At 41.3% G+C, this 71,178-nt stretch overlaps 3 protein-coding genes and 1 pseudogene across 14 annotated transcripts; 3 read left to right on the forward strand and 1 right to left on the reverse strand.

The window, feature by feature from the left end:
- The first annotated feature begins 4,659 nt into the window (after positions 1 to 4,659).
- ARMCX1 (armadillo repeat containing X-linked 1) lies at positions 4,660 to 9,049 on the forward strand. 7 transcript variants are annotated; one of them, XM_019716641.3, is made up of 4 exons: positions 4,661 to 5,031; positions 5,827 to 5,988; positions 6,768 to 6,878; positions 7,138 to 9,049. In XM_019716641.3, exon 4 carries the CDS (start codon positions 7,276 to 7,278, stop codon positions 8,644 to 8,646), a length of 1,371 nt encoding a protein of 456 aa, XP_019572200.2. In that variant the 5' UTR covers positions 4,661 to 5,031; positions 5,827 to 5,988; positions 6,768 to 6,878; positions 7,138 to 7,275; the 3' UTR covers positions 8,647 to 9,049. The 7 variants fall into 7 exon arrangements, with proteins under 7 accessions (XP_088651175.1, XP_074180074.1, XP_019572200.2 ...); XM_019716645.3 differs by having other exon boundaries at positions 5,887 to 5,988; XM_019716643.3 differs by having other exon boundaries at positions 4,661 to 5,008.
- A 6,367-nt stretch (positions 9,050 to 15,416) lies between these two features.
- On the forward strand, positions 15,417 to 17,497 carry LOC141569696 (protein ARMCX6 pseudogene; annotated as a pseudogene).
- A 9,070-nt stretch (positions 17,498 to 26,567) lies between these two features.
- Positions 26,568 to 29,468, reverse strand: LOC109437428 (armadillo repeat containing X-linked 6). 2 transcript variants are annotated; one of them, XM_019716646.3, is made up of 4 exons: positions 29,338 to 29,468; positions 28,962 to 29,053; positions 28,523 to 28,605; positions 26,568 to 28,218 (listed from the first exon to the last, which is right to left on the reverse strand). In XM_019716646.3, the coding sequence occupies exon 4, from the start codon at positions 28,071 to 28,073 to the stop codon at positions 27,171 to 27,173; it is 903 nt and encodes a 300-aa protein (XP_019572205.3). In that variant the 5' UTR covers positions 28,074 to 28,218; positions 28,523 to 28,605; positions 28,962 to 29,053; positions 29,338 to 29,468; the 3' UTR covers positions 26,568 to 27,170. The 2 variants fall into 2 exon arrangements, 1 of the variants encoding a protein (XP_019572205.3); XR_012493549.2 differs by having other exon boundaries at positions 28,080 to 28,218; positions 28,523 to 28,643.
- A 4,933-nt stretch (positions 29,469 to 34,401) lies between these two features.
- Positions 34,402 to 39,012, forward strand: ARMCX3 (armadillo repeat containing X-linked 3). 5 transcript variants are annotated; one of them, XM_019716657.2, is made up of 5 exons: positions 34,405 to 34,541; positions 34,655 to 34,695; positions 35,041 to 35,147; positions 35,433 to 35,493; positions 36,086 to 39,012. In XM_019716657.2, exon 5 carries the CDS (start codon positions 36,229 to 36,231, stop codon positions 37,366 to 37,368), a length of 1,140 nt encoding a protein of 379 aa, XP_019572216.1. In that variant the 5' UTR covers positions 34,405 to 34,541; positions 34,655 to 34,695; positions 35,041 to 35,147; positions 35,433 to 35,493; positions 36,086 to 36,228; the 3' UTR covers positions 37,369 to 39,012. The 5 variants fall into 5 exon arrangements, with proteins under 5 accessions (XP_019572215.1, XP_019572217.1, XP_019572216.1 ...); XM_019716659.2 differs by having other exon boundaries at positions 35,061 to 35,147; XM_074324290.1 differs by having other exon boundaries at positions 34,674 to 34,695.
- Positions 39,013 to 71,178: the final 32,166 nt, after the last annotated feature.

Consider the following 71,178-nt stretch of genomic DNA (forward strand, 5'->3'; position numbering starts at 1 on the left):
GGACAACACTTATCTCTTGTCTTTTTGACAATAGCCATTCTAATGGGTGTGAGGTGGTAAGATGTTCTTGTAAAGATACCTCAATTAACTTATAAATTAAATGTAATTTAAATTGAAATAAAAACAAGATTTTTAGGGGAATTTAACAAAACAATACATTTTATCTCTAAATAAACACATGTGAATAGGCACATTGTGGAATTATGAAAAAAGAGAGTAATTAGAGAAACCTTACCCTCCCAGATATTAAAACCTATTATGAAGATACTATAATTAAAACAACTTAGTACATAAAAAGAAATAAAAATAACAGATTAAAGGAAAAGAATAGAGACTCGAGAACTCGATCTAAATATGTGTGAATATTTAGCTTATGATAAAGGTTAGGCATTTTAAATCCCTAGATGGATTATTTGATAAGTGCATTAGGATAATTAGCTAACTATTTGGAAAAAATAATTCCATATGCTCAATAAAGCTGGAAAAATATATTCATAATAACAATGAAATACTAGTTGCATTTTTCACTATGTTGACATTTATACAAATGGTACAACAGCAATGGTGGGTAAAAATGCTGGTGCCTTACTAATAATAAAGACAATGACACACACATATTCCACATGGACCAAAAATTTATTTAAAAACACACGTAAAAATTAGAAGAAAATGCAGGCCTTTCTAAGCAGTACACAAAACCCAAAAAGTGTAGAGAAAGAACTGATAAATTTTACATCATAATGATTAAAATTTCTATGTAGCAGAAATCCAAAGAAGATTATAAATTTGGAAAATATAGACAACACTTATGACAGTCAAAGAGCTCATTTCCTTAATTTACAGAAAATTCTTATATATTAATAGGGGAAAGATAAAAACCCTAGTGGAAAATGGGAAAAGGCAGTTCACAGAAAGAGAAATACAAATGGTTAATAAACCTATGAGAAGATGCTTAATCTCACTTATAATTAAAGAAATCCAAACATTTTGGAGCACAACAAAACGAGCAAATGTTAAGAGTAAAGTCTTAACATTTGCAATAACATGAATGGACCTAGAGGGCATTATGCTAAGTGAAATAAGTCAGACAGAGAAAGACAAATACCATATGATTTCATTTACATGTACAATCTAAAGAACAAAATAAATAAATAATCAAAGCAGAAACAAACTCATAGATCCAGAGAACAAACTGATGGTTTGCCAGATGGGAGGGGTTTGGGGGCCTGGGTGGAAAAGGTGAAGGGATTAAGAAGTTAAAATTGGTAGTTATTAGGTTGGTACAAAAATTGCGGTTTAAAAGGTTAAAAATAATTGCAAAAACCGCGACTACTTTTGCACCACCTAATACAAAATAGTCACAGGGATGTAGAGTACAGCGTAGGGAATATAATCAATAAATTTGTAATAACTATGTATAGTGCCAGGTGGATACTAGACTTATTGGGGGGATCACTTTGTGAATTATATAAATGTCTAACCACTATGCTGCACACCTGAAACTAATATAATATTGAATGTCAACTGTTATTGAAAAATTAAATTTAAAAAGAGATGGCATATAAGCTTTAACAGCCTTATCTGTATGGGTGGGGTCTCATATTCTTATGGAAACCCCCTACATACATATGTAATAAATTTGGTCAATTTCTCCTGTTAATCTGTCTCATGTTAATTTAGTTATTAGTCCAGCCAGAAGAACTTAAAAGGGTAGGAGGGAAAAGAAAAATTAGTTTTCCTCCCCCACAGTATAAACTGGGGGTATTTCGGAGTGGATATTATTGGCCATGTTTTCTTTTTATACTTTTCTGTATTAAGAAACCCTTATAAGTGTAATAAACCAGTTGATGAACTAAAAAAATGATATATGTGTATACACACTCACATATAATGTATCTACATATGTATTTTTCGTTGTTGGTATACATAAATCAACAAAACCTGGAAAGAGTCAACTGAAAACTTAGCAGTGGTTTTCAAAAGATTTATCATTGGATTGAGGTAGATGTGGTATCACGGTGGTTATCAGAAGGGTGAATTTTTATTTTCTGCTTCTCTCTTTTCCTGGTTAACACCTGCTTTCCTTTATTTCAGCTCAAAATTTCACTCCCTCTCTCCCCTCAAGGAAGCCTTCCTTGATCTTCCTTGATCCCCCGATTCTGTCACTTCTTTTACTATATTAACAGTGTTCTTTTCCTTCACAGTATTTTTCTCAGTTTGTATGTGTATGTGATTATTTCATTAAGGTCTTGTTTCCACTATGAGAGCAGTCAGTGTCTGTTTTTGCTCACCAATATATTCACAACCAGCATAGGACTTACAGCAACTCTCTCTCATCACCTCCCACTCCTAATATTATGATGTGGACAACTGAATTTTTCTCAGTCTTATCCCCTGCCCCCAATCACACAAACACAGATGAACACATCAGAAGCAAACACCAAATGTCACACTAATGGGTGAAATAGTAAGGATGTTCCCATTTACTTCAAGAACAAGATCAGGAGGCCCTCAATCACTACTATTATTCAACATAGTTCTGGTCGATGCAGTACATCCAGAAAGTGAAAGAATAAAAGACATAAATATTGGAAAAAAGAAATAAAATATAATTTGCAGATGATTAGGTATGCATACCTAGGAAAACCAAAGGTATCAACTGAAAAACTATTAGAAAAATTAAGAAAGGTCACTAAAAACATCATAAATATTTTTCCTTAGACAAGCAGTAACCTGGTAGAAAATATAATCATAAAAGAAATGTCATCCACATAAGCAACAAAAGAATAAAATACCTAGGAAAAAACTTAAGAAGTAAGGAGTATGACTTATCTGAAGAAACAAAATTTATTGAATATCATAAATGTCAGCATGGATAGACTCAATTTTTAAAGATGTCAGTTCTCAAGTTAAAGTGCTTATTCATTGCACTTTATGTTACTGAATGTCAACTATTTTGTTTTGTAAACTTGTTCAACTTGGAACTTGACACACATGCATACGTGGACTTTTTGTATTTGCATGAAAAAAGGTGGAAATTGTTAAAGCAGGGTGGTAGTGGAAGAGGCTTCCTAGGGCACTTTCACATTCACTTTACACATTTCTGCATTGTTTGCACACTTAAAAAAATAAGGAATGTGTATAACCAGAGAGAGAGAGAGAGAGAGAGAGAGAGAGAGAGAGAGAGAGAGAGAGAGAGAGAGAGAGAGAAACTGATTCATTTCTATTGAGGGGATATATCTTTTTTTTTCTAGGCTAGTAGTTCTTAGTTATTTTAAGTCATAGATGCTTGATGAGAGCTATGACTCCTTTCCCCACTAAAATGAACATATATACGTGCATAACTTTTGTACAACTTAAGTTAGAGAACAGCGGTGGCCAATTGAGAATGCCTACTCTAAATTAAGCAAGTATGGTTAGGGGGAGAGTCCCTTGGGCCTGGGCATCCCCAGTGCTGATTGAGGGGGCAGCAAAGCGGGCATAGGCTTCAGGCCCTGATCCTGCAGCAAGGCTAGGTTCTCCCTGGGTGCGCTATGGTGAGCAGGCCAGAGGTGAGGAGGCTGCACCAGGCTGCACCTCTCAAGCCAGGTGGTAGCCACAAACAGTGTTAGGAGCAATGTTAACTTGAGCGCCGAGGGATGAGGGCAGAGCAGGCGGACCTGGGTGCTTCCCCCAGCTATCACTTCTCCAGGCTTCATGGAAACCCACAGCTGCAGGGGTAGGTGGGAACAGCAAACCCTTCTATGCATCCCTGAGTTACCTCTGTGGGAATTGGGAGGCGGGAGGGAGGGAAGAAGCCACAGGCACCTATTCAGGTTAGTCACATGACTAAAGGTGGCATTTACCACCTTGGTCACCCGTCCATGTATACCTTTGGAGTGAGCCAACAGTCAGATGCCTGACTGCAGGCAATGAGAGGCTTTGGCATATGGGAGGGGGTAGAGGGGCAGCGCTTTCCTCCCTCCCCTCTGGACAAGGCAGAGAGGATGGGACCGTTTCTACATCCCTCACACACTCAGCTGCCTCTACCTTAGTAGACTTGAATCTAATCCAGGGGCAGAACAGCCATCAAATAAGAAGAGGTTCACACAGCAGTTAACCAAGACTTTGGGACATTAAATACATGTCTTTTTAAAAACAAACGAAACTGGATTATGTTGCTTTTATTTTATCAAATTGCAAGTTAATTCAAAAGCAGAAAAAGTAATAGATCACTTGCATAAAATGGCCAAGATTAAATGACTAGTCATCTCTTTGAGAACTAATACATAAATCATGTGAAAAATTCCAGTTATAAATATTAAAACAGGTCAGTATTTTTCGAAAGTTTCTGTTTGGCTATAACCAGTAGAAACATTTTCTTTGTGTTATAAATAAATATAATGAAATTAATGAGACGTTTTGGGTTTTTCTCTCCCCCTTAAATTCTTCTTCACTCTAATGGCATTTTATTTTCTTAATATAAAAGTAATGTATTATGATTTTAAAAAAATGAACAGAAAAGTTTAAGGACGTAAGACACTCCCACTACCTGTATCCTATTCTGAGATCTTTCCTCCCATTTCTATAGGGATGCAGGGGAAATACTGTACCTTCATGACTGGTGGTTGGTGAAGGGAGACACGGTTGGACAGGGATAAGGGAAACAAACTATTCCTCAAAGAGGAAGAAAAGACCAATGGACATGGGAGCAGATGTGGTTTCTCCCTGTAAGTAAAGAAAGGCAAATTCCAATCACAAGGAGAAGCTATCCCCGATTTCTGGGATTGGCAGAGGAAAATGAGTGGCAGGACCTGATGTGGTGAGGAAGGAAATTGGTGGGTCAGCTCCAGCCGCACTGCTGGTGGGAGTGGTAATTGGGGTCCTGAGCTCACCAGTGACGTGGCCCTCACGTGAGTAGAAGCGACGTGTGCAGACGCCCTTCTAATCCTGTTCTTCGTTTGGTCCGGTTGCCATCTGCCTATTGCCCCAAGGGCGGGCGGGCCTGTGGCCAGGGAAGGAGGAGGAGGTAAACTGTCCGGATCCCAGCAGGTCTGTGTGTGGAATGGGCGCTGCCTGGGAGATCCCTGAAGTGCAGGTAGTGGAGGGTGGAGACAGAAGAGGGATAAGGCCTTCTTTCTCCACACACTTGGATTATCCCCTGCCCTTCCAAGAACGAAAATGGTGGACACTGGGGGCTGTATTCCAGGGGAGACCCCAGATCAGGAGGGGAGAAACCTTTGGCATCCAGGGCTTTGAATCAGGAAGGGCAGTTTGTTTGGATTCCTGCACTGTGTGCTGGTCCATCTACCAAGCCAGAATTTGGGGGCTGCCCGTATGTCATTCCGCTTGTCTTTCAGTAGAGCGCTGTACCACTCGGAGCAGAGGATCTGCCCTGAATCCCTGCATGTCAGTGTAAAAGGGGGATTGCCCCGTGGCCCCGAGAAGGGCGGGGATGGCTGAAGTCCTTACCTTAACTTGGGCCCATTAATGACTCTCCAGCTAGCTCCCTGCTATTTTATGTAGGAAAAAGGATGTGACACCGCCTACAAAAAAAGTTGTCATTGGGGGTGGGACTGCGTCGGGGAGAGGGATCGAAGAAATCTTTTGGTCTTTATCTCCTCTAGTTTTCCGTAGTCCCTCGCCCCGCCCCCCCTAATTCCAGTTGTTCCAAAGGGGTGTGGTTTTTGCTGGGAAAATGGCCGACCGCTGAGAGTGGGGGATAGGGGTTGGGGGGAAGGGATGGGAACGGGTGGACGTCTTGTAGGAAGAGGACTGATGTCCGCGGAGTCCTGAGAAGTGGAGATAGGGTGAGAGACCAAAAGGTAAAATCCGTTCGACCACCAGGACCTTGAATTCGGAAAAGCTGGTATTGGGACTCTCTGAAGTGCTGTTCTGTCCGCCCAGCCATCCGCCTCTGCCTAGTCGCCTGTCAGTGTCTGCGGATCTTGCGCCGGAAGGCCAATCCGACCCGAAAGCAGGAAGAAGAGGAACACTATCCAGAAACAAGTAGGTCAGAGTGAGGGTGCTGGCACTATTGGAGACCCCTGGGGTGGAGAATGCTGGAGACTGCAAACTCGAATAGGCCCGTGGACCTCCTTCGCATCCCCCTTCCTCCCCTCCTCTCTACACCATTTCGGAGCTTACAAAAGAAAGTTCTCTGCAGGTACAAGACAGGGAAAGAAGTGGCTGGGAGGAGGAGGGTGTCATGAGAGTACTGGGTGGGGGTAGGGAGGACCTTGCTCCAAATTACTCTTCGGGGTACAGTGTCCTTGGTATTGATCCGTCCATCAAGCACTCAGTCCCAGAGTGGAAGCGGAAACGGAGATGTGGGACGAAGGAAATTCCTCCGGAGCAGGGGAAGTTAGTATAATGGGTGGGGGAGGAGTGGCCTGGTATCTCTGAGATGGTGGAGGTGGCGGAGGCAAGGGTGGAGTTGGAGACCTTTGTGCATTTTACGCCAGTCTGGCTAGCTTCTAGACACTCTCACTGCACCACCATTGGTTTTGTTACAGGGAAGGGGATGTGGTGTCACCTTCGGAGGAAGTGATTTTCCGGGTGTGGGGGTGGGATGGAGGATTAAAGGAGATCCAAGGAGGAGTAGGGGGGAAATAATGAATTTCAAAACCGCAGCGCTGTGAGGTGAGGAGTATAACGAAGATGGGAAATATTGGGCTATGCGGGACTAGGGCCAAAGATTTGGGAGAGGAGCGTGTGTCCAGCACCTGGTGAGATCCATCTATCCCTTGAGCTCTCAGCATCCTCCTCCCCACCCGTTTTGTATGCAGGTTTGCAGGATACAGTGCACTTCCCAGCAAGAAAGAAAAGAAACTGTCTGGACCTGTGGGGGTGTATGTGGGGGTGCCACTGGCCCCAGGACATTTGGAGGGGCAGTAGAGGTAGGGAACTGATTAGATACCTTAAATTGAACGAACTGGGGTGAGGTGGTTGAACATGAGGTTGGAGAATCTGGAGGTGTGGAAAATTTTCAAAATTACCTTGCTGATGGAAGAAAGGAATCAATGATCTAGCTCTGAGTCCCTGCGATGTCCCATCCTGTTTGCTGGTCAGTCTGTCTTTTGGTCCATAGTTTAGTCTGTCTGCATGCACAGGTACAAAGAAGGAGACTGCAGCCTGAAATCTTTCCTTCTTTCCTAGGTCCCACTGTATCTGCATCTGTTGCAGAGCCTGCCAGCTATAACTAAAGACTCCACTCCTGACGTGGGAGCACTCCTCTGGGCCAGAGCAAGCTCTCTCTGCCCCTGTTAAGAATTCATCTCAGACATTCGCCCCAGTATGGGTCGTACTCGGGAAGCTGGCTGTGTGGCTGCTGGTGTGGTGATCGGGGCTGGCGCTTGCTACTGCGTGTACAGACTGACCTGGGGAAGGGATGAGAGCGAGAAAATGTGGGCCGAAGACGATGATGACGATGAGGAGGAATCTAGTGATATTGCAGAGACTGGAGTCCAGACTGGGAAAGGAACTAATGCTGGGATGGGGGCTGGAACTAGACTTCAGGGTGACTCAAAGACCAAGACTGAGGTGGGTGTGGAACTCAAGAGTGGTCCAGATGTAAAGGTGGAGGTCCACTCATGGTCCCAGAGTGGAGGTAGCCTAGAAGCCAAGGCCAAGGCCCTTTTTAGTACCCTGAAGGAACAGGCAAGTGCAAAGGCTGGCAAAGGGGCCAGGTTGGGTACCATATCTGGGACCAGAACCCTTGCACCAAGTTTACCCTGCCCAGGAGGTAGAGGTGGAGGCTGCCATCCCACCAGGAGTGGAGCTAGGGCTGGAAGCAAGGCAAGTGGAAAGTCCAAGGGAAGGACCCGAGCTAAGAGCACCAGGACTCCAGCTACAGCATGGCCTGTTCGCAGGGGCAAGTTCAACTTTCCCTATAAAATTGATGATATTCTAGGTACTGCAGACCTTCAAAAGGTCCTTAATATCTTGGAAAGAACAAATGATCCTTTTATTCAGGAAGTAGCCTTGGTCACTCTGGGTAACAACGCAGCATATTCATTTAACCAAAATGCCATTCGGGAATTGGGTGGTCTCCCAATTATTGCAAAACTGATAAAAACAAAAGATCCCATTATTAGGGAAAAGGCTTATAATGCCCTTAATAACTTGAGTGTGAATGCTGAAAATCAGGGCAAGATTAAGACATATATCAGTCAAGTGTGTGATGACACCATGATCTGTCGCTTGGACTCAGCTGTGCAGATGGCTGGACTAAGACTGTTAACTAACATGACTGTGACTAATCATTACCAACATTTGCTTTCCTATTCTTTTCCAGACTTTTTTGCTTTGTTATTCCTGGGAAATTACTTCACCAAGATTCAGATTATGAAACTAATTATAAACTTTACTGAAAACCCAGCCATGACAAGAGAGCTGGTCAGTTGTAAAGTACCATCAGAATTGATTTCCCTCTTTAATAAAGAATGGGACAGAGAGATTCTTCTTAATATCCTAACCCTATTTGAGAATATAAATGACAACATAAAAAATGAAGGGCTTGCATCATCCAGGAAAGAATTCAGCAGAAGTTCACTTTTTTTCTTATTTAAAGAATCTGGTGTGTGTGTGAAGAAAATCAAAGCATTAGCAAATCACAGTGATCTGGTTGTGAAAGTAAAAGTCCTAAAAGTATTGACCAAACTCTAATTGGGGGTCTGTCCCAAACAATAATGAGGTATTTTTTTAATTTGCACTTGGGAATAGTGCATTTTGTAAATTATTTCTTTTTCACTGTGCTTATATGACAAAGAGATACTTTCAGCTGCTATTTTGGAATAATGAATATCACAGATCACCAACAGTGATGCTGGTTGTGATGGTTGGTTTTAGTCTGGACCACTTTAAGGATGTCAAGTGAATACTAGAACTTGTACAAAGAAAGCACTTACTGATTCCATCTTGCTACCTAGATTGAGATATTTTTACTATTTACATAAACTGACAGCAAACTAATGAATAAGCTACACTTTTGTATTGGTTTACATTTGTTAATCTTAGACTTGTGTTTCATCAATAAAGCCGTGTGTTTTAACCAGTAAACAAAAACAAATTTATCATGTTATTGAATTTATGATCTATTTGGGAAGGAAAGATGTGTGGAAATGAAAAGATACTAACAAAACCAGGAGCCTCTGATCACGGCCAGCTGATTCCTACTATTGCTTAGAGATGGCAAAAACTTCTATAGGCAACAGTGTTCAGAGAAAGTTTTACAGAGGAGGGGCACTTAAGTAAGCTGGGCTTGAAGGATGGGTTAAAAACAGGGCACAAGGGCATTGGAGGAAGAAAGAGTGGTGGGAAGAAAGGCATGGAGGTGGGAATCCTGCTCCAGAGAGGAGGCTGACCTGCCTGGAGTGCAAAGTGTGGGAAGGAGAGTGATGGGAAATACAGTCCAGCATTTGGGGTGTGTCCCATTCATGGAGGATCCCTGATTGCTAAACTGAGGTGCCTGCATATTACTCCATCCACCCCTGGAAGACACCAAAACCTTTCGTAACCACAGGAATGACAGGATGAAAGGAAAACGATACAGCTGATTTGTGTGCAAGATGGGTCAGAGTTGGGGATGGCCACTGGAGATTGGAACACTGGTTAGGAAGTTATTACCATCGTCCAAGTGCAAGATGATAAAGGCGTGAAATTTCACTGCTGATCATGGGAATGGTAAGGAAGGAAGTGAGAGACCCTTTGAATGAAGAAATGTTGGAATCCATTCTGGGGGCATACGGAGAGGGACAGTTTTATTTTAGAGTCCTGAGGGCATTTGATAGGAAAACATCCTCTTTCTTGGCCAACTCTGGTATCTATGTAAGTGAATACACTAGTTACTATTTGGAAATAAGAAAATATAATAGAAGAAAGAATAATTTTCAGCACTTCTATCAGATTTCTTTTATAAGGCCGGCTGGGCCAGGATCTTTATGGAACCATCAAGAGGGCTGTTGGCATCCATACTGGAGAAGATCCACCTCTCTCCCACCCCAGAGTGTGGTGAGGGGGGCGCACTCCAACTGTGCTGGTGGGAGCATACACTGGTGCAAGGCCCATTTGGACACATGTTTTAGCAGCCTTTAAGATGCGCATGCTCTTTGACCCAGTAATTCCACTTGTAGAAATTTATCCTGAGGAAATAATCAAATAATTAGCTTGTACAAGGCTTCAGATCATTTTGAAGAGTGAAAAATTGTGAATGACCCAAATGTTTCAAAATAGGCACCTGGCTAAACAATTTAGGGTATGTCTACACATTGAAACATTATGCAGCTCTTAGAAATGTTGATGGGCATCTATACTTATTTACTTGGAAAAATTCAGCATATAATGTTAAGTGGAAAAGCCAGTTACATGCTTGTATACCTAGATAGTATATTTCATTTTTGAGAAATATAAAATATTTACATGTATTAAAACTTCTGAAAGACTATATGTCAAAGTAAGAATAGTTATGAGTAATACAATAATGCATGAATTTAATATTATCATCTTTTCCCTCATCTGTATTTTCTTATCTGTAATGTATGTTGATTATTTTTGTGTAATTGCTGGGAAAAAATGTTTGATGCAAGCTAGGCTGGAAATTAAGGAGGTGATAGAATGGGAAAATAGGCAGGGTTTATATACATTTGTTTGGAGCACATAGTATGTGAAAAAATATTTAGACCAAAAAGGGAGCTGTGTTAATATGATAGATGAGTTGTCAACATGTGGATATTAGGTTGGTGGAAAAGTAATTGTGGTTTTTGCAATTAGTTTTAACCTTTTAAACTGCAATTACTTTTGCACCATCCTAATACATTCGCATGACTATTTGAAATACCAATTTGTATTTCTTAATCCCTTCACCTTTTCACCCTGCCCCCAAAGCCCCTCCCATCTCTCATCTCAATAGATCTAGTACCCATCTGACACCATACATAGTTACTATAATATTATTGACTATATTCTTTATGCTATACTCTACATCTTCATGACTACTGTGGAACAACCCTTTTCCCTTTTTCACCTACACCCAACCCCCTTTCATCTGGCAATGATCAAAATGTTCTCTGTATCTATGAGTTTTTTTCTGTTTCATTTATTTTGTTCTTTAGATTCCACTTTTAAGTGAAATCATATGACATTTGTCTTTTGCTGTCTGACTTACTATACTCAGGACAATCCATATTGCTGCAGATGGCAAGATTTTGTTCTTTCTTATGGCTGAGTAATATTCCATTATATATATGTACCACCTGTTTTTTACCCATTTATCCATTTAAGGACACCCAGGTTGGGTTCATATCTTGGCTTATGTAAATAATGCTGCAATGAACATATGGATGAGCATGTCCTCTCGAAGTAGCATTTTGGGTTTGTTCAGATAAATACCCAGAAGTGGGATTGCTAGGTCTTTTTTGTCTCGTTATAGTCTTTGTTTTAAAGTCTATTTTGTCTGGTATAAGTATTGCCACCCCATCATTTTCTATTCTGTTTGTTTGTTTCCATTTTCATGAAATACCTTTTTCCATCTCTTTACTTACAGTCTGTGTATATCTTTTGATCTGAAGCGAGTCTCTTGTAAGCAGTATATCTAAGGGTGTGGTTTTCTTATCCACTCAGCTCCCCTACCTTTTCATTGGAGCATTTAATTCATTTACATTGAAAGTAATTGTTGGTAGGTATGTAATTATTGCCATTCATATTTCTGATTTTTTTTCCATCTTAAAGAGTCCCTCTAAGATTCCTTGTAATACTGGTTTGGTGGTGATGAACTCCTTTATTTTTTTTTCTTGTCTGGGAAGCTCTTTATCTGTCATTTGATTCTAAATGACAGGTTTGCTGGGTAGAGTAATATTGGTTGCAGTTCCTTGCTTTTCATCGTGTTGAATATTTTGTGCCAGTCCCTTCTGGCCTGCAAAGTTTCTGTTGAGAAATCCGCTGATAGTCATATGGGAGCTCTCCTGTAGGTAGCTAATTGCTTTTCTCTTGCTACTTTTAAGATTCTTTCTTTGTCTTTAATCTTTGGCATTTTAATTATCATGCACCTTGATGTGGGCCTCTTTGGGTTCATCTTGTTTGGGACTCTCTGTGCTTCCTGAGCTTGTATATCTATTTCCTTTGCCAGGTTAGGGAAGTTTTGTGTCATTATTTCTTCAAATAGGTTTTTAATTCCTTGCTCTCTCTCTTCTCCTTCTGGCACCCCTATAATGTGAATGTTGGTATGCTTGAGGTTGTCCCAGAGGTCCCTTAAACTCTCCTCAATTTTTTGGATTATTTTTTCTTTTTGCTGTTCTGATTAGATGTTTTCTGCTACCTTATCGTCTAAATTGCACATTTGATCCTGTGCTTCATCTAATCTACTGTTGATTCCCTGTAATGCATTCTTCATTTCTGTTATTATAGTCTTTATTTCTGACTGATTCTTTTTTATGTTTTCTATCTTCATTTTTATGTTTCCTATCTCTTTGTTGAAGTTCTCCTTGATATCATTGAGCATCCTTATATCCAGTGTTTGGAACTCTGCGTTTGGTCAATTCCTTGTCTCCATTTAGTTTAGTTTAGTTTGTTTGTTTGTTTGTTTCTGGATCTTTGTTCTGCTCTTTTATTTGGGACATGTTTCTTTGTCTCCCCATTTTGGCTGCCACTGTGTGTTTGTTTCTATGTATTAGGTAGTGTTGCAATGCCTCCCAGTCTTTGTAGAGTGGCCTTATGTAGTAGGTGTCCCAGGGGGGCCAAGTAGCATAGTATCCTTTGTTACCTGAGCCAGGTGTTCCAGGTGTGTTACTTGTGTGGGTTGGGTGTGTCCTCCTGTTGTAGCTTAGCCTTGATTGTTATTTGCATGGCAGTGGAAGGGATTGACCTTTGGTCTGATTGGTTGTGAGGCCTGGCTGTGACTACAATGAAGGGGCTATTGTATAGGGGTTGACCCTGTGAAGCAGAATTTGTTTCAGCAGGACTCTGGTGCCTGCCCAGTCTGCCCTTTGGGTGTGCCCATGCATGCAGTTGTGTGGTACTCTAGCTTGGGGTGGTGCTCACATGCCGGACCAGGGACATCCTGGGAGGGGCTCTGCTGCAGGACCAGTTCAATCACAGACTGTGCCCTGCCTGGGGCCACCTGGCATGAGCTACAAAGCAATCCTCAGATGCCAGACTCCCACACTGGACTTTGAGGTGCCTGGGAGAAGCCAATCAGCCAACCGATGCCGGCTGCCACTAGTGCCTGGCTTGGGGCTGCTCAGTACAAGTTATGGGGCATGCAAAGGCCAGATACTGCTTGTTTGGGTTTCATTAACCTTTGAGAGATTTTAGGAAAGTCTGTAGCATGAGCCAAGACAGGCTGTTTGTATGGAAAAGCCACTGGAAGCGGCATGGATGGGCCTGCAAGTTGGATGGGGCGGGGTCTCAAGGAGTCACCAGGGTGGGGCAAAGAGTGTTATCCAGGTTGAGGGGGACTCAGATATGGTGGCTGCCTGGGTCTGCGGGCCAGGAAGGGGAGGGGGCTCAACAAAGAAGTAATGGATTCTGTATGGGAGAAAGCTTCCCCTCCAGCCCTCCGCCTGCAGCCAGACAATTCAGTTTTCCCCTATATATCATTGGGGCCTTTTGAGCTGCTGTCCCAGCGCTGGAGCTGAGAGCAAGTGAGCCCATCAGTGAGTAAAGGGCCCAGTGTGCACAGGGCCCTTTAAAAGGAATGCCTGGCACTCCAGCAGCCCTCCGTCTCACTCAGCCACAATTTCTGCTGGTTTACACAGCCAGAGGTTGTGAGGACTCCTCTTCTCGGCACTGGAACACTGGGCTGGGGAGCCTGATGTGGGACTGGGACCCCTCATTCCTCAGGGGAGACCTCTACAGCTGAGATATCCCTCCCTATTTTTAACCACCACTCCCAGGTTTGGGACCAGCACATTCTGCATCTTCACCTCTCCTACCAGTCTCAGTGGCTTCATCTGTGTTTTCTTCATTGTAGGACTTCAGTTCAGCTAATCATCAGGCTATTCTCCAGGATGGTTGTTCTGTAGTTTATTTGTAATTTTGATTTGGTCATGAGAGGAGGCAAGCACAGTGTTTACCTACTCTGCTATCTTGACTGAAGATCCCAAATATTATTTATTTATTTTTTTAAATTTATTGGGGTGACAATTGTTAGTGAAATTACATAGATTTCAGGTGTACAATTCTGTATTACGTCATCTATAAATCCCATTGTGTGTTCACCACCCAGAGTCAGTTCTCCTTCCATCACCATATATTTGATCTCCCTTGCCAAATATATTTTTAAAAGCCAGTATTCCAAGAACAATGAGCAGAGACAAATAAATATTTAAAATCTCTCCCTCTAGGCTATATTTCATGAAATCTGCTTTCTCATGGGTCCAAGAAAGATGATGGATATTAGTAGCTGAGAAGAGGGGAAGTAAAGAGATAGGCTGTTTACCTTTGCTCTAGGAGAAGTCAAAGAAATAGAAACAGAAATAGTTGCTCCAGGAGAAGATAGATCCCCTGGAAATCAGAGGAAGACAAGTTTTGGCAAAATGAAAATCCATTTTCTTTTGTTTTCTGGCATTGGCATAGAAAAAATGAGTGACAAATCTGGTGTGCTGAGGAGAAGGGAGAGAGGCTGGTGCACTCTTGCATCACTGCTAGTGGGAGGGAAACTTGAGGACCATGGCTCGTTGGTGACATCTATCTCAGGTGACCAAAAATTGTGGACAGGTGGTCTTTTTGGTCCCTATTGGCCCTTATTAACCTTAAAGAGACGTGTTTATAGTCGAGTGAAGAAGGAAGAAACTACTCTGGTTGTGTGCAAGTTGGTGTGATAGTGAATATTGCTCTCAGGGTGGAGTCAGGGTGGGGTTGGGGACAGAGAACTGAAGGGATAGAGTCAGCTTTCCTTACACCCCCAGGCTACCCACCAGTGCATTTTAGTTTTCTAAATGGTGCATGGCATAGGGGGAGAGCTGAGGCTGGGATCTGGGAGTGAAAGGTGAGAATCTTTGACAGAGTCCTAAATCAATAAAAGGTAGGAACTATGACCTACTATCCAGCACTAAATGTTCACCAACCCTTATTGGATTGCTTGCTACCTATAGGGGGCGGCACAACTCAAGAGAAAGAAAGAGGAAGACCAATTAACAAGATTTCTAGTACAAAATGAACATTTCTTCAGGAAATGTGGGGCCTGAACCCGTCACAAGGGGGTGGTAGAAGCAAGCATGAAATCATTACCTGCTTTTCTACTCTTATGGTATCTCAATCCTTTTTGGCTCTGGGGAAGCAGCTTCAATATTTATGGGGCAGAAATTAGGGGTGGGGCAGAAATTAGGGGTAGAGCAGAAAAGTGGGAATTTGGGGGGAGAGAGTGAGGTAAAGATAGTAGATGAGGGCAAGGGAATGGGAAAGGAGGGTATTTGGGGGTGGAGTGGAGGGGTGGTAAAGTGGCTGGAGGGCAGGGTGGAAGGGACTCCTGAGGCCTAAATGGGAGATATTTGAAAACTAGATTACTCATTCTGGAGAGAGGGCACTTATGTACATCTACCAATCTCCATTCTTCCTTGTCTGTCTACCTGTAGGCATAGATCTAGTCAAGGAAGGAAGGAGTTGCTCCACACATTATGATATCCTGAAGACAAGGGTTGGAGATAAGGATGTTTGAGTCCGAATACAGGGTTTAGAAGCAAACCAGCTTCTCTTCCTCCCAGCTTGTATTCTTCTCCACTCTTACCTTGGCGCTGGAAAACTCAAATGTACCTTTACGGAAACAGTGGGAATAAGCTTAAGGGAGATAAAAGCCAGAGGAGAAACATTTGAAAATTAAGACCCTAAATCAGGAAAGAGAGATACTGATACCCTTGCATCCTGAGTTTTGGCATGTCTAGCTGCGAAGACTGAGATCAAAGTTCTATATGTTTGCATTGCCCCTAGCACCATGTCGGATGGCAGTTAGTGCGGTTCGTGTCCAGAAAAAAACGGTCCAAAAATCTCCTTCCCAGAGCATCAAAACTAGATGGCTTTTTCAACAGTGGGAACATTTTGTGATTTGTCAAAGATGTTGAATATGCTCAAGTTATTTATTTAGTGAAACCACATCTGGAGGTCAAGGCCAGAAGTTGCTAGCGTTCACTCACTAATCAGGGGAGTGTACAAACACAGCAAAAAAAGAACAGAGGAGGAGTGAACTTCAGACAGGGGAGAGCACAGGAAAGGGCTCTGGAATTTATTCAAGGATCCAGGAAGAGCCAAGCCCTGGGGATGAGGCTGACATGAAGCATAAGTACTGAGGACCCCCAAAAGAACATGGTGCCAAAACAAGAAGACATTTTCCCTAATTAAAATGATGACTTTTTGTGATGCTTGCAATATAAAAAATGTGATTTCTGTTTTTGGCTTCTCCAGGTGTCCGTTCATTCAGGGAAAAATGTCGTTTGTTCAGCCCAAGGATGCCGGTTTTTCATTTAGCCACAATATCAATAGTCATTTGGCCAGCCTCTCCATTGTCGGAAACACGATCCCCATTCGTGTCCCCGCTGTTAAGGAGAAGGCTTTATGTGCCCTGGATAACGTGAATGCCAGTGTGGAAAATCAGGGCCAGATTAAGATGTACATCAGCGAAGTGTGTCAGGGGACTGTGTCACATTGCTGCAACTCATTTCTGCAGCAGGCCGGATTAAATTTGTTAATAAGCATGACAGTTATTAATAACATGCTTGCCAAGTCCGTTTCAGACTTGAAGTTGTTTTCTTTGATATCAGAGGGAAGTGGCCGTGCTGAGGTTCAGGTTTTGCAACCGTTGATGGGTTTGTCTGAAAAGCCAGTCTTGGCAGGAGAATTGCCGGGTGCCCAAATGCTGCTCTCATTCACGTCCCTCTTTATCAGGAACAGAAACAGACAGGCTCCCCTGGACACCCTGGCCTCTTAAATGGCCATCTCGCACAGAATGGGACTGAGTCTGCCTAAAACTTGTTTGGTGAACACACAACTTGTGTTCTCATTCAAAGACTCTGCAGTGGGTGCTACAGAAGATCCATTCTTAGCCGATCATCACATCATGGGGGGCAAGTTACACTTGCTAAATCGAGGACCACACTCTTATTGGCCAGGCAGGGGTTCCCACAGAGCTTTGAGTAACTTCTTGGTTTTGCAGTCTGCGGGCAATGCACATTGTAAATTACTCCCTTCTTCCTGTGGTAAAGGGCTCATTTCAGCTGCCAGCCTTGGATAAAGAACATCATATTATAGCATCACGAAGGATGCCTTGCCTGTGGTGGTGTCCCTGTCCAAGCTGCACCATTTTGTGGAGACTAGACATGTATGGGAGCTTGTGCTGAAAATGCATTTCTTGCTGCATAGGTTGAATTCTTTTTCACTTACTCTTCCCTCTACACGAGCTGATGGATGGTGACCCTATTCATCAAAAAAGTACACTACCCTTCTATGTGCTGTACTGACAACCTCATTCACCCAAGTCTACATTTGTGTGTATTATCAATAAACTTTTGTGCTTTGATTGGCAAAAACAAGACATGGTTCTTGTCGTTGAGTTTACAGTCTGCATGAAGAGAAAGGCAAAACTACACAATAAATGATAATTAACTGGGGCATTTGCTCCCTGACAAATGCACGCTTATCAGGGCTCACAGGAGGCAGAGGTAGAGATGGGCTGCATTGTTCAGGATAAACCTCAAGAAGCGGTTGGGGGCTGGGGGCGAGTGGTGGGTGTCAAAGGGGGTTTGGTGGAATTAGGATGGAATGTTGGGAGGACTAAAAGAGACAACACCTGTGAAGCAGGCAGCACAGTGCCTGTCACCTGGCACAAGAAGTCCCTCGATGAAGGTGTCCTTCCTTGACTGCTGGTATACAGGGGAAAGTCAGTATCCTCGGGTTTGTCTACATACACATCCTTGGGGGCCACTCGCCAACCCATCCCTGCACCTTTAATGCCCGATTATAACAATAATGGTTGCCACTCGCTGAGTGCCTATTTTGTGTAGTTCTCTTCTGGGAAGCAGCTGTTAAACCTACTCGCAGACCCCTCCCTTCCTTGGGAGCCCAAGACCAAATTCCTGGCAGAGTGAGAAGGGTTGGTTGGCCTCTGATTCCACCGGGGGAAGCTCCCTTCTGCCCTGTGCTTAGTTCCTTCGGTGGGATCCAGGAAGGGAGCCCCCGATGAACTCCCCGTGGGGTGGTTCAGGCAGGCGCTGAGGGTGCTTGGAATGGCTGTGACTGTTCCATCCATCCTCCCCTCCATCCAAGCTCCCGTCACCCTTTGGGGGAAAGAAAGAGCCCAGCCCTGCCCACTGAACCCCTCCAGGGAAACGGGCAACTCATTCCGCCACCCCCTCCCAATATTTTCAGACCCTTTCCTGCATCACAAAAGCCGGGTTCCTGCACGTTTTTGATGTGTCCAGAAATAGTCCTCTTCCTCAAAGCCTTGGCCAACAAGTAGACAAGAAAATTCCCTTGGGCAGAGCTGCTTCTGCGACCGGTGCCCTCTCCTGGTATCCTGGGATGTTGCTTTGGGCCACTGTGCCCCGGGCATCAGTGCTCGCTGAGTGCTCTGCCTCCTGACTGCTCTCCTCAATAGAGAGTGTAGTTTTATTCTACTATTTCTCCCTTCTCCAGGAGTTTGGGTTACAGGTCGGTTACAACTCTCCTGCTTGTACCCATTGCCCTACACTTCAGGCCGTCTAGTGGGCATGGGTGTCCACCAGGTCCCAGGGCCTTCTCTGGGGATCCGCCAACTTGCAGTGGGGACGCTACCTCTTCCCAGGTCCTGGCGCCTTGGACAGCCAGCATATGATTTGAGGTTGCTCAGTCCCCAGCAAGGTTCACCCCCCTGGGGCTTTTTTGCTGGCTCTGGGGCCCTGTCTTATTTCCTAAGAGCTCCTAATGTGACCATCCCTTTCTCCCAAGTGAGCCTCATGTGGGCTGGGCAGTCAGTTTTCCACGTAGGATTACCCTACACACAGCTCCTGCATCTACTTGCCCCAGTGTAGTCAGCTTGGCCCAGGCTGTCTTCGGTGACACTTCACTGCTCAGTCTCTTTAATCTCAGCACAGAGGCAGAGGGTTTTCTCCTTCTTCCTGGCTCAGGGTCCCAAATTAACACATGCCTCCCTATTCCTCTGCACTCTGCCGAATTCCTTTTTGGGTCCTGCCTCAGGCAGTTGTCCCCCATCTCTGAGGCAGGCACTTGGTGCTTGCAGGCCACAACTGACTCCTAACACAGGGAGGGTGTGGGGACAGAGCCCCAGAAAGCAGTTTCCAGGCTCTCGGCCTCACATAGAAAGGTGCTGGCTCAGGTAGTAAATGGCCGTCAACTGTGATTGCATGGCCATCAGCTGTGGCTAGTTGGCCGTCAGCTGTAACCAGTGAGCCATTGGCCACTAATATAACTGCTGTGGCTACGCTAGCAGAAAATGGGGGCTAGCAAGAAGATGGTGGCTGGCTGGCAAGAGCGGATTGCAGAGAGGCGGATGCCGCCAGCGAGAATATAGTGATGTGACTCCCCTACTTATGGCTCCGTGGGTGTTCCTTTTTGGCCTCACCGTGTACTGCGTTCTTATGTGGGGAGCGGGAGCAGAGACCCCGCCGGACTCCCTGCACGACAGAGGGCCTCAGAGACCTTCTGCTGAGCAACTCTGTCACAGGGAAGCCTAGTGGCATTGAAACGTCTCCACGGTGTGATCTTGGCCCAACTCAAGAGCTTCCTCTCCATTTGCTGGCACTGCCTTCCTGAAGACACTCCCTGTGTGTGGAAGCTCAGGCCTCTGGTCTGCCCTTCATTCCTTGGTGGACTGCTGTGCCGGGGCAGGAACCCAGTTCCCAGTGGATTCTATCTATGGACGTGGAGGGGAGTCGGGAACATGCCTGCCAGTCAGGGTCTGATTAAGATATTCGGAGGCTATCAGCACTGGAAAGACTATGGTGCTACTTCCCGCACTGACTTCAGAATGAAACAGCACAGGACCCCAAAGCACAAAACTTGCCTACCAGCCTGCTGCAACCAACAGTGATTTTTTTCTGGGTTTCTCAGTGGTAAACATTTGACATGGTCATCAAAGCTTGAGCTTGTCTCATTCTGTGAGGAGATGCTCTGCCATAATGGGGCTGCCCCAGCCTAAGCTGTCTCTTGTGTAAATCTGGAGCTGCTGCCACAGAATGCCTTGTAGTTCCAGAAAGGGCCTCGGATTTTTTTCTTATTCATCTCATTATCACATCTACATTTGGTGCCTGTAGGTACCACATTAACTCCCAGTGCCCTCCCCAGCCTGCTACCTCTCCTGGGGATTCTGTGGTTTTACATCCAACCTTCCCCTCGTGAGTGCAGGCAAGGTTGCAGACATCCAGCTTCCCAGCTGACACATCCAGTCTCAAACCCTGCATCCACACCATGGCCCTATGTGCCACTGTCAAAGCAGTTTCAACCACACTCTCCTCACTCTGAAGTGTCACCCACGGATAGGCACAGCCCTCACCAAGTCCATCTCGAAGCTGCCATAGCACCATTTGGCTAAGAGTTTGATGGCTGTGTGGAGGACTGGCTCCCTGCTCCCTTCTAGGGGCCACTGATTGGTCTAGGATACAGATGGGTGCTGCACCAGAGTCCAGCACAGTCCTGCAGAGGATTACACAATCCCTTGTCTGTTACACATGCTGCATGCATCACCTCACACTCTGTCACTTCCCTCCGCTCATTGCTCTTAGCCTCTTATTCACCCTGAATCTCACTTTCCCTTATTGCCTCTTGTTTTAGTGTGTGGCTTAGGACCACTGCTCGATTACAAAATGAGTGTTCATATACGTTCCTAATTCTTTCACACCTTTCCACTTAAAGGGTTGTCTCGAGTATCTACTTGGAATTTACCTTTGTGCAAGGTGGAAGGTGTGATCCAACTTTACTTCTTTTCCCAAATGGATAACCAAATAACCCAACACCATTTACCACTCCATTCTCATGCTACAGGGTGGCACATTCTAGGATCCTCATGCACCTAGCCAAACATCCCCCCGATGGCTTCCTGGTGTTGAAGTTCCTCCTGAGACACACCCCTTTGTCCCAGGAACCTCTCCTTACTCAAGACCCTCAGCTCACTGGGTAGCCTATGGCAGGTGGTGTGTGTGTTGGCGGGGAGGCGTGTGTTGGCGCTTGTGAGCAGGCCTTTGCCCCAGGTTCCTTCTCAGGGCTTAACCTGGCCCACAGGAAACTTAGGAACCCTCACCCTGACTATTTAGCACCATGGGAAACTGGGGACTAGTTTTCCCCCCACCAAAGTTATCTTATGTGTATGAGAGAAAAGCAAATTTGTTGTCTCTGTGTAGACTTGCTTTCCATAGGGTAGCCATTAGCCACACTTGTAAGATGGCTATTGTCATATATTGAACTCATATTTTGCAGTGGTTTCTCTCAATCATTTTCTTTATTTTGTTTTTGGTGGTATATTTGATGAATTAGGAATTTGAGTTTTCTGTTTTAGTCAATGTTTTCCTGTTGTGCTGTTATATTTTCATTTCACTTCTTAGGACAGTGCTTCACTCTCCATGGTTATTATAAAACATTTGCTCTTATTTCTTTCTTGTATCAATACAGTTTCCTTTTTAGAGTTAGCTCCTTTAGCCTACTATTAGTGTGTGTATATATATTCGGTTTGAGGTAGACTTTGAACATTAATTTTCTCTAAATGTATAGTTAATCATACTAATGTCATTTATTGCCAAATCTATTTTTATGTGTAGATTGAAATTACACTAAGCTTATGAATTAATTGGCAAGGATTGGCATCTACAATCTTTCTACTTAGGCATATTTATTTAGATACTTTCGTCACTTAGTGATGTTTTCTTTTTAATCATCTTTCACATGGGTGGTGGTGGTGAGGGTTATTCCTACTTATTTGTCTGTTTTTGTTGCTTGTGTGAATGGGCATGGTCTTTACCTTCTCCTACAATACTATACTACTACGACTCTGCTGTCCTTATCCCATGTGCCAGCACACTGGACATATCTGTGCTTTCTGCTGCTTTTGGAACAGGGGTTTGGTCAAGTGCCTCACCATCACTACTCCTAAAAAGGAGGGAAAGGGAAAAGGACAAGATCTTAAGCTCTACTATTCCACAAATGCTATTTTCTCAGAATTAGCTATGCACCTTTTTATTTCTTTCATTTTACTTTTATGCATTCTTTCTCCTTCTCACCTGGCCATAGAGTAGTTCCAACTGGTTCTTCTGGTTTATTCAATCATATTTCTTTAACTCTGGCAAGGTATCCATTAAGTCTAACCATTAGTATTCTATTGTTCTTTGTTCTTGGATATCTGAATATGGGATGATTTCGAAAGAAGGAAAGACAGTCTGATGGCTCAAGGTATTGCCACAAATAACCACTTCAAATAACCATGTCACACAAGCCCCCTCTGAACAAATATTTGCATCTCACAAAGACCAATTGTTACTGTGTAAATATGAATCCAGAATTGTGTATTTTTTTTAATATCCAAGCTTTTAATTTGGGTAGTAGATGGATTTGGTGACTTTATCAACTGGGAAGAGCATGTGGAGGTAAGGGAAGTGATAGGGAATTATTCCCACCAGCCTTTTCTCTCAGCCTTTCTTACCCTGCCACTTGGGCTGGCCCATGTAGAACCCCATACTTTTCAGAGCTTGTGCCTGGCAAAGTAAGAAACTAACCCCAGTGTTCCGAGATTTTCTAATAACTGGTCTGATCATTTCTAATACTCTCTAGAGTTTTGATCTAGGGATTGATTTGAGCCGGGAGACATGTGATTGGCTCTTCTTCCTTCTCCCCCCCTCCACAAAGTTCCTCTCTGATGGACACTTCCTTTAGGTCCTGAGTTCTCACTACCGTGTTTCCCCGAAAATAAGACATAGCTGAACCATCAGCTCTAATGTGTCTTTTGGAGCAAAAATTAATATAAGACCTGGTCTTATTTTACTATAACATAAGACCAGGTCTTATAATATAATATAATATAATATAATATAATATAATATAATATAATATAATATAATATAAATACTGGGTCTTATATTAATTTTGCTCCAAAAGACACATTAGAACTGATGGTCTGGCTAGATCTTATTTTCGGGGAATCACGGCACTTACAGTTTGCAGCAAAGATCTATGTTCAGAGTGTTCCAGGCCTGCTTCCTGATATGTAATGAGAGCTTTTAAAATTTAGGAAAACTCTAAATTGATGGCCATGAGTTTTACAAATAACCTTTGAGAACTCTAAGTTTCCTGAACCAGATGCGGGCAGTAGGTTGCTTCTGTTTGTATGAGGTTATAATCCTAATTACTTAGTATTAATGGTGAATGGGTTATATGATAAAATTATTTACAAGAGAGATGATAGGTAGTTTGGTTAAATATTTTTGTGACATTATCCCTGATACATGCTTAAGGGAGTGCACCAGATCAGGGTTAAAAAATGGACAGGGACACAGAGGCCAAGTAGGCAATCAGGACACTACCCTATATGTTTGCCTGAGTCCTCAGAGGGGCCAGAAGAAAGAGAGATATATGTGGCGTTAGGAAGCTCTACAAAGCATAAGCATATGTCAGGCATCTCACATAACACGCAAGGTTTGGCAAAGACAGGTCAACCAATTATTTACATTTAATCTTAAATTTAAATTTAATTTATTTAAAAAATAAGTAACATCTTAGTGATTCAAAATTCAAAAGATAACAAAAGGTATACGTTGAAAATCTCCCTCTCAGTTCTCTGTCACCACAACCTAGTTCTCTCTCACCAGAGGCAATGTTACCAGTTTTTTGAGCAACATTTCAGAGAGATTTTTATGTATTTATCTATTTATTGATTTTAATACACTCAGAATAATCTTAATAATCCTTTGATATTACTAAATAAAATTTTGCTTTTTAGTTTATAGCTGAATCGTATTTTATTGCATAAATATGCCGTAATTATTTAGTCAGCCCCCAGTATGTGGGTATTTTGGTTTCCCTCCCATTTTCCTTGATATTACAAATTATGATTCAATGCGTATACATATTTTTTCTCTTTCCTTCTCCCTTTCTTCTTTTCATCCACTCAATTTTAATTAATTAAATTATATTTCTTTGTGTTTATCTTTGTACTACTCAATACACTTAGACCCCTATTGCCAGCTTTGTCTGCTTTAGATGGTATCTTTTGACCTCAGCTATTAGTCTTTCCAGTGCTGATAGCCTCCGAATATCTTAATCAGACCCTGACTGGCAGGCATGTTCCCGACTCCCCTCCACGTCCATAGATAGAATCCACTGGGAACTGGGTTCCTGCCCCGGCACAGCAGTCCACCAAGGAATGAAGGGCAGACCAGAGGCCTGAGCTTCCACACACAGGGAGTGTCTTCAGGAAGGCAGTGCCAGCAAATGGAGAGGAAGCTCTTGAGTTGGGCCAAGATCACACCGTGGAGACGTTTCAATGCCACTAGGCTTCCCTGTGACAGAGTTGCTCAGCAGAAGGTCTCTGAGGCCCTCTGTCGTGCAGGGAGTCCGGCGGGGTCTCTGCTCCCGCTCCCCACATAAGAACGCAGTACACGGTGAGGCCAAAAAGGAACACCCACGGAGCCATAAGTAGGGGAGTCACATCACTATATTCTCGCTGGCGGCATCCGCCTCTCTGCAATCCGCTCTTGCCAGCCAGCCACCATCTTCTTGCTAGCCCCCATTTTCTGCTAGCGTAGCCACAGCAGTTATATTAGTGGCCAATGGCTCACTGGTTACAGCTGACGGCCAACTAGCCACAGCTGATGGCCATGCAATCACAGTTGACGGCCATTTACTACCTGAGCCAGCACCTTTCTATGTGAGGCCGAGAGCCTGGAAACTGCTTTCTGGGGCTCTGTCCCCACACCCTCCCTGTGTTAGGAGTCAGTTGTGGCCTGCAAGCACCAAGTGCCTGCCTCAGAGATGGGGGACAACTGCCTGAGGCAGGACCCAAAAAGGAATTCGGCAGAGTGCAGAGGAATAGGGAGGCATGTGTTAATTTGGGACCCTGAGCCAGGAAGAAGGAGAAAACCCTCTGCCTCTGTGCTGAGATTAAAGAGACTGAGCAGTGAAGTGTCACCGAAGACAGCCTGGGCCAAGCTGACTACACTGGGGCAAGTAGATGCAGGAGCTGTGTGTAGGGTAATCCTACGTGGAAAACTGACTGCCCAGCCCACATGAGGCTCACTTGGGAGAAAGGGATGGTCACATTAGGAGCTCTTAGGAAATAAGACAGGGCCCCAGAGCCAGCAAAAAAGCCCCAGGGGGGTGAACCTTGCTGGGGACTGAGCAACCTCAAATCATATGCTGGCTGTCCAAGGCGCCAGGACCTGGGAAGAGGTAGCGTCCCCACTGCAAGTTGGCGGATCCCCAGAGAAGGCCCTGGGACCTGGTGGACACCCATGCCCACTAGACGGCCTGAAGTGTAGGGCAATGGGTACAAGCAGGAGAGTTGTAACCGACCTGTAACCCAAACTCCTGGAGAAGGGAGAAATAGTAGAATAAAACTACACTCTCTATTGAGGAGAGCAGTCAGGAGGCAGAGCACTCAGCGAGCACTGATGCCCGGGGCACAGTGGCCCAAAGCAACATCCCAGGATACCAGGAGAGGGCACCGGTCGCAGAAGCAGCTCTGCCCAAGGGAATTTTCTTGTCTACTTGTTGGCCAAGGCTTTGAGGAAGAGGACTATTTCTGGACACATCAAAAACGTGCAGGAACCCGGCTTTTGTGATGCAGGAAAGGGTCTGAAAATATTGGGAGGGGGTGGCGGAATGAGTTGCCCGTTTCCCTGGAGGGGTTCAGTGGGCAGGGCTGGGCTCTTTCTTTCCCCCAAAGGGTGACGGGAGCTTGGATGGAGGGGAGGATGGATGGAACAGTCACAGCCATTCCAAGCACCCTCAGCGCCTGCCTGAACCACCCCACGGGGAGTTCATCGGGGGCTCCCTTCCTGGATCCCACCGAAGGAACTAAGCACAGGGCAGAAGGGAGCTTCCCCCGGTGGAATCAGAGGCCAACCAACCCTTCTCACTCTGCCAGGAATTTGGTCTTGGGCTCCCAAGGAAGGGAGGGGTCTGCGAGTAGGTTTAACAGCTGCTTCCCAGAAGAGAACTACACAAAATAGGCACTCAGCGAGTGGCAACCATTATTGTTATAATCGGGCATTAAAGGTGCAGGGATGGGTTGGCGAGTGGCCCCCAAGGATGTGTATGTAGACAAACCCGAGGATACTGACTTTCCCCTGTATACCAGCAGTCAAGGAAGGACACCTTCATCGAGGGACTTCTTGTGCCAGGTGACAGGCACTGTGCTGCCTGCTTCACAGGTGTTGTCTCTTTTAGTCCTCCCAACATTCCATCCTAATTCCACCAAACCCCCTTTGACACCCACCACTCGCCCCCAGCCCCCAACCGCTTCTTGAGGTTTATCCTGAACAATGCAGCCCATCTCTACCTCTGCCTCCTGTGAGCCCTGATAAGCGTGCATTTGTCAGGGAGCAAATGCCCCAGTTAATTATCATTTATTGTGTAGTTTTGCCTTTCTCTTCATGCAGACTGTAAACTCAACGACAAGAACCATGTCTTGTTTTTGCCAATCAAAGCACAAAAGTTTATTGATAATACACACAAATGTAGACTTGGGTGAATGAGGTTGTCAGTACAGCACATAGAAGGGTAGTGTACTTTTTTGATGAATAGGGTCACCATCCATCAGCTCGTGTAGAGGGAAGAGTAAGTGAAAAAGAATTCAACCTATGCAGCAAGAAATGCATTTTCAGCACAAGCTCCCATACATGTCTAGTCTCCACAAAATGGTGCAGCTTGGACAGGGACACCACCACAGGCAAGGCATCCTTCGTGATGCTATAATATGATGTTCTTTATCCAAGGCTGGCAGCTGAAATGAGCCCTTTACCACAGGAAGAAGGGAGTAATTTACAATGTGCATTGCCCGCAGACTGCAAAACCAAGAAGTTACTCAAAGCTCTGTGGGAACCCCTGCCTGGCCAATAAGAGTGTGGTCCTCGATTTAGCAAGTGTAACTTGCCCCCCATGATGTGATGATCGGCTAAGAATGGATCTTCTGTAGCACCCACTGCAGAGTCTTTGAATGAGAACACAAGTTGTGTGTTCACCAAACGAGTTTTAGGCAGACTCAGTCCCATTCTGTGCGAGATGGCCATTTAAGAGGCCAGGGTGTCCAGGGGAGCCTGTCTGTTTCTGTTCCTGATAAAGAGGGACGTGAATGAGAGCAGCATTTGGGCACCCGGCAATTCTCCTGCCAAGACTGGCTTTTCAGACAAACCCATCAACGGTTGCAAAACCTGAACCTCAGCACGGCCACTTCCCTCTGATATCAAAGAAAACAACTTCAAGTCTGAAACGGACTTGGCAAGCATGTTATTAATAACTGTCATGCTTATTAACAAATTTAATCCGGCCTGCTGCAGAAATGAGTTGCAGCAATGTGACACAGTCCCCTGACACACTTCGCTGATGTACATCTTAATCTGGCCCTGATTTTCCACACTGGCATTCACGTTATCCAGGGCACATAAAGCCTTCTCCTTAACAGCGGGGACACGAATGGGGATCGTGTTTCCGACAATGGAGAGGCTGGCCAAATGACTATTGATATTGTGGCTAAATGAAAAACCGGCATCCTTGGGCTGAACAAACGACATTTTTCCCTGAATGAACGGACACCTGGAGAAGCCAAAAACAGAAATCACATTTTTAAAGCTTTCAGCACTCCAAGTATTTTTATGTTCATAGGGGAATGGACGCTGTGTTACTGGGTGTGTTCGGTTGGCCTTGCCCCCACCTGCGGGCCTGTCCTCAGTGCCACCGGGGGCCCCAGGTTCAGTCCAATCCCCATCCTCACTCCAGGGCCGAGCCATAGTTGTGAAGTCAGACCAAATTTCGGGCTCCTCCTCATCCAGCTCCTCGTAGTCCCACTCCTCTTCCTCCTCCTCCAATTTCTCACTGTCATCTCTTCCTATGGTTAGTTTGTAAATGCAGTAGCAAGCACCAGCCCCAATCATCAGTCCTGCAGCCATCCAACCCACTTCCCGCGCCCGGCCCATGCTCAAGTCCGTGCCAGCCTTGAGGCAGGATGGGAGAAGGTGTTTCTCCACCTGTTTAAGAGGAATTTTAGGGCCAGGGTGTGTAATGGTGGAGGGTAGTCGTCTTCAGCCTCTCCCAGGCTCCTGTAGCTCTCTTTTGATGAATCTATGGGTGAACAACAGTATTAGGCCTTTGGGCTGTGCCTGAGTTTGTGCTTCATCAGAAAGACAGAGTGGAGTTTGAGTTCTGATTGACAGACTTGGGTTATTAGGAAACTATTTCTTTGTTCTTTTCTGTCATCCTTTATCTGTACTCAGGATCCACCATTTCTCTTCCAGGCCCCACAGAGAAGGCAGGAGGTAGGGCTGTGCTATGATAGACAGGCGGGTGACATGAAGAGGCTAACCCTCATGTAGTCTCCTTCTCCACCTCACCCCCACCCCTAAGATTCATAGTTTCTCCCACCAACCTCTATCAAAGTCAGGTAAATTCCTTCTTCTTCCCTTGTCTTCTGTTGTCAGAGCTCCTCCCACGGTGACTGATGAACAGAGTCTGGCAGAAGGACAGATGGAAAGACAGCCGGCAGTGAACTGAAAGTGTCGTGGATAGGTCAGCACTGAGAACACTGCTTCCAGTGTTTGCTTTTCAGAATTTTCAGCCTCTGAGTTGAAAATATTTCTCACACCTTCCGACTTTCCTAAAGCGCGCCCCCACCCCGCCCCGTCATCCGCCATTTCCCCAGCAAAGGCCGCCACACCCCTTTCCCTGCACCGAAATGGGAGGGGATGTGGAGAAAGAAGGGGCCGGGAGAGGGCGACTCGGACCGGCGGACAAGGATCACAGCCTTCTCTCCTCCACCACCCCCACCGCCACCCCCACCCAAGAGTCCATCCCACCTTCACACTGACCTGCAAGGTCCCAAGGCAGTTTGCTCTTTCCCTCGCCGCGACTTTTACAGCGACCTACGGGCCAACAGAGCTTCAAACCTGCAGACAGGGGACTGAAGGAACGGAGTGCTTAGTAGACGGAGCAGCACTTGGGACACGAAGGTTGTGGACCCTTTCTTTCCCCGGAGTCTCAGTTACCATTCACTCCCCTCAGCCCCCGCCCGAAGTCCGCCAGTTCTCTACTCAAATGTGCATGGGGGGGTGGAGGTGGGGGGGAGGTATTTATAAAGTAGGTGAGAAAGGGACACAGCCCCAGTTGGCCTGAACCTGGATCGTGGCGCTCTTGGCTCTCTCCCATCCCCACCTCTCTCCAAGCAGAGCCCATGCTCCCACCGACCTGCACGGTCCGGGGTTACTTTTCTCCTTCCTTCACTCGCCTGCAGAGTAATAGGGGGCTGGTACCCAGACAGAGGCGACTAGCAGGACTTCAGCTCTAGGCAGCTCTTGGTCACGTGACGACCACGTCACCAGTGAGCTCTGGCCCCCAATTTCTACTCCTATAAGCAGTGCGGCAGGCGCCAGCCTGCCCCGTACCTCCGGTTCCCCCCCCACACCCCATCACACTGGGCCCTGTCACTCTTTTCCTCTATAACAATAGCAGAAACCAGAAGTGATCATGGCTCCCTTGTGTTTGAATTTGCCTTTCTCTAATTACAGGAAGGGGCAGTATCTTTTTCTGGGTCTACCGTTTACTTATACTTCTTGGAAAAATGTCTTACCCTTTCCTTGGCTCTGAAACTGACCCCTTCCCACATCCAGTCTCTGTATCAAAATTGCTGGGGGAGGGGCGGAAAAGGAAGCCCAAGTAATAGTGAGGTTTTCATTAATATTTTTGATACATTTATGTTCTATTTCTCCCTTCATTTTTTATTTACTAAAACAACATTATTTTGTAATAAAAGACACAATAAAGCTATGTCACTGGGAGAAAAAATAATTCATATATATCTACATCTATATCTATCTATCTATCTATCTATCTATCTATCTATCTATCTATCTATCTATCTATCTAAGATTTCCCAGTTAATAAGGAGGCCTCATTGATTTGGTTAAGTTAATTTGTGCTTCATTGAAAATGCTTTCTTCTGACTGCACAGGAAATAGCAACTTTCAAACAGCATATTAAAATTTAAAAACATATCATTACAAACAAAACCAGAGTGCTTTCAATATGGTTTATAAATTGATGGATAACATGAACCTATAGTGAGGTGGTCAGTGTTTTAATTATGACCATTTTAGATAAGTGAACCACTATCCCTTTCTTTTTCCTGGCTGAACTCATAGTATTAGACTGAGATCTTCATAGAAGACTACTGGATGGCTTTCATTCTGGCTTCAAAGCACAGGCTTTATGCAGACCCCAAATTCAGATGAGTCATACATCTTCAGATGCACTTAACAAATTAGTAACCTCACAGATCAGCCTGCTTTTCATTCAAAGGTCTTTATTTAAAATCTATTCTGAAGTTTCTTGGTGTAACCCATAAATCATCTAGAAATTAGAGAATTCCCTATTATCCCATTGATGAAAATGAGACTAAATAGATGGACTTTTCATTTAATTATGACCTTGGTGTGATATCTCCGGTATCTGTCATTCATGTGCTGTGTCACCATAACAGCAGCTAGTGTTCAGCATCTTCTAATGCAGACAGTGGTGAAAGAGTGTGGGTGTCTGGAAATCACTGCAACATGCGTGAGATCCATGTCATTTTTTCCTCACAAAAAGCACAGTTTAAAGGATCCCAAGCAGTTGCCAGGAGAAAGAGTCCTCTTTATTCCCTGCCTTCTGTTACAATTTCACTGCACCACCCATACAAGCCCCTCAGAATAATACCAGAAGTCAGGGACAAAGTATGAAGAAGTTAGTCCCCAGACATCCAGCTGTCCCTGCTGGGGAGTCATATTCTAAATAGAGACCAGGCAGCCTCTTTCTTAGAACATTGAAATATGATACCCCAGCAGAAATCTCCTGGTGTGAGAGGCCCCTGTGGCAGAGAGGCCCTTTAAAGAGGTGAGCCAGGGATCCCAGAGTGCCTTGTCAAGAACATGTTACAACTTTCTGGCCTCCCTCAAACTTTTATAGGCCAAACTCGCTCAACCATTGTACCCCATCTCTCTAAACCCCTACCTCATTTGTTTTGTCATCATTGCCTTATGCTGTTCTTTTTCTCACCCTTTATTTTATTATCTTAGATAAGTGAATCCTGTTTATGAAGCTGTACTAACAGAACTTGATGATTCAACTTTCCATCATTCAATTTCTGGCTGATAAGTACTTATATAAGTGGCTTTTGTTTTGAATATACCCATGAAAAAGAACTAAGGAGTATGTAAAGCTTAACAAAGCAAGGACAAAAACTCCACTCTTAACCTCTCTTTACCAGTATAAAATAACCTCCCCCCTTTGGTATATTTTCTATAATAATTGGTCCAATGTATAAACCCTGACCACCATTTTCCAGTCTTTCAGACCTTTCCTGTTTGAATCCACTCTCTTTCTCTCTAAAACTTCCTAAACCCCATCGGAAAGATTACCCTTCAAATCGCTCTCTTTTTTTTTTTTTTTTTGTCTTTTTGATCTACAGTTCTTACCAAGGACACTGGGGACTAGCATTTAAAATCCACTTTGCTCTCCATTATATATCACTGACAAATATTTATTTAAGGGTATGTTATTTGCCTGACATATCATTTCAAAAGCAAAAAAGGAAAATCCTTAAGCAATTCCTCAGACAAGCTTGTTAAAAGTTCCTGAGTATGCAAAAGACTATGGGAAGCCACTATCAAAAGGAACCTTTTGGCTTAAATCAGTATGTGGTCATATGTGATGTGTAATTTATAAAGTATTTGAAAACAAAAAAGGACCAGCAGATGCTACCACTGGTGGAATTGTAGAGGGTGAGAAAAAATAGACCATAGAAGATTGTTATCTTAATAACCTATATTATTTTTTGTACCTTGTTATTTGTTTTTGTCTTGTGTATTTTGCTTGGTTGCAAACAACAGAAACCAAACCTGGTTAACTTAAACAATGAGGGGATCCTGAAGACCAGGGTCAGCTCAGAGGGCTCTAGGTTGGAGGATTTGATAGTCTCTTCAGGATGCCATAATTCTACTGATTTTCAGGTCTGTTTTTTAATCACTGTTCAAGATTTAAATTTTAGTAAGAGAGTATTGAGTTGGTTTATTTTGGGTATGATGCTCACTCTCGCTGGGGAAGATGACAGGGTTATGTAAAATGTAAAGTGGGCTTCCTTTCGTTTCCCAGAGAGAATTTAAACTGTTTCAGATGTTGTTGATGATTTGCAGGAGCCCTTTAGCTTGGATATTAACCCACTGTCCAGCTGTGACTGAGTTGCTGGGGGCCTATTTGCCACAGCATATCTTAGTTGTAATTTTCAAATTAATTAAACATTACAGAGGTATAGTTTTGAAATGGTGATGCACAAGGTTGTCTTCTAAGCAAAAGCTACCTGGGTCCCCTGACAGAATTCCACAAAGTTGCATCTACAGTTCAGGGTCTTGTTCTCTTGCTGCATGATCAACCCCCGATTTTGTCTTAAGCTGAGGGCAGATGCCTCTGTCAAGGAAAGACCCCCATTCACAGAGATGTGTACATAAATCTAGATCTGGATGCCCAAACCCATGGGATCTCTGCATTCTCTCCCTGTAAGTAGGCCACAATGGAAGCTAACTCTCAATAGGAGTTACAACTGAATAATTTACACTGAGAAATACATCTGTCAGGGGTATCGGAGGTTTCTGTCAGTTTTACCGGTCCATTCTTTTCCTGTAGGCAAGCTACTACTTTGGAAGTCAGGACTTCAGAAAGTTGCTTGGTGAGCCTGCAATCAGAGCAAGGATGTGGGTTCACCTTAAGAAGTGGCTTTCAGCTAAGGAAGCTTGAAGTACTCTTATACATCATGGTGATGGCTTTGCCAAGGAAAGCTAAATGTTCCATTCCCTCTCCTCCAGACAGTGCTTGGGTGGAACTACCAACACTTTCCTCTGACTTTCTTTTTCAGACATTCCTATGCTAAAATGAGCCCCCTTGACTGCACATGCTCTTTCTCTAAACACAGAATCATATAGTTGATTTGGTTTCTGTTTACTAAATTTCAGTCATTTCTAAGTACTGCCTCCCAGAAATTACACTGATATGAATTTAACTGGGGTTTTGTCTGTTCCCAAATTTTCAAGTCTCTTAAATAGCTCCCACATTGTCTCAGGATTTAAAGTTATACTCAGATAATAAACTTATATCCAAGCTGTTAGGGAATGTCCCACTGTAGACCTCATGTTTTGACATTATTTTATTACTTTTCCCGCTACAAAAAAGTTCAGTTGTGGCTGACAGGTGAATCACTGGGTTCATCAAAACTGTTGGTGAAATGGTTTGGCACTAAATTGCTAGATGCGAATTCAGCCAATTTTATCTTGGTCTCAGTGTTTCTCTAACAGTTGTTTCATTTAAAGATAATGTTTTCTATTTGTACCCAAATATATTTCATAATGTTCTTTGTATGCCACTCACTTTGTCAGTATGTATGCTTCCTTAGCCAACAGATATCCACTATGTAGTTGTGGTTTCTACTCAACCTTTTCTGTGTTACTGGCTTCTGAGGGCTCCATGCCTCTTCCTTGCTAACTGATGTAAGTGGAAGTCTGTGACTTCCCTGTTCAGAAGACTGGACTAAATTAGAAGATCTATACATTCTCCGACACACTGATTAGCGCATTCAGGGTTGTGTTATGTGCTAGGCCCAAAAAGACATTAAGATTGCTTTGAGTGAAGCGTGTAACATTCCCCATAAATGAGAAAATGTGGGACTTTTGGAGGCCATCCACCCAAATTAACACTCCAATTCCAACTTTTCTTTTCTCAAATGAAAATAGCTTTATAGTAATTTCTTTTCTCATAAAAAGAATGCAGGCTGGGGGCGGGAGACGGCAGACCAAAAATAACAACAAAAAAACTATTTAAAAAGTGAAAACCACACTCATACTCCAAGTCTTCTTTTCTGATGTTTCTTTCTTTTTTTTTCCTTCTCGTTTCAAATCTGGGACTAGATTTCAGAGGACATGGTAGACATTAAAAGCTGGGAGGAGGGGAGGTGGAAGGAGAGGTTGAGGTCCCAGGAGCCTAGGGAAGGAAGAGGCAATTTTTCAAAAAGGGCAAGTGGCCAGTAGCCCCAGGGGAAGATTCTCTCCTTTTCCGGTAATCGGAGGAAGGCAAACACAACTACGGGTTGATGGAATTAGCAAAGAAAGAGTAACAAGGCCTGGTAGGGGGGAGGGAATGTAGGGGGGCGGGTCCTCTTCTGCCGCACTGCTGGTGGGAGGGGAAATTGGGGACCAGAGTTGGTGGATGACGTAGCTCTCACGTGACCAAGAGCTGACGTGTGCAGAAGTCCTTCTTGTTCTGGTCGTTGTTCCCGTCTGAGTACCAGCTCCCCATTGCCCTGAGGGCGAGCGAGCCTGAGGCAGAGGGAAGAAGGAGGAGGAGAAGGAAACTGTCCCGGATCCCTGCAGGTCAGTGCCTGGGAGATTCCTTAAGGTGGGGGTGTTTGAGGGCGTAGGGCGGAGACCGTCGCGGGTCCTGAGGCGCCTCTGTCGTCTCTCCCACTCGCTACCAGCTTTCCAAGACATCTGTCCCGCCTGCAGCCCATTCTGATGCTGCGAAATGGTGAGCAGGGGGTGTTTGAGGAGCAGCCCAGAAATCGGGAGGTGGGAATCTGCTACGAGCTGAGGCCGTAATCCGGAAAGGGAGCTGTGGCCTGGGTGTTGGCCCCGTCCTCTAGGGCAGTGCTGGCGGGGAAAGCCTGGACATGGGGGAGGGGGCGTGCAACGTGATGTGTCAGCAGAGCCCTGAGAAGGGTAATAGGGGTGGGAAACCTTTGACAGCCAGGCCTCCGAATTAGGAAAGAGTTTCATGTTCTGGGGACCGGTCCGTCCACCAAGCATTCGGTAGCGGCTGTTTCCAGTCTTTCTGACTGTGGCTGTGTCTTCCTGACCGTGGCTCTGTGTTTAGTGGGTCCGATCCTCTCCCAGTTGCCAGTGTTTCCATAGTTTGCGGCACTACGCCAGGCAAGTGAAGAGGAAGGAAATTAACCCTGATCAGTGAAGGTCGATTTGAGGGTAAGACCATCTGGGGACCCTAAAAGGGGCGGTGGTGGGGGTGGGGAGAAACCAGAGATGAGAATAATATAGGTTAGGTCTGAGTCTGAGTGTGTTTATCTTACTCTTGGGACTGTGGCGAAATGGCGTGCGATGTGTGTGTGTGTGTGTGTGTGTGTGTGTGTGTGTGTCGGGGGGATGGGGGTGGGGGAGAATGACAGAAGGGAAACCTATCAGGTAGTTTGTTCATAATCCTTCTCTCTCAACAGCATTTAGTCTTCATGTTTTCGATCTGTCATCCTGCAGGTCTGCTGTAGCAGGTGGCACCACTTGAAGCAAGGGAGGAAGTTTCCTGGGACCAGTAGAGGTCGGTGTGGGCGTGGGGGCTGCCTGGAATGGGGGAGGGGTTGGAAATCCACTGCGATTGGACAGGTTCACCCAATCCTACCTTATTTCCCTAACAGGGAAGGGGCAGGCCTGTGCATATTTTGGATGGCATTAAGAGGTTAAGAAAAAAATCTGACAACCTAGATGGGGAATCAGGAAAGCAAGGAATGAACAGTCAGTCCATCAAGCCCTCAGCTCTCGCTGGCTCTAGTCTCTGCAGATCACAAGGATTGTTGGGTGTGGCACACCTCCAGGGGAGGGAAGAAGGGGCAAACTGCCCGTCTGGAAGAAGTTAGTGCAAAGTTGCCACTCCCTGGGGACACCCAAGGTTGGATTGGCTGAGGCCCCAGTAGAGACTATGGACTCCATTGCCTTTATCTAGGTTTGGGGAGGGGGTGGGCTGGAGAGGGTAGGTAGATGGTGGAGTGAGGGGGATAGAGAGAGTTTGACAACAATCTACATTTTCTATCAAGTACTCATTTACTACTCTCCTATCTCTCTGTGCAACTCCCTGTGTGGGGCAACACAAAGAGAAGAGAAACTCAAACCCCATTTCCTTCCTCCACCCCTAGGTTCACCTCCAGTATCAGCTATTGTGACCTTGAAGTGGCTGAAGACGATTACCCTCCACAGGCCTGCACCCAGGCCCATAGCTCTTCCCTAGCTCGAGTGACTACTCTGTTCCTTGGTCCCTGCTATTGTCAGGGACGATTGCATGGGCTACGCCAGGAAAGTAGGCTGGGTGACTGCGGGACTGGTGATTGGGGCTGGTGCCTGCTACTGCATTTATAGACTGACCCGGGGAAGAAAACAGAACAAAGAGAAAATGGCTGAGGGTGGGCCTGGGGATGTGGATGATGTCGGAGGCTGTCCTGGGGCCAGGTACAATGACTGGTCTGATGATGATGATGACAACAGTGAGAACAAGGGTATAGTATGGTACCCACCTTGGGCCCGGATTGGGACTGAAGCCGGGACCAGAGCTAGGGCCAGGGCAAGGGCCAGGGCTACCCGGGCTCGTCGGGCTGTTCAGAAACGGGCTTCCCCCAACTCAGATGATACTATTTTGTCCCCCCAAGAGCTGCAAAAAGTTCTTTGCTTGGTTGAGATGTCTGAAAAGCCTTATATTCTTGAAGCAGCTTTAATTGCTCTGGGTAACAATGCTGCTTATGCATTTAACAGAGATATTATTCGTGATCTGGGTGGTCTCCCAATTGTTGCAAAGATTCTCAATACTCGGGATCCCATTGTTAAGGAAAAGGCTTTAATTGTCCTGAATAACCTGAGTGTGAATGCTGAAAATCAGCGCAGGCTTAAAATATACATGAATCAAGTGTGTGATGACACAATTACTTCTCGCTTGAACTCATCTGTGCAGCTGGCTGGACTAAGATTGCTTACGAATATGACTGTTACTAATGAGTATCAGCACATGCTTGCTAATTCCATTTCAGACTTTTTTCGTTTATTTTCAGCGGGAAATGAAGAAACCAAATTTCAGGTTTTGAAACTCCTTTCAAATTTGGCTGAAAATCCAGCTATGACTAGAGAACTGCTCAGGGCCCAAGTACCATCTTCATTGGGTTCTCTCTTTAATAAGAAAGAGAACAAAGAGGTTATTCTGAAACTTCTGGTCATATTTGAGAACATAAATGACAATTTTAAATGGGAAGAAAATGAGCCTATTCAGAATCAATTCAGCGAAGGTTCACTTTTTTCCTTTTTAAAAGAATTTCAAGTGTGTGCTGATAAGATTTTGGGGATAGAAAGTCACCATGATTTTTTGGTGAAAGTAAAAGTTGGAAAATTTATGGCCAAAGTGGCTGAGCATATGTTTCCAAAGAGCCAGGAATAACTTCTTGATTTTGTAGTCTAGAAGCAACATGCATTGTAAACTATTCCTTTTTTCCACCTTGTTTATATGGTAAAGGAATCCTTTCAGCTGCCAATCTTGAGTAATGAATATCATATTGTATCATCAATGCTGATATTTATCTGAGTTGGTCTTCAGGTCTAAGCTGGATGAATGAATATCACTACCTGTTCTGAAAACATGTTTGTTGCTTTTTATCTCGCTACCTAGATTGAAATATTTTTACTATTTCTTCTGCATAAGTGACAGTGAACCAATTGGTCCTAAGTAAGCCTCCCTCCATTTGCATTGATTTCATTTGTGTATCATTAATAAAGTTGTGTGTTAATGCTGGGAAAAAAAGAAAGAAGAAAGAAAGAAACCATCCTTGTCCTTCTGTTTATAATCTAGCTGGAGAGATAAACAATACAAACAAAATAACTGAGGATATCTGGAATGTATACTCATTGTCAAAAGGTCCTTCTCAGAGCACAGAGGAAACAAAGGCTTCTCTTGGATACTGTAGTCAGCTACAGATTCATGGAGGAAGTGGCCATTTAAAAGGAGTCTTGAATTAGGGAGTTCCATGAGATGGGAGTGAGGCGTGGCTGGTGTGGAAAGGCATGGAGGTAGGAACTTTCTTCCTATGACACTGAGGAGACTTGTCTGCTTAGAGTGGGAGTGTAAAGAATGGAAATAAATAAATTTGGAGAGCTGGGTGAGACCGCTTTGTGGAGAGCTGTTTGAATATTATCCCACTGAACACCAAGAGCCACTGAATGTTTTTGACTGGAAAGAATACTTGGAATTCACATAAAATTCCCTCTTACCTACTGTGCAGTGTACATGAGAGTGTGGCAAAGTGGACCCTGTCAAGCCTTGTTGGAAGCACAAGTTTTGTGGAGGGCCATCTACAAGGCTGTTCATCCCAGCACTGTCTAAAGTAGTAAAAATTGGACACAAGTGTCTAGCACACTGGATTGGTAAAAAAAATTAAGAAATGTTCACACAGTGTATGACAAATATGTTGATTAAAATCCATGTTGCCCAGAAAAGATACTCATCGTGCATTGTTAAGTGAGAAAGGTAAGTTAGATAGTGGTGCTCATAGTATGATTCCATTTTATTTTATTTTTTTAAATAATGAAGCATATATTTAAGTAGACACTAAAAACTGAATTACAGACACCCAAATAGTAACAGTGATTATCTTTGGGTGGATGGATAATTAGTGATCTTTACATGTTTACTTTTTATTCATCAATGTGTTCTTATTTATCTAAAACGAATATTGATTTTTGAAAATTTTCTTAAAAAAGAAAGTGTTGGTAATGAAGCAGGTGATTGATTGGAGCATGTACTGAGTGGAAAAAAATGGATTAAAAATGAGATGGGTTGAAGTTTCCTCTCTGAAATGATAGATGAGTGAAGATGAGGCTTGTCGTGAGGATTAAGTGAAGTAATACATGCAAAATAGTTAGAATGTTCTGGCACATAGCAGTTAATTAAGAAAAGTGAACACCCTTAATTCCCTAGGATGCAGGGTTTATAGTATTTTTGGTTGACTTTATTTTGCTGGGGGCATTCTGCCATGTGTCAGTGTAATTTAATACATCATAACAATAAAAGTTAGCATTTATTAATTGACTACTGTGTAGAGTTCTGTCATTCTTGCAGGGCATCTGTTAAAATAATTTCTCAAAGGAATAAGGTTTTCTTATTTCTAAGGACTCAAAGTGTTTCCTCAGAGATTATCTCATCAGCCCCACAACATACGCCAAGTCCATTTGGAGGTGCTGTCCTGCTTCATATATGAGACCAGGAAAGTGTAAAATCCTTTGTTTAGTTATGATGTGGTTTTAGCCCCAGGCTTCCATATACTTACTCTAATGTTCTCTATAGTAGAAAACAAACAAACAAACCAGGGACTGTTTGGCTTAAAGTTGTGAGGTATGATGACCCTACTGAATCGTGCACATTTGGGGACTCATTTGGCACCAGTTTTAAAGGTGGGATGAGGGGAAAGGGAACTAACATTTTTCTTGCTCTAGGAGAAAAAGATTTGGGAGAGGAAGGCTAATCCATTTAAAATTGAGTTTGAGGTACCTGTGTGACATCCAGATGGAGACACCCCATTATCATGTGTATCAATCTGGGGCTCAGAGAAGACAAAGCTGCAAATAATGATAACTGAGGATGTGGGAGTGGATGTGCTCCCCAGAGAGAAGGTGCAGTGTTTAAGTGGAGGGCTGCAAAAAGAACTGTGTAAGGGACTGTGGCAGCTGGATAGAGAAGCACAGAATTGAAACAGTATATACACTTCCAGTCACTTTTACTATATATTTACTATATATACTTATATATTCCATACATAAAAATAGACAACATTGTAGATGCATTTTCAGAGCCTGATTTAAATTTTTTCTATTTTTCTCCTAAATAATATTCATTGGAGATGCTTGAGAAAACAGAGACAATGAGAACAAACTTGTCCCCTGACACAGATATGTAGCTTGAACATCCAAGAAATATTCAGATCAAGCTATGTTGAACTTGGGGTGCTGAGTGACTTTATACATGGGGTGAAAATGAGGTAAACTGAGTAATAAAAAGCCACCACGAGGCAGGGGACAGGCCTGATCAGCATCTACCTGTTCTTGCAGGTCTCTTGTCTCCTCCCCTCCTTCTTTCCCATTCTAGTTCCCTCACCCTCTCTCGCATTTCTGTCTTTATTTCCTCCTTCTGGGAGATAATTGGCAGTAGTCTCTTTGTATTTCTGTCTTTTGGGTGACCATTTAATTCCCATGACACTAAGTCATGTGCCAGTGGGAATTTAATACAGAATAGTAATTGTGATTGCTCGGTAATACAGTCCCTGGGTCTGACTGGATGCCAAGATTTTTTGGAACTTTTGTTGAACAGAGACTGAGAAGGAACTAGTCAGAGCATGGCACAGCCCTATGAGCACACACTTTTGATGTCCCATACTGGTATTATTCAAAACCAAATCACTTGAACTTGGAAAGTGCTGTGTGAGACAAATGTATGACTGCCTGGCTTATGTAGGCCACGAGGACAGCCAAGCCACACGATGATATCCTGATGCTTTCACATTGGAGGTAGCCACTCTCAATCATTTTGGGAAGGCACAGGTCTAGGATTGTGGCCATGACTGTGGCAGGCTCATGGGAGGAGGGAAGAGGCAGTGTCCTCTCTTTAGAGAGGGTGGCTGCTCCTGAGAAATCCAGGAAATAAGAAACTCAGAGAATATCTTGCTATTTTGATCTTGTTTTCATCTAATGGTTATAGGAATTTAACTGGGTCTATTTCAGTCAAATGTATTCAAAGCTGATTTTACAAAGATGAAGTATAGTTCTCTTATAGTTCTCACCCAAAACACACTATTGCAAAACTCAGGAAACTGGTTTTCTTTTCTTTTTTTAAAATTCATAGTTTACTTGCCTTAAAAAAAATCCAAGTGTAGGTTTAATAAATTGATGTGGTTCAGGCAAATTTTTGTGTATATTTCTCTGCTAAGTTTCTTTGAGAATGGCTTTTCTTAGAATGATTATGACTACTTTCAGTGCTATATTTTAACCTTCACTTTACATCACACCCTAAGATGAAAGTTTCCCCTGTTTTCTCTGTTTAAACTGTGGCTCTTTCTTGCCTATACACTAGACCATCTTGATGCCATCCTGGGCTGCTGAACTAGGACACTGAACTCTGGTCTGCCCTGCCTTGAGAGTGTGGTATTAAGCAGAGTAATGGATATTTACTTTCAGAATGGTACACCTCTACACTTGACCCTCTCTATTGTGTTAAGGGCTGGGCAATACTGTGTTTGGGGACAGGGCTGGGGTGGGGAGAGAAGGGAGGAGGAGAGAAGGAAGCAATATTGGAGGGGTAACTTTATCCTGGCAGGTTCATGAAAATGTAATTCAATTCACTATTGAGAGTGGGCTAAGTGTAACTCTCTGGCCCTGTTGACCACTTACATTTTTAAAAATGAAAGCGTAGGTGTAATACAAGAATCTTTGTTTGGGCATAGAGACTTCTGTTTATTGAGCATTTCTAAGTTCTCAGAGGACATGACATGCTATCAAATGGGTGTACATTTTTTTGAAAAAAAAAAACCAAAAAAAACTAGAATGATAATTTATGTTATTATAAGAAACATAATTATCATGTAGACCAGAGTCTTAGTGTTGGCTGCTCAGAACACTCTCCCTAAGATCAGTCTACATGAGAAACCAAATTATCACCAGAAGGTTGTTCATTTACTGCTTGGGAATTCAGGGCAATCTGACCTAGCTAGATGTTGGTGCCACCAAAGTAGGAGAGCCTGGTGCATCCATGTTTGCTGTGGGGATTGATTTGTTGCTGAAATAAAATACTTGTATTCAAGAGCTAGAGCACATTTCTCCTTGGACACAAATATACATTTGTGTGCCTAGATGCCCATTTGCCAGAGGCAGAGCATCAGTGAATGGTTGTTTTATGACTATTAATATGTATTATCAATTAGCTTTCATATAGAGTTTGAGAGAATGATTCTTTATCACATATCATGTAATCTCATCAATCATCACTTCTTGTTAAGCTGGTCCATGTAATCTGTAACCAAAAATTGGAAGTATTAAAATTGTATCTTGTCATTTATGAAAGTTCAATAAATTCTGGTTGATTTAATTTTTTTAGACGATAATTGCACTTATTTTTATTTTTTATATTTAACATTTATATTCATTTCAGGTGTACAGTATAGTGGTTAGACAATTTATACAATTTAAGAAGGGATCCCCTTGACTAGTCTAGTAACCACCTGATGCTATACATAGTTATTACCATATTATTGACTATATTCCCTATGCTGTACTTTACATCCCCATGACTATTTTGTAATTATCGGTTTGTACTTCTTAATGCCTTCACCTTTTTCACCCTGCCCCCCAATTTCCCTCCCACCTATCACCCTAATAAATCTAGTACCCATGTAACACCATAGTTAATACAATATTATTGACTATATTCCTTATGCTATCCCTACATCCCCATAACTACTTTGTAACAACCAATTTGTACTTCTTAATCTCTTTCCCTTTGTCGCCCAGCCACCCAAACGCCCTCCTGTCTGGCAACCATCAAAATGTTTTCTTTATCTATGAGTTTGTTTCTGTTTCATTTGTTCATTTTGTTCTCTAGATTCCACATATAAACAAAATCTTACTGCATCAGTCTTTATCTGACATACTCCACTCAGCACAACACTCTCAGGTCCATCCATGCCACTGCAGATGGCAAGAAACGATTTCCATCCATGGCAAGTAATATTCCATTGCATATATGCACCACCTCCTCTTTATCTGTTCTTTCATTGACAGACACCCAAGCTGCCTCCACATCTTGGCCACTGTAAACAATGCTGCAATGAACACATGGATGCACATATCCCGTCGAAGTAGTGTTTGGGGTTCTTCAGATAAACACCCTGAAGTGGGATTACTGGGTCCTTCTTTGTTTGTTCTTATAGCCTTTCTTTTAAAGTCTATTTAGTCTGGTATAAGTCTTGCTACCACAGCTTTTTTGTTGTTTCATGTAATATCTTTTTCCCATCTCTTTACTTTCAGTCTGTGTGTGTCTTTCAATCTAAAGTGAGTCTCTTATAGGTAGCATATGTAAGGGTCTTGTTTTTTTATGCATTCAGCGAGCCTATCTTTTGATTGGCATTTAATCCATGTACATTGAAAGTAATTGTTGATAGATATGTAGTTATTGCCATTTTATTATTCATATTTTTGATTTTTTTTTCCTTAAAAAGTCCCTCTAAGTTTCCTTTTAGTACTGGTTTGGTATAGATGAATTCCTTTACTTCTTTTTTTTTTTTTTCTGGGAAGCTCTTTATCTTTCCTTCAATTCTAAATGATAGCTTCGCTGGGTAAAGTGATCTTAGTTGTAGGTCCTTGCTTTTCATCACTTTGAATATTTCCTGCTAATCCCTTCTGGCCTGCAAAGTTTCTGTTGAGAAACCAATCAGCTGACAGTCTTATGGGAGTGCCCTTGTAGGTAACTAAGTGCTTTTCTCTTGCTGCTTTTAGATTCTTTCTGTCTTTCACTTTTGGTACTTCGATTATGATGTGTCTTGGTGTGGGCCTCTTTGGATTCATCTTGTTTGGGACTATCTGCATTTCCTGGGCTTGTATATTTATTTCCTTCACTAGGTTAGGGAGGTTTTCTGTCATTGTTTTTTTTTCCAAATATGTTTTCAATTCCTCGCTCTCTCTTCTCCTTCTGGTACTCCAATGATGCAAATGTTGGTATGCTTGATTGTCCCCAAGACCCCTTAAACTATCCTCGTTTTTTGGATTCTTTATCTCTCTCTCTTTTTTTTTTCTTCTTGCTGTTCTGTTTGGCTGTTTTCTGTTACCTTATCCTTGAAATTACTGATTTAATTCTCTGCTTCATCTAATCTGTTGATTCCTTCTAGTGTATTCTTCATTTCAGTTACTGTATTCTTTATTTCTGACAGGTTCTTTTTCGTGTTTTCTATCTCTATTTTTATGTTTCCTATCTCTTTGTTGAAGTTCTCCCTGAGATAATTGAGCATCCTTATAACCAGTGTTTGGAACTCTGCATCTGGTAGATTGCTTGTCTGCATTGTTTATTTCTTTTTCTGGAACTTTGTTTTATTTTTTTATTTGGGTCATGTTTCATTGTCTCTCCATTTTGGCTGCCTCCTTGTGTTTGTTTCTATGTATTAGGTAGGGCTCCTATGTCTCCCGGTCTTAGTAGAGTGGCCTTATGTAGTAGGTGTGCTGTGAGGCTCAGTGGTACAGTCTTCCTGGTCACCTGAGCCATATACTCTAAGTGTGTCTCTTGTGTAGGTTGTGTGCGCCATCCTGTTGTAGTTGAGCCTTTGTTGCTGTTTGCTCAACAATGGGAGGGATTGATCCGCAGACTGATTGGTTGTGAGGACTGGCCATGACTACAGTGGAAGAGCTATTGGGTAGGGGCTGACCCTACAGAGCAGGATTCCCTTTATCAGGGCTCTGGTGCCTGCCCAGTGTGCCCTTTGGATGTGGCTTCTCTGCAGGTGACCAGGTGATGCAGCGGCTGAGCCCATAGCTGGTCAGTGCGTGTGCCAGCCTTAGGCCCTCCTTGGAGGGGCCTTACCACAGGTCATGTTCAGCTGCATCCTGTTATCTGCCTAGCAACACCTGGCATGTGGCACAAAGCTGGGCTTGGAGGTGCCTCAAGAGGCCAAACCACAAACCGAGGCTGTCTGCCACTGATGCCGGGCTTAGGGCTGCTCAGCCAGAGGTATGGAACATGCTGAAGCCAACTGCTGCTTGTTTGGGTTTTGTGAACCTTTGAGAGATTGTAGGAAAATCCTCAGCTTGAGCCAAAACAGGCTGTTTACATGGAAAAGCCAATGAAAGTGGCTTGGGTGGGTCTGAAAGTTGGGTGCGGCAGGGTCTTAGGGAATCAGGGTGATTGAACAGTCTTAGCCAGGTTGATGGAGACTCAGGTATGGTGGCCACCTGCATCTGTATGCAGGGAGGGGGGAGAACACAACAAAGAAACAATGGCTTCCTCCAGCTCCTCCGTCCAAGAGAAAGCTCCCCCTCTAGCCCTTGCCCTGAGCCAGACAACTGAGTTCTTCCCTGTATGTTCCTGGTGTGTTTCAAGCTGCTGCCCAGCACTAGAACTCAGAACAAGTGAGTCCATTAGTAAGTTCATGCCCAACCCCAGCCCTTTAAGAGGAGTGCCTGGAACTGCAGCCACCTAATCTCACTCAATCACAATCTCCGCTGGTTTTCATAGTCAGAAGTTATAAGGACTTCTCTTCCTGTCACTGAAACCCTGGGCTGTTGTGTGGCCTGTTGTGGGGCTGGGACCCCTCGCTCCTGTGGGGGGACCTCCACAGCTGAGATGTCTCTCTTGATTTTTTGTTTGTTGTTGGGGAATATTGGTGAGCTGTTTGTTTTTCCAGCACCCATCAGCTCCATGTCAAGTCACTGTTTTCAATCTAGTTATGGGGGGCACAGCTCAGCTCCAAGTCAAGTCTTTGTTTTGAATTTAGTTGTGGAGGGCACAGCTCATGGGCTCATGTGGGAATCGAACCGGTGACCTTGGTGTTATGAGCACTGCGCTCTAACCACTGAGCAAACCTGCCGCCTTCCCCTTGATTTTTAATGGTCACATGTGGTTGTAGCAACAGCCCATTCCAGGTCTCTGCCCCTTCTACCAGTTCAAGGTGGCTTCTTCTGTATATCCCTAGTTGTAGTGCTTTGGTTCAGCTAGACTTCAGGCAATTCTCAACGATGGTTGTTCTGTAGTTTAGTTGTAATTTTGATATGATCATGACAGGAGGTAAGCACAGCATTTACCTACTCTGCCATCTTGACTAATTGCTGATTTTATGCTTATGTAAAGGTTAAACCTTTATGTTATAAATGTCATATCTTAGGAATATCTATATATATTTGGTACACATATATAATCACATTTGTTTAGGTGGATGTGGTTATAATTGAGGAAGTATTAAGATACTAGAAACATCCTGGTATTATTCTTCACCTATTTATAAACTACTGATAGCAGTCCCAGACATATTTGCTTCAACTTAGAAAGGGGAAAAGTTAGTGTCTGGAGAAGAAGGCCATATTTTAGCCTGTGCATTTGTGGACAGGATTATGCATCCAACTGGGCATTTGACTACCAATCTGAGATGGATTTGGGAGTTACCAGTACTTTGAGAAGTTATTTTAATCTTTTTAATTGTGTTTTCTTAAGCCATAGAAGTAACTCATGCCTATTAAAGATTAAAACAGATGAACATATAAATTAAAACATAAAACTGCTCTCTTCTCATCCATCTTTACAGTTATCTACTATCACCAGTGTTATGTGTTATGTGCATATATGAGGTGTGATAAAAAATAGGGTGAGTGTTTAAATTAAAAAAAAATTATCACAGTAAAAGACACATCGCCATTCATCCTCCTCAAAATACTCCCCCTCACTTCGAACATACTCATCCCAGCATTCTTGCCACTTTCTGAAACAGCTCTGGAAGTCCTCTTTCATGAGTTTCTAGTTGTGCTGTTGTGGCTGCCTCAGTGTCCTAAATCGATTCAAAAAGTTTACCTTTCATGGTCATTTTGACTCTGGGGAAGAGCCAGACGTTGCACGGTGCCAGATCCATCTGGTGGATGAGGTGGATGAGGCCACACCATAATGTTTTTATTTGACAGAAATTGCCATACCAGAAGTGATGTGTGACATGGAGTCTTTCCATTGTGATCACAAAATACAGTGAACGCTGCTGCTGAGTGCCATCCAACGGAAAGGCAGGGATCTTCAAGACAGGAAGTGGTGCATCGAACCTTAGTAACAGTGTGTGACAAGTTTCAACTTGTTCAGTGCAGTCAGTCAGGTGTGAAATACGGTTGAGAGAAGGTATGTTTTAAAGTGTGCTGTAAATCATCCTCCATCATGACAATGCTCCGTGTCACACATCACTTCTGGTGTACAGCAATTTATGTCAAATAAAGATATTACAGTGTGTCCTCATCCACTTTATTCACCGGATGTGGCACCATGTGACTTCTGGGTCTCCCTAAAGTCAAAATGATTCAGAACATCGAGGCAACCACAACAGTGCAAATAAAGACACTCACGAAAGAGAACTTCCAGCACTGCTTCAGAAAGTGGCAAGAACGATGGGATAAGTGTGTTCCAAGCGAGAGGGAGTATTTTGAGGGGGATTAATGTCAATGTGTCTTTTACTGCAATAATTTTTTAAAAACATTCATCATATTGTTTGATCACACCTCGTACAAACATAAATGATACACATGTTCATATTTTTATCAGAAAATGAACTTACAATCCATATATTGTTCTGTTTTACAACTTTTCTTTCACTTAAAATACATCATGTGAATCTTTCCATGTATGTCTTACCTCATTGAACTTTGGGCGTTGTATCTTTTCCTGTAGATTATCTATATTTTTAGGTAGTCATATCACTCAGCCTTTCTCTTTAGGTCTCCTAGGTTTTGGTTCATGCTGAGGCAGGCTTTTTCTACCCCAAGGTATCAAGATTATTTTCATCAAGCTTTTAAAAATAGCTCTCTCTCTCTCTCTCTCTCTCTCTCTCTCTCTCTCTCTCTCTCTCTCTGTAATCCTTCTGGTATATACTTTTGTGTGTGCTATGAAGTAGAGATGTAATTTTACTTCTTTTCCCCAGCCCCAATAATTGAATAAGCCATCTTTCCCTCCACTTTTTGCCAGAACTTTTCATATATTATTATATTAGTCATAGGTTATGCACAAAATGTTATTCTTCAGTATAAATGGGAACATTATTGCTTTTTTTTGCTATCTTTGAGGTATGATGCACTGAGGCTTGTTGTCACAGAACCTGTATTAAGATAGAATTAATAGTATTGGATTGCGATACTAGTAATTCATTGTGTTATGGGTCTATTATGAAGACATTTAAAGCATCAAAAGGATAAATATGATGCACCTTGGGCTATGAAAATACCATGATTTGTAAAAGGTAGTCAGTCTAGCAGGTGACTTAGTGAGTGTGACAGCACTTCATTCAAAATGATCTTAATGTTGTTCTGGGACACACAGCAATGAATGAACTAATTAGTGTATTTGAGAGTTTGAAAATCTGCTAGATAATTCAGTCTTCCAAGCAGTAGAATTAATGTATATTGTAATATGTGTCTTGGAAACAAAGTTAAGAAACTGATCTTTTTGAAACATGCAATGAACTGTCAGATCTAGAAGGCTTGAGCACTATGAATTAAAATATTTTGGCGGACAATTGCAGGATAAAGTAATATTCTTATCAAAAAGCTGGAAGAGATATAGATTTAAATTTATAAAACAAACTTTGTTACAAATAAAGAAAATAATGTAATGGAAAAAATGAAATAAATACCAGCAGAACATTGAGACTGTGACAATTGCTTGAAGTAGCAATTGATGAAAACATTCTGTAGATGAGTATGATAGATGATACTCATTTCACCGGTAATATATGTCCTTTTAAGCAAAAAAAGAGAAAAGAATGTTAGCATATAGTTTTTACAGTGCAATTCTCCCTAAAATTCAGATAAAGGAGAGCTATTAAATTTTTTGTGTTTATCTTAATTTTTACCACCTCTTCTAATTTTCTTATTGACTTTGTGATTTTTAAATAGCTCTTTGTGCCTTAGACAAATACAATCATATCAATTGTAAATAGAACTTAGTTTTAAATTTTCCCCATTTACACTATTTATTTATTTATTTGTTTGTTTGCTTGCTTATTTAATATCTCACTGCAAGAGCTTGAATCTCCAAAAATGCTGTTGAGTAAAAATGGAGATCATGGATGACTTTGACTTTTTCCTGGTTTTAGTGGAAATGACTTTGGCATTTCATGATTAGAATGAGGATTGCTGTTGACTGTTGGTAAAAAGCCCTTTCAATATTTAAGTCATTCCCTTCTATTCCTGTTGGTATCTATTAGGGGTAGCTGCTGATTGTTTCTTAATGGCTCTTCAATATCTATTGACAGAAATGTACTTTTTCTCCTTAAATGTTTTTATAAAATGAATTATATTGGTGGAATTCCTCATTTTGACTATTTTTTGTTTTTGTGGATCAGTCCCTACTAGGTCATGGTATAGCTTTTTCTTGCCAAATTTCTGGGTCCTATTTGTTTATATGTTTTATAATTTGTTAATATTTTCTTTTGATTTTCACATTTATTAATATTTTTTTCTTTAAAGTTTATTGGGGCGACAATTGTTAGTAAAGTTACATAGATTTCAGGTGTACAATTCTGTAATACATTGTGTGTTCACCACCCAGAGTCAGTTCTCTTTCCATCACTGCGTGTTAGACCCTGTTTACCCTCTTCTAGAGCCCTGCTCCTCCCCTTGCCCACTGGTAACCCCCAAACTATTGTGTATGTCTATGAGTTTTTGTTCTTTCAGTTGTTTGTCTTGTTATTTTGTTATTTTCAGTTTATATACCACATATCAGTGAAATCATATCGTTCCCTACTTTTTCTGTCTGACTTATTTTGCTTAGCATTATAATCTCAAGATCCATCCATATTGTCACAAATGGCACTATTTCATCTTTTCTTATGGCGGAATAGTATTCCACTGTGTATATATACCACATCTTCTTTATCTAATCATCTATCAAAGTCCCCATTCTTTTCTTCAGTAAAAGTTCATGGAAGGACTTTGTGACTTCCCAAAGACCAAACACATGAAAATATCATACTAGGTATGGTTGATGCTCTACATTAAGATGCATCTAGTTATGGTATTCAGTGTGTTTGATCTGAGGATTTATGTCTTGTTTCAGTTGAAAATTCTGTGCCACAATCTCTTCAAATATTTACTTTTCCTCATTCTCTCTAGGCTCTGTTTATAGAACTTCTTCCAGGCATATTCTGATACTTTCCATTCTTTCTGCCATGTCTTCTAACTTCTCATTCATATTTTGTAGCAGTTCATCTTTTTGTGCTGCATTCTGGGTGAGTTTTTGAGCTCTGTCTTTGAATATTATATCTCCTTGCTTTGAGTTTACCTCTGCTAGGGCCATACACACTTCACCAGTTCCAGATTAATTTTCATGTTAGTTTACAAGGTCACACAATTAAGTTTGCAAACTCATCCTAGAAAATGTGCTACATACCTCATTGCTGAATATCACTATGGTCACCTTCGAAGTTCTCCCCTTGGGAAGCTATGCACTGATGCCAGCAACTAGTCCACCCTTCAAAGCAATTTTGGAACTCTTTTTCTGGAATGGTTATCAGAGCTGTTGTCATAGTACCCTTGATGTCCTGAATGCCATCAAAATGTCTTCCTTTCAGTATTTCCTTTATCTTCGGATAAAGAAAGAAGTCATTTGGGGCCAGATCAGGTGAGTAGGGAGGGTGTTCCAATACAGTTATTTGTTTACTGGCTAAAAAACCCCTCACAGATAGTGCCATATGAGCTGGTGCATTGTTGTGATGCAAGAGCCATGAATTGTTGGTGAAAAGTTCAGGTCGTCTTACTTTTTCATGCAGCCTTTTCAGCACTTCCAAATAATAAACATGGTTAACTGTCCAGTTGGTACAAATTTATAATGAATAATTCCTCTGATATCAAAAGAGGTTAGTAATATCATTGCAACAAGTTTGCAAACTTAATTGTCAGAACTTGTATGTCCTTTGGGTTCTCTATCATGTAAGAACTGTGAATTCAGCCTCACACTGATGGGTGGTGCTGGCCTGTGTTCTGATTGCTCCCAGAGGACTCTGTATCTACCCATCTCACATGAAAAACAAGTTTTCTCGTCATGTATCTTTGCTGTGAGAAAGGGTTGTCTAGTCATTGTTTCATGTACTGGTTGTGCTTCTGTGGGATCTGGATTTAGACAGGAGCTCAGTACCAGCTTCCCATCTTCCACTGCTAGAAGGATTGCCTCCTGCCTCCACGTTGAGTTAAAAACCTTGGTCCCTAGCCCTTAAAGCCAATATCCATCTGTTTATCTTTATCTCCTGCTCAAAGAATGTTGTTCATTCCCTCTTTGTTTCTTGGGGATTTCCATTTCATGATTATGAGCTATATCACTATTTTTAGAGGGGGTACACATTCTATCATTTCTGTGAGTTTTAATTGGGAAGAGGGAAACTTTCCAAGTCAATTCAGTCTGTTATTGACTGGAAGTTCTTCAGATAGGTTTTTTGGATTGCCCAGGAGACTTGTGTCATGTCTCTTAAGAGATATCTGGGAGGATGGCTGTTTTATATTACTTCCAGCCAGACAGTATGGGGTCTTACCAAGCTTTTTGTATCTCAGCATAGCAATGACAGGGAAGCAGCAGAAAAAAAATCTTGATTAATCAAGGATAACACAGAAGCAAATAGGGAGCTACCGTGTCTGAAGGGGCCACAAGGAAAGAATGAGAGGGGTGAATTATGTAAAACGATGATACTAGAATAATACAGACTCCTTCCGTCAAACAGCTCTAAGTCATTCTGTAAGCATTGTTGAACTTAGACACAACCATAGAGAAAGCAGTAGATCTTAAACAGATACTGTTTCAGACACTCCCATGGAATGAAAAGACAAAATGGAAATTAAGAGTATGCTATAGAAAATAAAAGTTAGATGTCCTACACACTTGAGTTTGTGGACTGAGATTTTTCTAATTACACATAAATACATACATATATACACACATACATGTTTGTATATGGATAATAAAACAGCTGGAAGGATACACCACAATAGCATTCTGTAGCAGTGAGATTACAAGATACTTACCTTGTCTTCTTTGCCCAGTTAGCTCTACTTTTCCTTATTTCAGCACAAATTTCACTTCCTTAGGGAATTTTTTCCTGTCCTCTTTCTATCCCCTCATAGTGTGTCTTGACAATCTGCTATCTACTATTTTATACCTGTGTTCCATTCCTTTTTTGTACTTGAATTATAATTATACATTCATTTGTGTGATTGTTTGATTAATGTATATCCCTTACTAGTCACTGTGCTTCATGAATGTGAAGACATAGTCTGTTTTCTCATAATTGTATTTTTAGTACCTTGCATAAGCACTCAATAAAGACTTAATTAAATAAATAAATGAATATATTTCTGCATTGTTTGAATATTTTAACAATGACTATATTAATTTCATTATTAAAAGAATAAAAATCATCTTATTTAAAGCAAATAGAATACAGACTTTCTGGGCCAGTGACTCCTAATATCTTTGAGTGTCACATTCCCATTAAGAATGTGTTGGTAATTATAGCCTCTCTCTCCTGAAAAATCCACATATACCCTCCCTTTACTCCCAACACACAACTTTACATATATTTTTCAGGTATTTATAGACTTGGCCAGAGAACACCTGTTCTAGGTTAATCAGTATGGTCAGTGGGTGAAACTCCCTTGGACACTGGCCTAAGCCTGGCTGAGGGGCCACTAGGGAGGAGGTGGACTCACAGGCAGCAACCCTGCAGCCGGGCTAGGCTCCTCCTGGGTTCCTTGGGGATTGGGGATGAGAGACCCATCAGTCTGCACCCAAACTAGGTGGGAGGCAGCAAGCATGGTCCAGGGAAGCTTCTACTCAGGCACTATGAATAAAAACAGATAAGAAGCAGGTCTGGGGGACTCTCCCCTCCCAGCAATCATTTATACAGGCTTCATGAAAATTCTCAGCTGCAGGGTATAGGAGGGATCCCATTCTGGTTTCCATTGGTGAGAACAGAGCTCTATGCTAGAGCTGAGTTATCTCTACCGGGATTTGGGAAAGGAATGTAAGAGGCCAAAGGCATTTACTCAGGTCATTGCCTTAGTCACTCGTTCATGCATATTTTTGGAGTGAGCAACAGAGTTAAGTGCATAAATGCAAAGAATGAGAGGCTCTGGAATATAGGAGGGGATCAGGAGACACCACCTTCCCTCCCTCTTGACAGGACAGGAAGGATGAAACCATTTCTGCATCCCTCACACTCTCAGCTGCGTTGGCCTCACAGCTTTTCTATTTGCTGAGAGTTGAATCTCATTGTTAAGAAAGATTCAGTCTAAAAACTTATCAAATACCTTAGCATGCTTATAAACACTTCTCATGTAGAAAAACAATACAATTATAAAACTTAACTGGACTAATGCACTTGCATGAAATGAAGCCTTCCTCTTAAGTTGGAAACATTTTTATGATAGAGGATAGATTTTTCCTTAAATTTATTCCTTGTTAATTTTTCAGTGAAAATAACTTCATTTTTTCCTGATGGTAAAAATTATTGCATGCTGATGCTTGTTTGTTAAAGCTGCAATAGTACCAGAAAATGAGGCAGTGAGTACAAATCTCATGTTTACTCCCTCCCTCTATTACTGACCTCCTGCCCACTCTCTTACCTTAATCCCTGCCTTACCCCTCCTCCTTTTGGGCATGGCTTCTGGGAAAATGGGAGATATTACTACCTGTGGGATTAAAGGTGGAGGAAGGAACCAGCCCTGAGAAAGGTATTAATGGGGATAAAAACATTTGAAAATTGTTGCTCATAGTCAGGTACTGAGACTTAACAACATTTTATAATTTCCTCCACAAAGCTCTTGTCCACTGTGGCAGAGTCCGTTAGTGCTCTCCAATATCCATACTGTCAGCTTCCTTCTGGGCACTCAGCTAGATGACAGTGGTCAGTGTCCCTTATGAATGAGTGTGGCCATAAGACTGAGTTTTGGCCAGTGAATTGTGTCAGAAATGATGTATATCACTTCCAGATTTTCCCTCATAAAACATCTCCATGCCTGATCTGTGTACTCTTTTTCCCATCCACCAGTTGAATGCAGGATCTCTTGAATACCTACAAGAGAGTGCAGTGCAAGGTGGAACGAACCTGGGACCCTCAATGGTCATGTGCAGCAGAACCTACCTATTGACCTGGAACATTAACTTGAGACTCTTTTGTGAGTGAGAAAGAATTCTTTAAAAAACGTTATACTGTTTTTGAGTCTTTTGTTACAACAGCTTTAGCCTGTTATGCAATGATGAGGATTATACTAACTATGTTCGTTTCTTCATATCATACTATCTGCATTGGTCAAACCAAAATATTTTCCTCTTTTCTTTATTCGTTCATTTACTATGTTATTTCCTTTTATCGCTATTCCTCACTTCTATCCTTCTCCCCACAGGCAACTATTCTAATATATTTGATGTGTATATTTTTGTTTGTCTGAGTTCTTTTAAAACATTATTTTTATGCATGGGTTTTTAATTTAGATAGTGATATGGTGCTGTGGTTCTCTCTTTTTTTTTTCACATTCAGCAGTATTGTTTTTTAAGTTACATGTTATTCAGCCTATGTCTCCTAACTGTTGTATGATGTACCACAGTGTTCATCCACTCTAATTTACTTTTTTGTTATCCTAGAAATGGAATCTAGACTGCTTCCAACTCCCTACTACTCAAACACTGTGTTGAAAGTCCTAATACATGTCCCCTTATGGACCCTGCGTGAGAAGTGTTCTGCAATGTATTTAAAATAAATGGGATTGTTTGGTCATAAGGCATATGTATAATTACTTTGATTAAGTACGGTCAGGTTGTTTTTTGGAATAGCAGCTTCAGTCTAAAATGTAATCAGCTGTGTGTATTAGAGTTTCTATATCCTTGCACCCTCACTAACAATTGGCATGTTCCAGCTTTCTAATTGACAAATAGGTATAAATACACTTATAATTATGTTTTAATTAGTAATTATCTGATTAATAATGAGTTTGAATATTTCTTCATGTATTTCTAAGCATTTTGGTTTTCTTCTCTAAGTATGCTTTTCACATATCTTGCCAATTTAGGGTGGTATGTCCGTGTCCTTTTCTTTTGGATTCGCAGGAGTACTGTGCATATGTTAGATATCAATACTTTGTTAGTTTAAGATATTGCAAATATCTTTTTTTCTGTCATCTATTAACTTTGTTCATAGTGCCTTTTATCTAATAGAAATTTTAATTTTTTATGTAATCAAATCTATTAATCTTTTTTGCCTAAGGTATGTACTTCTGAGATTTTGCTTAAGAAATTATTGTCCAATTCTAAGCCACAAAGACATTCTCCTACATTATCTTTTATTAACTTTATAATTTTAGCTTTCATATTTAGGTCTTTCATTTTCCAGGGTCCAGATTTATATTTGGTGCTAAGCAGGGGTGCAGTTTTATTTTTCTTCAAATAGTGAGCCAGTCTTCCCTATACCATATAATAAATAGTCCATTCTTTTTTCCATTGATTTGTGGTGCGAATTTTATAGTATATTAAGTTTCTTTACTTAGTAAAGTCTGTATCTAAGCCTTTCCATTTATATATTTATCTCTTCCATATTACTTGTATTACTATAATATGGCAGGATAAGCTAGTACTCACCAAATGATCTTTGTATTTCTCTACTTCCCCAGCTGGCCTTGCATTTACATTGGGGCCATATGACTAAATTTGGACAAGCTACTGTAAGGAAAAGTAATGTGAATGACTTCTGGGCCAAAGTAGTTTAAAAGGCCACATATTGAGATGGCGGAGCCACAAGATGGAAGAAGTCTGAATTACTGAGTTATCCTAGAAATGGAGGACTGGAGAGCTGCTCAACCATCATTAAATTTTATGGAAACAAGAAATAAAACTTGGTTTAGTTCACTGAGATTTTGGGTGCATTTGGTACTGAAGCATAGCCTAATGTTATCCTGATTAATATATGTGGTTTTGCAGTATATATTATTATCTGGTAGAATAACTCACCCTTCTTTATTCTTATTTTTCAAGATTGACGCAGCTCTTTTTGAATCTTAATACTCCCATATAAATGTTATTAGGTTGGAGCAAAAGTAATTGTGGTTTTTGCAATTATTTTTAACCTTTTTTTTTTTTTAATTAAATTTATTGGGGTGACAATTGTTAGTAAAATTACATAGATTTCAGGTGAACAATTCTGTATTACATCATCTATAAATCCCATTGTGTGTTCACCACCCAGAGTCAGTTCTCCTTCCATCACCATATATTCGATCCCCCTTACCCTCATCTCCCACCCCTCACCCCCCGTCCCCGTTACCCTCTGGCAACCACTAAACTATTGTCTGTGTCTATGAGTTTCTGTTTCTCATTTGTTTGTCTTGTTCTTTTGTTGTTTTTGGTTTATATACCACATATCAGTGAAATCACATGGTTCTCTGCTTTTTCTGTCTGACTTGTTTCGCTCAGCATTACTCTCTCAAGATCCATCCATGTTGTCACAAATGTTCCGATATCATCTTTTCTTACCGCCGAATAGTAATCCATTGTGTATATATACCACAACTTCTTTATCCATTCATCTATCGAAGGACATTTTGGTTGTTTCCATGTCTTGGCCACCGTAAACAAAGCTGCAATGAACATTGGAGCACACGTGTCTTTATCTCTAAATGTTTTCAGATTTTTTGGGTAGATACCCAGAAGAGGGATTGCTGGGTCATATGGCAATTATATTCATAATTGTTTGAGAAACCTCCACACTGCCTTCCATAATGGCTGTACCAGTCTGCATTCCCACCAACAGTGTATGAGGGTTCCTTTTTCTCCACAGCCTCTCCAACATTTGTTATTATTTGTCTTGTTGATGATAGCCATTGTGACTGGGGTGAGGTGATATCTCATTGGGGTCTTGATTTGCATTTCTCTGATGATTACTGATGTTGAGCATTTTTTCATATGTCTATTTGCCATTTGTGTGTCCTCTTTGGAGAAATGTCTCTTCAAGTCCTCTGCCCATTTTTCAATTGGGTTGTTTGTTTTTTTGTTATTGAGTTGCATGAGTTCCTTGTATATTCTGGATACTAGCCCCTTATCGGAGGCACTGTTTGCAAAAATCTTCTCCCATTCAGTTGGTGGCCTCTTTATTTTGTCAATGGTTTCTTTTGCTGTGCAGAAGCTTTTAAGTTTCATATAGTCCCATTCGTTTATTTTAGCTTTTACTTCCATTGCCTTTGGAGTCAAGTTCATAAAATGCTCTTTGAACCCAAGGTCCATAAGTTTAGTACCTATGTTTTCTTCTATGCAGTTTATTGTGTCAGGTCTTATGCTTAAGTCTTTGATCCATTTTGAATTAACTTTGGTACATGGTGACAAATAGCAGTCCAGTTTCATTCTTTTGCACGTGGCTATCCAATTCTCCCAGCACCATTTATTGAAGAGGCTGTCTTTGCTCCATTGTATGTTTTTAGCTTCTTTGTCAAAAATTATCTGTCCATATTTATGTGGTTTTATTTCTGGGTTCTCAAATCTATTCCATTGGTCTATGTGTCTGTTTTTCTGCCAATACCATGCTGTTTTGATTATTGTAGCCCTGTAGTAGAAGCCAAAGTCAGGAAGTGTGATACCTCCATTATTGTTCTTTTTCCTTAAGATTGCTTTGGCTATTCGGGGTCTTTTGCGGTTCCAAACAAATCTGATGATTTTTTGTTCTAATTCTTTAAAATATGCCATTGGGATTTTGATGGGGATTGCATTGAATCTGTATATTGCTTTGGGTAATATGGCCATTTTAACTATGTTGATTCTTCCAATCCATGAGCAAGGAATGTCTTTCCATTTCTTTGTGTCTTCTTCAATTTCTTTCAAAAATGTCTTATAGTTTTCAGCATATAGGTCTTTCACATCCTTGGTTAAGTTTATTCCTAGGTATTTTATTCTTTTTGCTGCAATTGCAAAAGGAATTGTTTTTTGTATTTCTTTTTCTGAGATTTCATTGTTAGTATATAGGAAGGCAATGGACTTTTGTGCATTGATTTTGTAGCCAGCAACTTTACTGTATTCGTTGATTGTTTCTAATAGCTTTTTGGTGGAGTCTTTAGGGTTTTCTATATATAGCATCATGTCATCTGCAAAGAGTGATAATTTAACTTCTTCATTCCCAGTTTGGATGCCTTTTATTTCTTTCTCTTGCCTGATTGCTCTGGCAAGGACTTCCAACACTATGTTGAAAAGCAGAGGTGATAGGGGACAGCCCTGTCGTGTTCCTGAACGTAGAGCAAAGGGCTTCAGTTTTTCTCCATTAATTATGAGATTAGCAGAGGGTTTGTCATATATGGCCTTTATTATGTTAAGGTATTTTCCTTCTATACCCATTTTATTAAGTGTTTTAATCATAAATGGATGATGCATCTTGTAAAATGCTTTTTCTGCATCAATTGATATAATCATATGATTTTTGTCCTTTATTTTGTTTATGTGATGTATCACATTGATGGATTTGCGGATGTTGAACCATCCTTGTGCCCCGGGGATGAACCCCACTTGGTCGTGATGAATAATCTTTTTAATGCATTGTTGTATTCGATTTGCTAGAATTTTATTTAGGATTTTTGCATCGGTATTCATTAGAGATATTGGTCTGTAGTTTTCTTTTTTTGTGCTGTCCTTACCAGGTTTTGGTATCAGGGTAATGTTGGCCTCGTAAAATGAGTTAGGGAGTACTGTCTCTTCTTCAATTTTTTGGAAGAGTTTGTGCAGAATTGTATTAGATCCTCTTTGAAGGTTTGGTAGAATTCACTAGTGAAGCCATCTGGTCCCGGACTTTTGCTTTTGGGAAGGTTTTGGATGACTGATTCAATTTCGTCACTGGTGATCGGTCTGTTTAGATTTTCCAGTTCTTCATGGTTCAGCCTTGGAAGGCTATATGTTTCTAAGAACTTGTCCATTTCTTCTAGGTTGTTGAATTTGGTGGCATATAGTCCTTCATAGTATTCTTGGATGATCCTTTGTATTTCTGTGGTGTCCGTGATAACTTCCCCTTTTACGTTTCTGATTTTGTTAATCAGTGTCTTCTCTCTTTTTATCTTAGTAAGTCTAGCCAAGGGTTTGTCAATTTTGTTAATCTTTTCAAAGAACCAGCTCTTTGTAATATTAATTTTTTCTATTGTCTTTTTGTTCTCTATTTCATTTAGTTCTGCTCTAATTTTTGTTATTTCCTTTCTTCTGCTGACCTTGGGTTTTACTTGTTCTTCTTTTTCTAGTTCTTTAAGGTGTAACATGAGGTTATTTATTTGGGAGTTTTCTTGTTTCTTGAGATAGGCCTGTAATGAGATAAATTTCCCTCTTAAAAGTGCTTTCGCTGCATCCCAAAAATTTTGGTAGGATGTGTTTTCATTGTCATTTGTTTCTAGGTATCTTTTGATCTCTCCTCTAATTTCTTCTTTGACCCAGTCCTTCTTTAAAAGTATGTTGTTTAGTCTCCATGTATTTGTGTTTTTCCCCGCTTTCTTTTTACAGTTGATATCCAATTTCAAAGCCTTGTGATCAGAGAATATGCATGGTATGATTTCAATCTTCTTAAATTTGTTGAGACTGATTTTATGTCCCAATATATGGTCTATCCTTGAGAACGTTCCGTGTACACTAGAAAAGAATGTATAGTCTGATGTTTTAGGATGAAGTGCTCTATAAATGTCAATTATGTCCATTTCATCTAATGTGTCATTTAGGGCTACTATTTCGTTATTTATTTTCTGTTTGGATGATCTATCCATAGCTGTCAATGATGTATTTAAGTCCCCTAGTATAATTGTGTTTTGGTCAATTTCTCCCTTTAGTTCTGTTAGTAGTTGCTTGGTGTATTTCGGTGCTCCCTGATTGGGGGCATAAATATTGATGACTGTTATGTCTTCTTGTTGTACAGTCCTCTTCACCATTATGAAATGTCCATCTTTGTCTCTTGTTATCTTTTTCACCTTGAAGTCTGTTTCATCTGATATCATTATGGCTACACCTGATTTTCTCTGGGTACTATTTGCTTGGAGTGTCAATTTCCACCCTTTCACTTTGAGTCTATGCTTGTCCTTGTAGCTGAGATGTGTCTCTTGGAGACAGCATATGGTTGGGTTTAGTTTTTTGATCCAATCTGCTACTCTGTGCTTTTTTATTGGTGAGTTCAGTCCATTTACATTTAGGGTGATTATTGATATGTGAGGATTTCCTGTCATTCTATCCTTAGTTTTCTGGTAAGGTTGTGTCTCCATTGTTTCTTTGCCTTTTTGTTGTTGTCTATTATTTCTGTGTGGTGGTATTCTATGATGTTTCCCTCTGTTTCTTTTTTTATTTCAGTATATATTTCAATTCTGGATTTATTTTGAGTGGTTACCCTTAAGTTTATGTAAAAGAAAGTTTGATATTTAGAGTATTCCATTTTCTTCAGCACGCTTACTTTCTCCATTCCCATATTCCGGTTCAGGCCTTTACTCTCCCCCTTTTTGAGTTTTGGTTGCCACAAATTGTCCCTGTTGATGGTGGTCGAATAGCCTCCTTTAGTATTTCTTGTAGTGCAGGTCGTGTATTAGAAAATTCCCTCAGCTTCTGTATGTCTGGAAAGGTCTTTATTCCTCCGTCATATCTAAAGGAAATCTTTGCTGGATATAGTATTCTTGGCTCATGGTTTCTCTCTTTCAATAGTTTGAATATTTGGTTCCACTCCCTCCTGGCTTGTAGAGTTTCTGCTGAAAAATCTGATGATAATCTAATGGGCTTTCCTTTGTAAGTTACCGTCTTCTTTTCCCTGGCTGCCTTGAGGATTCTTTCTTTGTCGTTGATTTTAGACAGCTTCAATACAATGTGCCTTGGAGAAGGTCTGTTGGGATTGAGTTAACTAGGTGTTCTATTTGCTTCTTGGATTCGAGGGTCCAGTTCTGTCCACAAATTTGGGAAGTTCTCATCGACAATTTGTTTGAATATATTCTCTGTTCCCTTCTCTCTTTCTTCTCCTTCTGGTATGCCCATTATTCTTATATTGCTCTTTCTGATGGAGTCAGAAAGTTCTTGTAGAGTTCTTTCATTTCTTTTAAGTCTCAAGTCTCTTTCTTCTTCAATTTGTGTCATTTCCAGGTTTCTATCTTCGATGTCACTGATTCTTTGCTCCATCTGGTCAACTCTACTACCTAAGCTGGTTATTTCATTCTTAATTTCTTCTATTGAGTTCTTAATCTCCAGAAATTCTATTTGGTTCTTTTTTAAGATTTCAATCTCTTTCGTAAAATGTTCATGCTGTTCTTTGATTGAGTTTCTGAGTTCCTTTAACTGCCTATCTGTGTTTTCTTGTATTTCGTTGAGTTTTTTCAGAACTGCAATCTTGAATTCTCTGTCATTTAAGTCACATATTTCTGTATCTTTAAGTGCCTTCTCTGGAGATTTTTCACTTTCTTTCTGAGCTATGTTGTTGCCTTGGTTATTCATGGCGATTACTGGTTTACTATTTCTCTTCCTAGACATCTACAGGAGTGACTTCTGCAACAGGTTGATAGGAAGCGGTCTTTGTTTTGTTTGCCAGTATTTGTTGGTAGAATGTTTTATTATTTCTCTAACTGCAACTTATTTTTCTTCTCCCACACAGTACTGCTATGTTTTCTCTGCACTATTCCAACTTCTCACGCAATGGGGGAATTCCCTGGGAGATGGGCTTCTCCTCTGTTAATAGTTCGTCTAGGTCACAGGGCGCAGTGTCCCGGTGGGTATGCGGAGAGCTTTTGATGTTCGAAAACTCTTCCAGCTGCTGATTCAGAGCCCGTATATTTCAGCAGTTCTGTTTACTCCTGCAGGGATCCGCCCAGATAGGTGGGGTCAGGGGCGGGGTGAGTTGTGAGAGGTGGCCCAGAGCAATGGCGGCGACCACCAGCACAGCCGGTCCTGCTTCCACAGCTCTCTCCCCTTTGCTGGAACTAGTTGGGCTGTGAATTTGTGTTTGCGGTCCACAGATCTCAAAACAGCAAATTTTCTGTTGTTTTGATCTGACACTGCTACTGTTTCGCTTCTAGCACCGGGCAGGTGGGGGCGGGGCGAGCTCTGGGAGGGGAGGGAGGGGGCGGCTAGTCTCAGTGCCTAAGGCTCCGTTCTCTGCTCGGCAGTGCGGGCTTAAACCACCGTTTTCAGCCTTTTTCCATCAGTCTTTTCTCCGAGGTCTCTGCCGTGAGCGTTGGGTTCATCCGTGTTATATGCTGTCCCCTCAGCCCTGTGGAGCCCTGGCGGAGCCCTAGCAGTCCGAGTTCTTCCCTCTCCCGCAGCTGCGGTAGTTCCGGGAAGCAGCGAGCTCGGCGCACTGAGCTAGGTCTGCGTCCTGGGCCCGCGCAGCTCCGTCTCCGCGCGCTTCTCCCTTTCCTCCTCCCTCCACTCGCGCAAATCTCCCACCTGTAGGTGATTTAATCTCCCACCTGTAGGTGATTTCAGTCGGTAGTGGGCCTCTTCGTCTTGCCTGTCTGCTGTGCAGGGAGTCCTTTGTGGAGTTTTTGTTGTTCGATTCTTTGTAAATTCCAGGGGAGCTTTACAGAGGCTCACCTCACTCCGCCATTTTTCCGGAAGTTGTCTATTTTTAACTTTTTAAACCACAATTACTTTTGCACCAACCTAATAGAATGTATGAGTTAAACTTTGATAGATTTTTTTAAATGTTAAGGTAATTTTGCATTCTATCACATGATCATGACATATTTTTTTTTTTATACATTCCTGGATTCTACTTGCTGGTAGTTTAAAATTTTCACATCTATGTTTATAAGTGAGACTTATCTACAATTTTTTTCCCAAGAGATGACCATAAACTTTATTAAAATGGAGAAGAATACAATACCTACAACTTGATTTGGAAGAGAATGTGTACTTTCTTGTTATATTAAACATTTTTAAAAATTTAACCCTATTTTAAAATTAGTTTCAGGTGTACAAAACAACAATGATTTTGTCTGGTTTTGCTTTAAGGGTAGTGCTAGTCTCATAAAATGCATCAAATAATGTTACTTCTTTCTGTACTCTGGAAGAGTTTGTATAAGATTGGAATTATCTATTCAATCTGGGCCTGTTTTGTGGGGCAGAGGGACTTTTAAACTACTGATTTAATTTCCTCAGTCATGATATGACCCTTTGGATTTTCTGGTCAGTTTTTCTTATTTGAGTCAGTTTTGGTAAGTTCTATTTTTTCAAGGAATCCATCCATCTCATCTGTGTTTTCAAATTCATTGTTATAAAGTTAATTATAGTATTCTAGCTTTTAAAACCTCTGCATATTGATTATTATGTCTTTTTGTTCATTGCTAATATTGTCCATTTACAATGTTTCTTCTTGATTAGTCTCGCCACAGGTTTGCCTTTTTTATGATACCATTTAAAGAAACAACTTTTGGCTGTGTTGATAGTGTCTAATGTATTTTTGCTTTCTATTTTATTTATTTCAGCTCTTGTATTTTTCATTCTTCCACTGTGAGGTTTATTTTGTTGGTCTTTTTCTAACTTCTTAACTTGGATGCTTAGCTTTTTAATGTTTTGCCTTTTTTCAAGATTAAAAAATAACAGCTTTTGGTTGTTTCCATGTCTTGGCCACCGTAAACAAAGCGCAATGAACATTGGAGCACACGTGTCTTTATCTCTAAATGTTTTCAGATTTTTTGGGTAGATACCCAGGAGAGGGTATTGCTGGGTCATATGGCAATTCTATTCGTAATTTTTTGAGGAACCTCCACACTGCCTTCCATAATGGCTGCACCAGTCTGCATTCCCACCAACAGTGTATGAGGGTTCCTTTTTCTCCACAGCCTCTCCAACATTTGTTACTATTTGTCTTGTTGATGATAGCCATTCTGACTGGGGTGAGGTGATAACTCATTGTGGTTTTTATTTGCATTTTCTGATGATTAGTGATGTTGAGCATTTTTTCATATGTCTATTTGCCATTTGTATGTCCTCTTTGGAGAAATGTCTCTTCAAGTCCTGGCCAAGACATGGAAACAACCAAAATGTCCTTCGATAGATGAATGGATAAAGAAGTTGTGGTATATATACACAATGGAATACTATTCGGCGGTAAGAAAAGATGATATAGGAACATTTGTGACAACATGGATGGATCTTGAGAGTGTAATGCTGAGCGAAATAAGTCAGACAGAAAAAGCAGAGAACCATGTGATTTCACTGATATGTGGTATATAAACCAAAAACAACAAAAGAACAAGACAAACAAATGAGAAACAGAAACTCATAGACACACATAATAGTTTAGTGGTTACCAGAGGGTAAGAGGGGTGGGGGGTGGGAGATGAGGGGAAGGGGGATCGAATATATGGTGATGGAAGGAGAACTGACTCTGGGTGATGAACACACAATGGGATTTATAGATGATGTAATACAGAATTGTACACCTGAAATCTATGTAATTTTACTAACAATTGTCACCCCAATAAATTTAATAAAATAAAATTTAAAAAAATAACAGCTTTATTGAGAGATAATACACGTAGTAAACAACTCACCTATTTAAATTGCACAATTCAATTTTTTAAATATATTCAGTGTTGTACACTCAACACCACAATCAATTTTAAAACAGTTTTATTACCCCCAAAAGACACCCTGGATCCATTAGCTATCACTTTCCATTTCTTCTCCACTGCCCCTACACCCCTGTCAACCATGATTCTACTTTCTATCTCTATAGATTTGCTTATTCTGGACATATCATATAACAATTTTTTTTCTTTTTTACTTTTTCTGTGAAACTTTATTTGTTCTTAATGCACAAAAATGCAAGTTCCTTATTGATAATGAGATTTTTTTGATGGGTGACAATTGTTAGTAAAGTTACATAGATTTTAGGTGTACAATTCTGTAGTACATCATCTATATATTTCACATTGTGTGTTCACCACCCAGAGCCAATTCTCTGTCCATCACCATATATTTGATCCCCTTTACCTTCATCTATCACCCCCCTTCCCCCTGATCCTCTGGTAACCACTAAACTATTGTCCGTGTCTATGAGTTTTCATTTCTTCATTTGTTTCTCTTGTTCTTTTGTTGTTCTCAGTTTTATATACCACATATCAGTGAAAGCATATAATTCTCGATTTTTTTCTGTCTGACTTATTTTGCTCAGCAAAATAATCTCAAGATCTATCCATGTGGTCGCAAATGGTACTATTTCATCTTTTCTTATGGCAGAATAGTATTCCATTGTGCATATATACCACAACTTCTTTTTGTCTCATTACTTTTTTATTATTATAACATTTTTTATTAGTTTCAGATGCACAAAACAATATAATAGTTAAACATTTATAATTGATATCCCTCACACAGTGACAAACCCCCTCCCCTCATCCACTATCCCTCTGACATCGCACACAGCCATTCCATTTCCACCGTCTCTATTCCCAATGCTGTACTCTGCTTCTTGTAAATATATATATATATATATATATATATATATATATATATATATATATATAATTATAGTTGGCATTCATTAGTGTTCACCTTCAGCTTCAGGTGTACAGTGCAGTGATCAGGCATCTACATCATCCCTGAAGTTGTCTCCCAAATGGGACAAGTGTCCATCGGATACCCTACAAAATCTTCACAACATTATTGATTACATTCCCCAAATTAATTTTCAAAACCCCGTGGCCATTTTGTGGTTACTGACTGTGCTTTCTAATCCCCTCACCTTCCCCCTTATCCCCACAACCCCTCCCATCTAGCAACCCTCAGTTTTTCCTCTATGTCTCCAAAACTGTTTCTGATTAGTTCATTCACTTATTCTTTCCTTTAGATTCCACATATAAGTGAGATCATATGTTATTTGTCTTTCTCTGTGTGACTTATTTCACTTAACATAATGTTCTCTGGGTCCATCCATGTTGTTGCAAATGGTAAGATTTCTTTCTTCTTTATGGCTGTGTAATACTCCATTGTACAAATGTACCACAGTTTCTTAATCCAGTCATCTACCGATGGGCATTTAGGTTGTTTCCATGTCTTGGCTATTGTGTATAGTGCTGCAGTAAACATAGGGGTGCATAAAGTTTTTTGAATTAGAGTTTTGGATTTCTCCAGATAGATACCTAGGAGTGGGGTTGCTGGATCATAAGATAGCTCCATTTGCAGATTTTTGAGATACCGCTATACTGTTTTCCATAGTGGCTGCACCAATCTGCAATCCCACCAACAGTGCACAAGGGTCCCCTTTTCTCCACATCCTCGCCAGCACTTGTTGTTTGTAGATAGCCATTTTGACTGGAGTGAGGTGGTATCTCATTGTGGTTTTTATTTGCATTTCTCTAATGATTAGTGAGGTTGAGCATTTTTTCATATGTGGGTTTGCCATCTGTCTATCCTCTTTCGAAAAATGTCTCTTCATATCCTCTGCCCGTTTTTTAATTGGGTTGTTTGGTTTCTGGGAGTTGAGTTTTTTATAACTTTGTGATATTAACCCCTTATCAGATATATCGTTGGCAAATATCTTCTCCCATTCAGTAGGATCCCTTTTTGTTTTATTGATGGTTTCTTTGCTGTGAAAAACCTTTTTGGTTTGATGTAATCCCACATGTTTACTTTTTCTCTTACTTCCCTTGCCCGAGAGAATATATCAGTAAAAATCTTACTCCGGGTAATGTCTGTAAAGTTTCTTCCTATATTTCTTCTAGGAATTTTATGGTTTCAGACCTTATATTTAAGTCTTTTTTTTTTTTTTATCCATTTTCAATTTATTCTTGTATATGGTGTAAGGAGGTGGTCCAGCTTCATATTTTTCCATGTGTCTGTCCAGGTTTCCCAGCGCCATTTATTGAATAGACTGTCTTTACCTCACCGTAAATTCTTGTTTCCATTGTTGTAGGGTAAATGACCATATAGGCATGGATTTATTTCTGGGCTCTCTATTCTGTTCCATTGATCTATGTGTCTGTTTTCAGGCCAGTACCATGCTGTTTTGATTACTGTAGACTTGTAGTGTAATTTGATGACAGGTATCGTTATACCTCCCATTTTGTTCTTATTTCTCAAGATTGCCGAGGCTATCCGGGGTCTTTTATGGTTCCAGATAAATTTTAGGATTATATGTTCTATTTCTGTGAAAAAAATCCTTGGTAGTTTGATAGGAATTGCATTGAATATGTATATTGCCATAGGCAGTATGGACATTTTAACTATATTAATTCTTCCTATCCATGAGCATGGTATGTGTTTCCATCTATTTGTATCTTCTTTCATTTCTTTCTTCAGTGTCTTATAATTTTCTGAGTACAGATCTTTTACTTCTTTGGTTAAATTTATTCCCAGGTTTTTTATAGTCTTTGAAGCAGTTGTAAATGGGATTGTTTTCTTAATTTCTCTTTCTGATATTTTATTATTGGTATATACAAATGCAACTGATTTCTGAATATTCATTTTGTATCCTGTTACTTTACCAAATTCATTTCTCAGCTCTAATAGTTTTTTTGTGGAGTCTTTAGGGTTTTCTATATATAGTATGATGTCATCTGCATATAATGACAATTTTCCTTCCTCCTTACCAATTTGGATGCCTTTTATTTCTTTTTCTTGTCTAATTGTGTGGCTAGAAATTCCAGCACTATGTTGAATAGAAGTGAAGAAAGTGGACAACCTTACCTTGTTCCTGATCTTAAGTGGAATGGTTTTAGCTTTTCCCCATTGAGTATGATGTTAGCTGTGGGTTTATCATATGTGGCCTTTATTATGTTGAGACATGGTCCCTCTATTCCCACTTTCTTAAGGGTTTTTATCATAAATGGCTGCTGGATTTTGTCAATTGCTTTTTCTGCATCTATTTATATGATCATATGATTTTTATTTTTCATTTTGTTAATGTGGTATGTCACATTAATTAATTTGAGGAGGTTGAACAACACTTGCATACCAGGAATGAATCCTACTTTACCATGGTGTATGATCTTTTTAATGTATTGCTGAATTCTGTTCACTAATATTTTGTTGAGGATTTTTGCATCTATGTTCATTAGAGATATCGGCCAGTAGATTTCCTTTTTTGTAGTGTCTTTCTGATTTTGGGATCAGGGTGATAGTTGCCTCATAAAAAGTGTTTGGGAGCCTTCCCTCCTTCTGGATTTTTTGGAAGAGCTTGAGGAGAATAGATGATAATTCTTTTTTGAATGTTTTGTAAAATTCACCTGTAAAGCCATTTGGTCCAGGGCTTTTGTTTTTTGGGAGCTTGTTGATTACTGATTCAATTTTCCTGGTGGTAATCAGTCCATTCAGGTTTTCCGTATCTTCTTGACTTACCCTTGGAAGGTTGTACGCTTCTAGAAAATTGTCCATTTCTTCCAGATTGTCAAATTTGTTGGCATATAGTTGCTCATAGTAATTTCTTAAAATTTTTTGTATTTCTGCAGTGTCTGTTGTCACTTCTGCTCTTTCATTTCTGATTTCTGATTTTATTAATTTGGATCCTCTCTCTCTCTCTTTTTAATGAGTCTGGCTAAAGGTTTGTCAATTTTGTTTATCTTCTCTAAGAACCAACTCTTAGATTCATCGATCTTTTGTATTGCCTTTTCTGGTTTTATTTGATTTATTTCCGCTCTGATCTTTATTATCTCCATCCTTGTACTCCCTTTGGGCTTATTTTTCTGCTCTTTTTCCAGATCCCTTAAGTGTGAAGATAAACTGTTGATTAGTGATGTTTCTTGTTTCTTTAGGTAGGCCTGCAATGCTATGAATTTCCCTCTTAGGACTGCTTTTGCGGCATCCCATAGATATTGGGTCGCCGTGTTTTCATTTTCGTTTGTCTCGAGATATCTTTTGATTTCTTCCTTGATCTCCTGGTTGACCCATTCATTATTTAGTAACATGTTATTCAGCCTCCATGAATTGGTGTGTCTTCTAGTTTTTTTCCCTGTAGTTCATTTCTAATTTCATAGCACTGTCTTCAGAGAAGACATTTGGTATGATTTCAATTTTCTTAAATTTATCAAGACTTGTTTTGTGGCCTAACATATGGTCTATCTTGGAAAATGTTCCATGTGCACTTGAGAAGAATGTGTGTTCTGCAGCTTTGGGGTGAAATACTCTGAAAATATCGATTAAATCCAAGTGGTCCAATGTATCATTTAACGCTGTTGTTTTCATATTGATTTTCTGTCTGGAAGACCTGTCCCTTGTTGTCAGAGCTGTGTTGAAATCCCCTACTATGATAGTGTTGCTGTTGATCTCTGTCTTTATGTCAGTCAATGTCTGTTTTATATATTTAGGTGCTCCTATGTTGGGTGCATAGATGTTTACTAGGGTTATGTCCTATTTTCGGATTGATCCCTTTATTGTTATATAGAGCCCATCTTTGTGTTTTAATATGTTCTTCATTTTAAAGTCTATTTTGTCAGATATAAGTATTGCAAATCAGCTTTTCTCTCATTTCCATTTGCATGAAATATCTTACTCCAACCCTTCACTTTCAACCTGTGTGTGTCTTTTGATCTGAGGTGAGTCTCTTGTATACAGCATGTACAAGGGTCTTGCTTTCTTATCCACTCAGCCACCCTATGTCTCTTGATTGGAGCATTTAATCCGTTTACATTTAAAGTGATTATTGATAGGTACATAGTTATTGACATTTTTAAATTTGTAGTTAGATTGTTTTCATCTTTCTTTTATTTACAGAAGTCCTTTTAGTATTTCTAGTAATGCTGGCTTGGTGGTAATAAATTCTTTTAGCTTATTCTTTTCTGGGAAGCTCTTTATCTCTTCTTCAACTTTAAATGATAGCCTTGCTGGATAAAGGAATCTAGGTGGTAGGCCTTTGTTTTCCATCACTTTGAGTAACTCCTGCCACTCCCTCCTGGCCTGCAATATTTCTGTAGAAAAGTCATTTGATAGTCTTATGGGAGTTCCCTTGTATGTAACCCGCTGTCTTTCTCTTGCTGCTTTTAGGATTCTCTCTTTGTCTCTGACCTTTGCCATTTTAACTATAATGTGTCTTGGTGTGGACCTATTTGGATTTATCCTGGTTAGAACTCTCTGCACTTCCTGGGCTTGTATGTCAGTTTCCTTCACAGGTTAGGGAAGTTTTGGGACATTATTACTTCAAATATGTTTTCGATCCCTTCCTGCCTCTCTTAAAGCATTTTCATTGTTTTTTATTCTTTTTTCTTTTTGTTGTTCCATTTGGGTGATCTCTGCTAACTTGTCTTCTAAGTCGCTGATTCAATCCTCTGCCTCATCTAACTTGCTGGTAATTCCTCCAAGTGTGTTCTTTATTTCAGTTATTGTATTCTTTATTTCTAACTGGTTGTTCATTATGATTTCTTATCCTTCTTTATGTTGTCACTACGCTCCTTAAACATTCTTATCTTCAGTGTTCTGAACTCTGTCTCTGATAGATTGGTTACCTCTGTTTCATTTGGTTCCATTTCTAGAGGTTTCTTCTGTTCTTTTATTTGGGACATGTTTCTTTGTTTCCCCATTCTGGCTGACTCTCAGTGTTTTATTTTATGTATTAGGTAGATCCTGTAGGGTTCTTGGTTTTGCTGGGTTATGTTATGTAGTATGTATCCTTTATATTTGAATTGCACCACTTCCTTCATCTCCTGTGCATGTGCTCCAAAGGTGGCTCTTGTGTTGTGGATACTGTCCTGTTAAAGTTGATCTTTAATTGCTTTTGGATTGTCAGCAGGTGGGATTCACTCTTGGGGTGACTAGTTGTAAGACTTGGCTCTGCCCACAGTGGATGTTCTGCTGCGTGAGGGTTGACTGCTCAAATGAGGCTTAGTCTCTTTGGGCTCTTGTGCCTGTAGAGAATTCCCTCTGGGTGTGTCACTTATAGGTGAAACCCGGTAATACTCTGGTTTGGTCTGGAGTTGGACTCTGGGTGTGTTGAGTATTGTGCTTTAGCTGAGCCCTGGTGTAGGGCAACTTCAGAACAAAGCAAATCTCCAAGCAGAAGAACAACAACAACAAAGAAAAAACCAAATACACTCACATATAAAAACAACTGATAACCCACACTCAAAACAGGCAAAAGTATCAAAAATACCAAAACAAAACAAAACAAAACAAAAAAAGCATCACCAGTCTTGGCTTAAGCCCACCAAGTTATCTCCAGGTTGTTGTCTGCTGTACCAAAGAGTCCTTTGCTTCTTGTGCAGGCAGAGCCAGTCACCTGGTGCCCAGAGTGACCCTGGGACTGCAGTTTTAGATGAGTGGGGCTATGGGGTCTTGATGGTAGTTTTTCAAAGTCAGTGCAGTTTCTGCTCTTGCCTGCACATATGCGCACTGAGATTAACACAACCAGCCCTGTTCCCAGGTCTCCTGAGTCTTAGGGCACTTCTTCCGTGTGTGTGTGTGTGTGTGTGTGTGTGTGTGTGTGTGTGTGTGTGTATGTGTCTGTGTATGTGGAGGGCTGGAGATTTCTGAGCTGCTGAAAGCCCAGAGCTGCCTCTGCTGCCTACTGCTGACCCCTGGGTATTATCTCTGCAG

Source organism: Rhinolophus sinicus, chromosome 18 (genome assembly GCF_057876585.1).
Source record: "Rhinolophus sinicus isolate RSI-liver-muscle chromosome 18, RSI-T2T, whole genome shotgun sequence".
Taxonomy (NCBI): domain Eukaryota; kingdom Metazoa; phylum Chordata; class Mammalia; order Chiroptera; family Rhinolophidae; genus Rhinolophus; species Rhinolophus sinicus.

Bases quoted from the DNA above. Each gene is read 5' to 3' on its own strand.
- ARMCX1 (XM_088795049.1), top strand. From the start codon at position 7,276: ATGGGTCGTACTCGGGAAGCTGGCTGTGTGGCTGCTGGTGTGGTGATC.
- LOC109437428 (XM_019716646.3), bottom strand. From the start codon at position 28,073: ATGGGCCGGGCGCGGGAAGTGGGTTGGATGGCTGCAGGACTGATGATT.
- ARMCX3 (XM_019716656.2), top strand. From the start codon at position 36,229: ATGGGCTACGCCAGGAAAGTAGGCTGGGTGACTGCGGGACTGGTGATT.